At 43.0% G+C, this 72,089-nt stretch overlaps 1 protein-coding gene and 1 long non-coding RNA gene across 2 annotated transcripts in view; both read right to left on the bottom strand.

The window, feature by feature from the left end:
- Window positions 1-408: 408 nt before the first annotated feature.
- Window positions 409-59,924, bottom strand: LOC306919199 (NACHT, LRR and PYD domains-containing protein 3-like; the record flags this gene model as incomplete). The annotated part of the gene is made up of 12 exons (XM_079532020.1): window positions 59,772-59,924; window positions 54,253-54,783; window positions 53,875-54,044; window positions 47,586-47,803; window positions 44,639-44,697; window positions 23,955-24,035; window positions 15,026-16,832; window positions 12,271-12,447; window positions 11,746-11,892; window positions 10,737-10,786; window positions 3,623-4,170; window positions 409-414 (listed from the first exon to the last, which is right to left on the bottom strand). Exons 2-12 carry the CDS (start codon window positions 54,773-54,775, stop codon window positions 409-411), a joined length of 3,786 nt encoding a protein of 1,261 aa, XP_079388146.1. The 5' UTR covers window positions 54,776-54,783; window positions 59,772-59,924.
- Window positions 59,925-71,528: 11,604 nt separating this feature from the next.
- LOC306919190 overlaps window positions 71,529-72,089 on the bottom strand; it is a 14,264-nt gene continuing 13,703 nt past the window's right edge. Inside the window, exons 3-4 of the long non-coding RNA XR_013789490.1 lie at window positions 71,846-71,994; window positions 71,529-71,691 (exon numbers count right to left, since the gene is read on the bottom strand). This is a non-coding gene — a long non-coding RNA (uncharacterized lncRNA). The remainder of the gene's footprint in view (window positions 71,692-71,845; window positions 71,995-72,089) is intronic.

The following is a 72,089-nucleotide window of genomic DNA, read 5'->3' on the forward strand; positions in this document are numbered from 1 at the left end:
CTGGGGTCGTCCACTGAGCGACCCTACCCTGAAGCTGGGGTCGTCCACTGAGCGACACTACCCTGAAGCTGGGGTCGTCCACTGAGCGACCCTAACCTGAAGCTGGGGTCGTCCACTGAGCGACCCCACCCTGAAGCTGGGGTCGGCCACTGAGCGACCCTACCCTGAAGCTGGGGTCGTCCACTGAGCGACCCTACCCTGAAGCTGGGGTCGTCCACTGAGCGACCCTAACCTGAAGCTGGGGTCGTCCACTGAGCGACCCTACCCTGAAGCTGGGGTCGTCCACTGAGCGACCCTACCCTGAAGCTGGGGTCGTCCACTGAGCGACCCTACCCTGAAGCTGGGGTCGTCCACTGAGTGACCCTACCCTGAAGCTGGGATTGTCAGGTGGGAATCGGTGTGAATGCGTCACAGCTGTGGTCGTTCGTAAATAAGGCACACATGTGGCTCACAGACACACATGTGGCTCACAGACACACATGTGGCTCACAGACACATGTGTGGTTGACATTTTACTAAATATCATAAGATTTTTGTCGACTAAACAAGACCAAATAAACAACTACACTTTAGAAACAAGACCAAATAAACAACTACACTTTAGAAACAAGACCAAATAAACAACTACACTTTAGAAACAAGACCAAATAAACAACTACACTTTAGAAACAAGACCAAATAAACAACTACACTTTAGAAACAAGACCAAATAAACAACTACACTTTAGAAACAAGACCAAATAATCAACTACACTTTAGAAACAAGACCAAATAAACAACTACACTTTAGAAACAAGACCAAAAAACAACTACACTTTAGAAACACGACCAAATAAACAACTACACTTTAGAAACAAGACCAAATAAACAACTACACTTTAGAAACAAGACCAAATAATCAACTACACTTTAGAAACAAGACCAAATAAACAACTACACTTTAGAAACAAGACCAAATAAACAACTACACTTTAGAAGCAAGATCAAATAAACAACTACACTTTAGAAACAAGACCAAATAAACAACTACACTTTAGAAACAAGACCAAATAAACTACTACACTTTAGAAACAAGACCAAATAAACAACTACACTTTAGAAACAAGACCAAATAAACAACTACACTTTAGAAACAAGACCAAATAAACAACTACACTTTAGAAGCAAGACCAAATAAACAACTACACTTTAAAAACAAGACCAAATAAATACACTTTAGAAACAAGAGCAAAGTCGCTTATAATAAGCAGACATGGCAACCCTGTTCTCTTCTCTTCTGCTAGGAGATTACACAGCGCTGCAGCAGCGCCCTCCAGCGGCGGTGCTCTGACATTACATGTTCTTTTAAGGGTAAACATGTGCCATTTTAAAGCCTTATTTGTGTCTGTCTCTCTCTGTGTGTGTGTGTGTGTGTGTGTGTGTGTGTGTGTGTGTGTGTGTATGTGTGTGTGTGTGTGTGTGGGGTGTCGACCGAATACTTTATTCATTTGAAAGTGTAAAAGCCCTGAGGACCCAAATGGTGACGAGGTGATGTATGATGATAAGAGCCCCTCACTTCACACAGGTGTGATTTATTGACGAGGTGATGTATGATGATAAGAGCCCCTCACTTCACACAGGTGTGATTTATTGTGTATACACATCTTTACATCATTAAATGTTCTGATGAATTGAACATGGAGGACCTGATGAATTGAACATGGAGGATCCTGATGTATTGAACATGGAGGACCTGATGAATTGAACATGGAGGACCTGATGTAAACAAGTCTTAGTGTTCTCCTTCAATGTGTTATGAAATTGGCCGCCGACCCCCATCTGCACATTTTCACGATTTTTCAAAAATAGCAGACCTACAAGTTCACAGCGCTGTGAGCTTGTAGATCTGCTATTTTACAATAGCTAAAGTATAACATAATGCCTAAAACCTCATGTTTCTATGTCAGTGGTTCTCAATATTTCATGTCAAGGACCCCAAAAATGTTATGAAATTGGCCGCCGACCGCCATCTGCACATTTTCACGATTTTTCAAAAATAGCAGACCTACAAGTTGTAAAATTTCTATGAGGAAAATGAACGGAGAATCATTTCCTGGGTCCTGGTAGGGGGCGGGACTGCGACGCTCTATAGCAGGTGAAATAAAGTCAACAAAGGTTCAAGGTTGTGATTTATTGTTTCATCTTTTGTACATCAGAATAAAAAGTATTTGTTTGGCTTCCTTCAGTTGATGTAGCAGCAAAGGTCATAATAAAGTATATACATGTAGCGTTTTAGTGTATATACATATAAAGGTTTATATAGAAGAATGACAGTGATAATTACATGAGTAAATACAGCAGGTCAAAAATACAGTGTTCCTTCCGTCTACAAATATCACATTATCCAAATTAAATTAAATATGTAAAGTGTTGATGATGAATCTACACAAGACACTAGTATAATCCTGTGATATGTACATGTATGTACACAACACACATATGTACATGTATGTACACAACACACATATGTGCATGTATGTACACAACACACATAAGTACATGTATGTACACAACACACATAAGTATATGTATGTACACAACACACATATGTGCATGTATGTACACAACACACATAAGTACATGTATGTACACAACACACATATGTACATGTATGTACACAACACACATGTGTACATGTATGTACACAACACACATATGTGCATGTATGTACACAACACACTGATATGTACATGTATGTACACAACACACTGATATGTACATGTATGTACACAACACACATAAGTACATGATCGAATATCAATCAGAGGATATTTATGATACATTTATTCACACATCCAACAAGCTGTGAGCTGAACAGATTGGACTTTCCCTTCCAGACAGAAAGGCCAAAACATCTTGACAACTGACACTCTGATTTTTGATTGCGTTTATCGGCCATTTTTCTTTAATAAGACGGGCTAGGGGGGGGGTCTCTCTAGGCAGTCCTGTACATAGATATATATAAACTCTAGATAGCTCATCCGCGCTGTTGGCCAATGGAGAGCGACGTCGTTACGTGGCGGCCCTCTTACCTCGGGACACATAACATTGTATCTATGGGGCATGTACTCTTAAATAAACATAACTTGCTCAATTTTCAACCGATTTTCAAACGGTTTGGTTTGTTATAAACGTCAGAGACGTCCGCATACTTATATGCTTTTATACGACGTTCATATAAAAAACATAAATTAAGCAGATAAGCTTTTAGCCACGTTGACAACGTTTGTAATGAACCAACCCGTTTGTAAATCCGTCAAGATTTGAGCGAGTTATGACTGTTTCTGTTTGAGCTGCCATTGAACATACTGTACTGTAGCCCCGAAGTAAGATGGCTGCCGGGTGAACGACGTCAGAAACTCCGCCTTGAGCCATCTAGTGTTTATCTATATCTATGGTCCTGTAGTCCTGTGGCCCCATCGCTATGGAAACCAACCCCCCCCCCCTGTTCCTGATTATTACATTATGATACAACACAGTCTGCCTGTCTGTCTGTCCTCACAGCCTGTCTGTCTGTCCTCACAGCCTGTCTGTCTGTCCTCACAGCCAGTCTGTCTGCCTGTCTGTCCTCACAAAGACATACTGAGGAGGAGGAGTAATAAAGCCTAAACCCAGGGTAGAGAGCTTCAGTGATGCTCTGGAAGGTGTAAATGTGTCTCAGTGAGTCAGAGGACACTTCATAGAAGGACAGAGTCCCTGCAGGGCAGTCTAGATACACTGCTACTCTGTAGACAGGCCTACCCGTCTCATCCACTGCTCTGCTGGAGTCAGAGGGAACAACAGGGAGGCCAGTCCACCTACTATTGTGATAGACATCGTACCTGCTTCCACCACAGACCAGACTCCAGGAATGATCATTGAATCCAAGCCCACTACCCGCTCCTCTCCTGCGGATTGCTCTGTAAGCCCCTCCTATCCCAACCACTCCACTCCCCTCTACCTCCCACAGGTAACGGCCTCCAGACAGACCTTCTGAACACAGAACCTGATCAACACCATCACCAAATCTATCAGGGTGGTCAGCGTATGACTGAAGCTCCTCCCCCTTTGACCCTGTGACCTTCCTGTTGTCGTCAGACAGACAGAGTGTTCTGCTTGCTGTGTTTGGGTCCAGAGTGAGACGATGGGAATCTGATGAGAAAACAACACAGTAAAAAACATTAAATATTAAACATATTTACCTGTCTCACCTTCCTCCACCCCAGCGACCACCTGTCTCACCCTCCTCCACCCCAGCGACCACCTGTCTCACCCTCCACCCCAGCAACCAACTGTATCACCCTCCTCCACCCCAGATACCACCTGTCTCACCCTCATCCACCCCAGATACCACCTGTCTCACCCTCCTCCACCCCAGAGACCACCTGTCTCACCTTCCTCCACCCCAGCGACCAACTGTCTCACCCTCCTCCACCCCAGATACCACCTGTCTCACCTTCCTCCACCCCAGCTACCACCTGTCTCACCCTCCTCCACCCCAGCTACCACCTGTCTCACCCTCCTCCACCCCAGCTACCACCTGTCTCACCCTCCTCCACCCCAGCTACCACCTGTCTCACCCTCCTCCACCCCAGCTACCACCTGTCTCACCCTCCTCCACCCCCAGCTACCACCTGTCTCACCCTCCTCCACGCCCGCTACCACCTGTCTCACCCTCCACCACCGCAGCTACCACCTGTCTCACCATCCTCCACCCCAGCTACCACCTGTCTCACCCTCAATCCACCCCAGCTACCACCTGTCTCACCCTCAATCCACCCCAGCTACCACCTGTCTCACCCTCCACCACCGCAGCTACCACCTGTCTCACCCTCCACCACCCCAGCTACCACCTGTCTCACCCTCATCCACCCCAGCTACCCCCTGTCTCACCCTCCTCCACCCCAGCTACCACCTGTCTCACCCTCATCCACCCTAGCTACCACCTGTCTCACCCTCAATCCACCCCAGCTACCACCTTTCTCACCCTCTTCCACCCCAGCTACCACCTGTCTCACCCTCAATCCACCCCAGCTACCCCCTGTCTCACCCTCCTCCACCCCAGCTACCACCTGTCTCACCCTCATCCACCCTAGCTACCACCTGTCTCACCCTCAATCCACCCCAGCTACCACCTGTCTCACCCTCTTCCACCCCAGCTACCACCTGTCTCACCCTCAATCCACCCCAGCTACCACCTGTCTCACCCTCAATCCACCCCAGCTACCACCTGTCTCACCCTCAATCCACCCCAGCTACCACCTGTCTCACCCTCCTCGACCCCAGATACCACCTGTCTCACCCTCCTCCACCCCAGATACCACCTGTCTCACCCTCCTCCACCCCAGCTACCACCTGTATCACCCTCCTCTACCCCAGCTACCACCTGTCTCACCCTCTCCACCCCAGCTACCACCTGTCTCACCCTCCTCCACCCCCAGCTACCACCTGTCTCACCCTCCTCCACCCCAGCTACCACCTGTCTCACCCTCCTCCACCCCAGCGACCACCTGTCTCACCCTCCACCCCAGCAACCAACTGTATCACCCTCCTCCACCCCAGATACCACCTGTCTCACCCTCATCCACCCCAGATACCACCTGTCTCACCCTCCTCCACCCCAGAGACCACCTGTCTCACCTTCCTCCACCCCAGCGACCAACTGTCTCACCCTCCTCCACCCCAGATACCACCTGTCTCACCTTCCTCCACCCCAGCTACCACCTGTCTCACCCTCCTCCACCCCAGCTACCACCTGTCTCACCCTCCTCCACCCCAGCTACCACCTGTCTCACCCTCCTCCACCCCAGCTACCACCTGTCTCACCCTCCTCCACCCCCAGCTACCACCTGTCTCACCCTCCTCCACGCCCGCTACCACCTGTCTCACCCTCCACCACCGCAGCTACCACCTGTCTCACCATCCTCCACCCCAGCTACCACCTGTCTCACCCTCAATCCACCCCAGCTACCACCTGTCTCACCCTCAATCCACCCCAGCTACCACCTGTCTCACCCTCCACCACCGCAGCTACCACCTGTCTCACCCTCCACCACCCCAGCTACCACCTGTCTCACCCTCATCCACCCCAGCTACCCCCTGTCTCACCCTCCTCCACCCCAGCTACCACCTGTCTCACCCTCATCCACCCTAGCTACCACCTGTCTCACCCTCAATCCACCCCAGCTACCACCTTTCTCACCCTCTTCCACCCCAGCTACCACCTGTCTCACCCTCAATCCACCCCAGCTACCCCCTGTCTCACCCTCCTCCACCCCAGCTACCACCTGTCTCACCCTCATCCACCCTAGCTACCACCTGTCTCACCCTCAATCCACCCCAGCTACCACCTGTCTCACCCTCTTCCACCCCAGCTACCACCTGTCTCACCCTCAATCCACCCCAGCTACCACCTGTCTCACCCTCAATCCACCCCAGCTACCACCTGTCTCACCCTCAATCCACCCCAGCTACCACCTGTCTCACCCTCCTCGACCCCAGATACCACCTGTCTCACCCTCCTCCACCCCAGATACCACCTGTCTCACCCTCCTCCACCCCAGCTACCACCTGTATCACCCTCCTCTACCCCAGCTACCACCTGTCTCACCCTCTCCACCCCAGCTACCACCTGTCTCACCCTCCTCCACCCCCAGCTACCACCTGTCTCACCCTCCTCCACCCCAGCTACCACCTGTCTCACCCTCCTCCACCCCAGCTACCACCTGTCTCACCCTCCTCCACCCCCAGCTACCACCTGTCTCACCCTCCTCCACCCCAGCTACCACCTGTCTCACCCTTCTCCACCCCAGCTACCACCCGTTTCACCCTCCTCTACCCCAGCTACCACCTGTCTCACCCTCTCCACCCCAGCTACCACCTTTCTCACCCTCCTCCACCCCCAGCTACCACCTGTCTCACCCTCCTCCACGCCCGCTACCACCTGTCTCACCCTCCACCACCGCAGCTACCACCTGTCTCACCATCCTCCACCCCAGCTACCACCTGTCTCACCCTCAATCCACCCCAGCTACCACCTGTCTCACCCTCAATCCACCCCAGCTACCACCTGTCTCACCCTCCACCACTGCAGCTACCACCTGTCTCACCCTCCACCACCCCAGCTACCACCTGTCTCACCCTCATCCACCCCAGCTACCCCCTGTCTCACCCTCCTCCACCCCAGCTACCACCTGTCTCACCCTCATCCACCCTAGCTACCACCTGTCTCACCCTCAATCCACCCCAGCTACCACCTGTCTCACCCTCTTCCACCCCAGCTACCACCTGTCTCACCCTCAATCCACCCCAGCTACCCCCTGTCTCACCCTCCTCCACCCCAGCTACCACCTGTCTCACCCTCATCCACCCTAGCTACCACCTGTCTCACCCTCAATCCACCCCAGCTACCACCTGTCTCACCCTCTTCCACCCCAGCTACCACCTGTCTCACCCTCAATCCACCCCAGCTACCACCTGTCTCACCCTCTTCCACCCCAGCTACCACCTGTCTCACCCTCAATCCACCCCAGTTACCACCTGTCTCACCCTCCTCCACCCCATCCACCTGTCGTTTTGGATCTGCTGTTTAGGTACGGGGGTGGTTGGGACTGATGTGCTTGATCTGAGTATCTAAAAAGCAGATCCAATTCATTGCCAAACCATAATAAATATATTGCTCATTTTCAATTCAATAAATATATATTCCATCCATTCTTGAGTTGTCCTGACTGAACCACTGATACGTTTTTCAGAAAACAGAAAAATACATTTTGTAGAATCTTGTCTCAGGTCTTAATGGGTCAATGTAGTGGAGTCAAAAGTACAATATGTGTCTTTGGCTGCCATAATTATTATTTGTCATTATTTTTGTTTTCTACATTATTTGTTTACTTCGTTATAATGGCCAGGCTCCAAGTTGCTCCAAGTTCAATTATATGACGCCGTAATTTCCGGCACGTCAACCATACAGGGTCAACCATATAGGGCGTAGACTAGTCAACCATACAGGGCGTAGACTAGTCAACCATACAGGGCGTAGACTAGTCAACCATACAGGGCGTAGACTAGTCAACCATACAGGGCGTAGACTAGTCAACCATACAGGGCGTAGACTAGTCAACCATATAAGGGCGTAGACTAGTCGCCTCACAGCAGTCATGGTGCTTCCGTCTGTCAGTTGCACTTGAGTGTTGAGACGGTCGTTTGTCACAGAGCGTGTCGTTTGTCACAGAGCGTGTCGTTTGTCACAGAGCGTGTCGTTTGTCACAGAGCGTGTCACAATTCAAGGTTTGTTTTATTATTTCGGTGTCATTTATTTGTAAACATTTAAGTTCCTCATTATGAGGTTTATTGATCCTTTTGTTTATGTTTATGTCTATGGTTCCTTTCCTCATGCCCTTTGAGCTATGGTTCCTTTCCTCATGTCCTTTGAGCTATGGTTCCTTTCCTCATGCCCTTTGAGCTATGGTTCCTTTCCTCATGCCCTTTGAGCTATGGTTCCTTTCCTCATGTCCTTTGAGCTATGGTTCCTTTCCTCATGTCCTTTGAGCTATGGTTCCTTTCCTCATGCCCTTTGAGCTATGGTTCCTTTCCTCATGCCCTTTGAGCTATGGTTCCTTTCCTCATGCCCTTTGAGCTATGGTTCCTTTCCTCATGCCCTTTGAGCTATGGTTCCTTTCCTCATGCCCTTTGAGCTATGGTTCCTTTCCTCATGTCCTTTGAGCTATGGTTCCTTTCCTCATGCCCTTTGAGCTATGGTTCCTTTCCTCATGTCCTTTGAGCTATGGTTCCTTTCCTCATGCCCTTTGAGCTATGGTTCCTTTCCTCATGCCCTTTGAGCTATGGTTCCTTTCCTCATGTCCTTTGAGCTATGGTTCCTTTCCTCATGCCCTTTGAGCTATGGTTCCTTTCCTCATGCCCTTTGAGCTATGGTTCCTTTCCTCATGTCCTTTGAGCTATGGTTCCTTTCCTCATGTCCTTTGAGCTATGGTTCCTTTCCTCATGCCCTTTGAGCTATGGTTCCTTTCCTCATGTCCTTTGAGCTATGGTTCCTTTCCTCATGCCCTTTGAGCTATGGTTCCTTTCCTCATGTCCTTTGAGCTATGGTTCCTTTCCTCATGTCCTTTGAGCTATGGTTCCTTTCCTCATGTCCTTTGAGCTATGGTTCCTTTCCTCATGTCCTTTGAGCTATGGTTCCTTTCCTCATGTCCTTTGAGCTATGGGCAGCCAGTGAGGTTAATCATTTGTTTGTTTGAGTATTTGTTTTATTACGCTATGATTTATTTCGTTATGTGCTTGTTTTATGTTACTCATACTGGTCATGATTTATTCTTTGCGTTTGTCAGTTTTGTCAATTCATAGGCATAAATAAAGCCTCCAGTATCAACGAAACAAACTGCCTCGTTCAGTCGTTCTTCAAGATCAAAGGGTGTGACCTCTCTCTCTCTCTCTCTCTCTCTATTTTCAGCATGTAACCAAGTGTAAAATCAGCCATTACTATATGACGACATTGAGGCCGCCAAAATACATTTTAGTCGACTAAGTCAATTGTAGATTTTAAAACTAGACTAACAAAAACATTTCAGATGACTAAAATATAACAAACTCAATTAAGTTTTATTAAAAAGACTATGACTAAACTAAAATCTAAACGTTGCTGTTAAAATCAACACCGATACGTTTTGCAGAAAACCAATTAACCCATTAAGACCTGAGACCAGATTCTACAAAATGTATTTTTCCGTTTTCTGAAAAATGTGTCAGTGGTTCAGTCAGGACAATTCAAGAATGGATGGAATATATATTTATTGAATTGAAAATGAGCAATATATTTATTATGGTTTGGCGATGAATTGGATCTGCTTTTTAGCTACTCAGATCAAGCACATCAGTCCCAACCACAGGGACTCTGAATTTTAACAGCAACATTTAGATTTTATTTTAGTCATAGTCTTTTGAATAAAACTTGAGTTTTAGTTATATTCTACTCATCTGAAATGTTTTTGTGTTAGTCTAGTTTTAATCAATCTACAATTGATTTAGTCGATTAAAATGTATGTTGGCGTGCCTTGATGTCGTCATATATTAATGGCTGACTATACACTTGGTCACATGCTGAAAATAGCAGATCTACAAGCTCACAACGCGTCACAAGATATATATATATATATATATATATATATATATATATATATATATATATATACACAATCTGCGACACATTTTCACGATTTTTCTAAGTTAGCACATCTACAAGCTTGTAGTACAGAGTGCCGTGCTATGAGCTTTTGGGGAAAATCTTACAATTTGTACAGCAATGCATTGATAGAAAAACAGAACATCTACAATGCCCTATGACATCACACATCAATCAAAATATGCTCAACAAAGTGTTTTGTATTAATTATTTCAATCTGAAAAGTAACTAGCAACTAACACGTTTGTAACGGAGTGAAAAGTACAACGTTTGCCTCGAAATTAGAAGTACAAAGTATTGAGAAATGGAAGTAAAGTAAAAGTACCTCATTATTGTATTTAGATACATTACTTGAATAAATGTACTTAGTTACTTTCCACCACTGCAGACAGACAGACAGACAGACAGACAGACAGACAGACAGACAGACAGACAGACAGACAGACAGACAGACAGACAGACAGACAGACAGACAGACAGACAGACAGACAGACAGACAGACAGACAGACAGACACTCACATTGTGTAAGGAGTTGAGGATTAGTCCAGAGTTCTCCTCCATGTTTCACTCTGTAGGAAGTAGAACAACAATGCATCAATGTCTGACTGTCTAACACAACGTCTCTGACACTACAGTGTTTCTGCTACCATTATCTTCACCAGGGCAGGTAGCCTGATCGGACAAACTCACTGCCACCTGGCTTGGACTTAGAAATACTTTTTACATTTCTACAGAGTAATGTGATTTCTTCCTATGGTACTGGCCAGCAGGCTGTGGTCATACAATGATACACTGAGGACACTCAAATGGAACTGCAACAGTTTGTGCTGCTGAGAAACTGTTATGAAATGACTGAGAGGGAACCTTCTGTGTCCTCTCCTGTTAGACCTGCTATTTCAGCTTGTAGATCTGCTTTATGAGTTCTCAGAATGCTCAGGCATACTAGAGTTCATCTGGTTAATCACGTTTATTTTTATGCCAAATTACAGTTTACATGTGAAGTATGCTACAATATAATCTATTCATATAATTGTACGTTTCCATTAAAAGTATATTCCTTACATCCAGCATTATTAATTTGTGTGTAAATATTAAGTAAATATATCAATTTAAAGTTGACTTGAGGGAGTAATGTTCAGATGTGCAGAGTGGGAAGTCGGTCACAATGGTTGTGAAAAAATCACACCCATGTGAAGTGAGGGGCGCTCTTATCATCGTACATCACCATGGATCATCTCATACTGGCCAATCAGAATGCTCGTTTCCTGTTGCCACAAATTGACGTCATACTTGGCGGACATTTGACCTAATGTCTCCAAAAAAGCGCCCCTCAAAAATACATGTCATCATAATTATTATGACACTCCAAACTCTAGTCTATGAGGTCATAGACTACCCTGGATTCCATATTTGGGCATGCCTCACACGGAACTCCATGTATGGGCATAAAAGGGACACATAGGCAGGCAGGCAGGCAGGCAGGCAGGCAGGCAGGCAGGCAGACAGACAGACAGACAGACAGACTCACTTGAGCGTTTCCAGTCCAGAGAAGTTCTCCAGTCCAGACACCGGCAAGACGTTGAAGGTCAAGTCTAATTCTCTCAGATGAGGATTAGATCTGAGAGCTGAGGCCAGAAGTTCACAGCTTCTCTCCGACAACCAGCAGTTCATCAGTCTAAATGAGAAATAAAACACCACATGTTTGATTGTCTGCTATAAAAGACATTATTCTGGATAGAAGACAGTGAAGCTGATAACTGGTTATGTCACAGACACAAGAAGGACATCTGCTGGAGCAAATACAATTATTTGTATTATCGGCTATGTTTTTAAACATGTTGATAAATCATGAAAAATGCTAAAATGTTCTCTTACGGGGTCCCTAGAAGACCCCCCCCCCCCCCGATGCAAATTTTCCCAGTCAATCACTTAATCCACACGCGCCTGACTGTACCTTATCATTATTCTCGTCAAAGTGTGATACTATGATATCAACCTTATTCACACTTATTCAATATTAATACTATAATCACATAAATCAATAATATCTGACCGTAGAGTCTCCAGTCTACAATGTGGACTCCTCAGTGCGTCACAGAGCAGGTCCATATTTGGATCCAGGTGGTTGTAACTGATGTCCAGGTGTCTCAGATGGGACGGATTAGAACTGAGAGCTGAAGCCACAACTTCAATGTGTTCCTTCTCGAGGTCACGGCCAAAACCAACAAGTCTGTAATGACAGATTAAATGTAAAATCAGGTCAAAACAGGTCAGACCAAGTTCACTGTTAAGGAAGTAAACTGAGAGATCTTCTATTGCAGTAAATTGACAATAATAAATTAACACAATTATGGCGTGGGGGTCCCTGGCACACAATGTATTCAGATAGAGGTCTGTTACATAATACATATTTATTTATACAAAGTCCTTGGTTTGAGAACTGTGACGGCCCGAAATGGACACCTGTCACTCACCCCTGAGAACCGCCTATTGTAAAATGTCCCGTTGACGCCGGTGCGCGAGAGTGGAGACAGACAAGCTGTTGCCACACTTACCAGAGACCAGCGGATGTTTTCTCTGTCGGCCAGCTTCTTATCCGTTTTTTAGGCAGCTGGTGGATGGAAAATAAGCTCCACCCACGCGGCAGGTTGACGCTGGGGCAAAGCTGCTTTTCCGGGAATCTGGCCGACGCGGCAACCTGGCGCGTGGGTGGAGCTTCTTTTCCATCCACCAGCTGTCTAAAAACCTGGAAAAGAAGCTGGCCGACAGAGAAAACCTCCGCGGCTCTCTGGTAAGTGTGGCAACAGCAAGAGAGAGAGAGCCGTCAGCGTTGGACCTGTCACCTACTGTTCGGTTATTTGGCTTGTTGTGCCGAGGCTCCGACCAGCCCTTGCCGTAGGCAGAGTTTAAGTGACTAACACGCACAGATAAACTAAATGCTCCCAATGATAGCTTATATGTGATGAACTCAAACGTGCATTTTATAGGGTTTTTATTAATTCATATTAATTATAAACACTTACAATCATACATTCACTCGTTCTGTTCACACTTCCCCCCAACACAAGATGAATACAGTATCCCGGCCTGGATTACAGGTCCTATTGGTCTGTGGTTCTATCCTGACTCTGTCGGTAGGAACTCTAGCTATCATTTGAACACTCTAATCTCCCAGATTATAGTACAGTTTAGCTTGTCATGGTTGTTTCTCAGACTTAGTTAATCATGTGGTTTTAATTCTACCTTATCGTTAATCAGATGGTAATTGATCAACGATGGGGAGACAAGAACACAGATGACATTTGGTTACCATCTAAACATCATATTACATCAATTATTAATAATGTACAATTATATAATCGCATAATACATTATAGCATATAATTACCGCTGGTCTCTGCCTAGACATGTTCACGTTCGATGGTATGGTGAATCTAATTTACACTTTGTGCCATACAGAATAGTCAATGCAGCCCTCTGACTGATCCCACCTCCATACTGACACTTTCAGCCAATCAGATCCCACAGACCATCCAGCTTGCACCTCTGGCTACAGCAGCTCCTATTACAGTCCCTGTAATGTCTAACTACTTTAAACTGCTTAGATTATTACAGGTATTTATCATTTAGCCTTTTTACCAACCCAATATATAATAGGTTATTTAGAACACATTTACACAATTGAAAGGGATTAAAGATAGGTTGCTTCAATTATTGTATGTTCTATGCTGAGTTGACTCTCCCTGTGAAAGAGGAGTCAATAATGGCCTGTCCTACAACAGGAGAAGGGCCGTAAAAACCCCCAATGGAATGTGGAATGGAATGTGGGGACTGGCTCTCTCACCCTAGAGGAGCTTCTTAATCTCCAATCAATCTGACCCAATATATAATTTCTCATTATGAGTACAAATCTCGCACACCCATAATTATCCAAACACCTACAACCAGGAAGTTAGCCCCTCGATTCTCCGTGTTTGTTCCCTGCCGTTTTGGTCCGTAAAGTGGCGTAGTCTCGGGCGTTGATCAAACCCTACAGAGCTACAAGTAACCATCCAAACGGACGATCCCTGCATCCTGGTCTGGTCCTCAGCTGTCACACACGGAGCGGTGGGATTTCACCCTTATTATTTCCAAGCGCTTATTTTGTTTATTATTTTGAAGAGCTGATCTACTCGGTTAGACGGACTCACACATTGACATTTACGTTGCGTGCGTTATGCGTGGATCTGGAACAATCATTGTTACCGGGCACAAACAAGCCTGGGGTACACTGTCTTATTTATTAATGAACTGGGCCTGGTAAACGACAAACGGTTGATAAGAAATTAACTGACACAATTTCATGTCAAGGACCGCCAGAATTATATGTAATTGGCCGCCGGACCCCCATCTGAAAATATGTTGTTCCAGGGATTTTTCAAAAATAGCAGCTCTACAAGCTCGTATCGCTATGAGCTTGTAGATCTGCTATTATTCAATAGCTAAAGTATAACATAATGCTAAAACACCAAAAGGGGTTCCCGTCCTGAATGGGTTCATTTGTGATGATTCCACCTGTGTGTGTGTGTGTGTGTGTGTGTGTGTGTGTGTGTGTGTTTGCGCGCGCACGTCCATCCATGCGTGCGTGTGTACAGTACGCATGTGTGTGTGCGCGCGCGTGCATGTGTGTTTATTATTTGTATTAATTTGTAATGAATTAATGTAGTAGTTATAATAATATTAAATATAGTAATATTTGTAATTAATGAATGTAGTAGTAATATGAGTGAATGGTGCTCAGTCATGTTGTTATTCACAGGACTACTAACCTGGCTGTTGTGCAGTTCCTCACAGCTGGGATCAGTCTCAGTCGCCCAGCATCGCCTGTGTTGTATTTGTCCAGGTCCAACTCCTCCAGAACCTCCTCTGACATCAGCAGCATGGAGGCCAGAGCTGAACACTGGGTCACAGAGAGTTCCTTCCCTGATCTGCTCTCTGACTCCAGGTACTGTTGGATCCCCTGACTTACTGACGGGTCGTTCATCTCCATCAGACAGTGGAAGATGTTGATACATCTGGCAGGAGAGACTTCAGGATCATCCATCTCCTTCAGGTTGTTGATGGCTCTCTGGATCTCCTCTGGACTGTTCTCTATCTGACCCAGCAGGCCTCCTAACAGACTTTGGTTGGACTGTAGTGAGAGACCATGAAGGAAGCGGACAAAGAGGTCCAGGTGGCCGTTCTCACTCTTCAGGGATTTCTTCATTGCAGCCTTCAGGAAGTCAGACAGGGAACTGTCACTGTCATCATCATCTCCCCGGAATGTCTTCAGGACCTCTGTGTTCTTCTGAGTGAAACAGTGGAACAGGTAGACTGCAGCCAGAAACTCCTGGATGCTCAGATGAACGAAGCAGTAGACAGTCTTTTTGAAGAACGTGTCGTCTTCTTTGAAGAAGGTTGTGCAAAAGCCTGAGATCAGCAAGTCCTTGATCACATCAAGACCACACGCTTGCAGGTCTTTCTCATAGAAAATGATTCGTCCTTTGTCCAGTTGGTAAAACGCCAGCTTTCCCAGCTTCAGAAGAACGTCTCCTGCATCCTTTATGAGCTTCTCTTTGTCTTCATCGTTTAGTAAAGGAACCTTCATCTTCTCCCGCAGTGTCTCACCCATCAGGAAGTGGCAGAACAGCTCAACCAGGGTTTGGGGCAGCTCTGTCATCCCCTTGTTCTGCACAACTCTAGCAAGGAACCAACAGAATACTGGGATTTCACACATGGTGTGGAGGATCTTTGATTTCTTGATGTGTGAGAAGATTGAGCTGGCCTGGTTCTCATCACTGATGCTCTTCGTGAAGAACTCCTTCTTCTGGTCATCTTCGATGAAGCCTCGTACTTCTGTCATCCTGTTAACAAACGCCTTAGGAATCTGTTTGGCTGCTGCAGGTCGTGAGGTTAGCCAGATGTGAGCAGAGGGGAGCAGCTCTCCCTTGATGAGGTTTACAAGCAGATGTTCCACTGGGTACGAATCCAACAAGTTCATGGGTCCAAAATCTGCTTTGAAATCGAATTGGAAATAATTTTCATCATATCCATCCATAACAATCATGACTTTGAAGGGGCTCTCGTTGTAATCTACTGACTTCTGCAATTCGTTAAAGATGTCATTAAGAATGTCTTCCTCAATAAATCTGGTTTCCTTGATGCAGTGGTGAATTAGCTGTGCCAAACGAAACATTTTCCCCTTGAGCATATTTAACTGGCGGAACTTGAGCGGGAACACGAGGTGTGGATCTTGGGGGAAACATTTCTTGGCCCAGTCAAACAGAAATTTGTGCACGAGGAAAGTTTTGCCAATTCCTGCACAGCCAACGGTCAGCACTGTTCTTATGATTCGTCCAGAACGGTCTTTGAACATTTCAATGAGTTGGATTAGGGTTCCCTCTCCTGGCTTCTTCATCTCCATCTGTCTGACCTCATGGTGGCTGTGGATGTCTGTGTCTTCGATGTCTACATTGTAGAGCCAGATGAAGATATTTTGAAACACCTTAAGCATTGTGCCCAAACTTACACTCAGATATGTACTGCTCATGTTGCGTTGAAGCTGGTCTTCAAACCCTGCTGTTTTCTCCAACAGACCTGTAGTGAACAAACCATATTCCATGTTTAACAGCCTTGCACAGAGAGAACATACCATCATTCATTGTATTCGGTGCCATTTGTTTACCCAGGTTATAATACAGCATACTGTATCTTGTGTAAAATAAGCAAAAACACTCATTCCAAAAAGCTTATCTTATATTAAAGTTTTCAACCATAGAAAAAAATATATTTTAAATAAATATAAAATAATCCCTTTGATTTGAGTAGAGGTATGCTAAAATGCCATGTCCCATCATGTTTATTCAGCTTCAGTTACAAATATATCTAATCAAATTCAAACTAAATTTTGAAATCTTATTATCATATCATCATACTATAATTTACTCAATGTCTGTCTGAATGAATGTCTGAAAGTCTGTCAGAAGCACTGGCTGCACCAATCGCTCCCACTTTTCACACAGACATTGACCATAATAATATGGAGGTCTTAACGAAGGCCTTTTTCCCATTTAACAAAGTATACATTAATAACAAATGTATTAGTGAATTAAATATTCCCATCCACTTACAGTACATGGGAAAATGCAAAAACTCACATCCAAGTATTTGTCTCTGAGAAACCGTCTGAGCTACAGTTACATTTGGAGGGGAGTTTCATAATAATTATTACAATTAATGTAATGAATAATTACATCAGTCTGCCTCATGGTGGCGCTATAACAGACCACTTTACATGTCGCCTTATAACTCTTGAACCGTAGGTCATTAAATCAAAATGTCACTCCTTGACATCTTGATTCCTTGGGTCATGACGCATATAGGCCACGCCCATTTGCGTCAGGATAGATATTCCACCATTTTGAATTTTCTTTAAAACACACTTTTTGCTCTTAGCGGGGGGGGGGTGGAGCTTCGTGCCAGATCAGTCTCTATCCTTTTATATACTCTATGGTTTGACCTGAGGAGCAGTGTTTTATTTTCCTCTCTGACTGTGTGTTCATGACAGTAGAAGTAAGTTCTTATTGTTCATTGTAGAATATGGTGCTTTCCTTTATATATTACCGTCATGTTTATGTTTATATATTTGTGTATGTTCTGAATATGCGAATGTGATTTACTTCATGGAGAATTATATGTTTGATGCTTGTGCTATTTTAAAAAGCAGGTGGCTAGCGCACATCCAGTTCCTGGCTGGTGCTGGACTAAGGTAAGTCCAGGGAACTGAGGGAAGAGAAGAGAGTCTGCACACAGGTTTGCTCCAATGGTGTTTTCTTTTATTTAAAAGTTAAAACACCATGAGTTATAAGACACGACATGTCGACCGCAGGCGGCCTTCATCAGGTGATAGTTGTTAGTATGTGACATCCTCCCTTTTATCCAGGTCGTCACGTCACGTGACTGATGCTGACTGGGTAGGTACTTTACTAACACCAATGAGTCACATGACAATACATATGACTATAGGTATGAATAACCACCACAGCAGGAAAGTTTACAACAGTTTCAAAGCAAAAAACTGTTTCAAGACAACTTCCTGGTTTTTAGCTTGTTACAGACTGATTCATATTTGTTATATTTTATAAATATTTTAAATACATTTGAGATTTTGCAATTATTTTGTTAGATTTAAAAAAAAAAAAAGTAGTAGTTTACAGTTTGGGAAATCTGCTCCAAAATAGAGTTAGTCAGAACAATATCAAAGGGAACGTATAAGGGCTCTGATCAAAGATAAATGAAGGCTCACATTGAAGATTCAACATCACTCAATGACTCTCTGGACATTAAGTGGATGAACCCAAGTAACTGACAAGTACAGAGAAGTATTACGTGCATCTCAAAAGAGGCAAAATAAAACGGCAAAATAAAATAAAAGGTCAACATACAGTACACAGGGGAATCTGATTGCTAAGTCCTTGCTCACTGTTATAGGGTTTACAGGAAGGCAGATAACTCATAGTCCTCATTTAGTCCATGGGGTTGTAGTGTGCGGAGGGAGTAGGTCCAATAAGCCTCCCTTCTCAGGAGGAGGTTATGGATATCTCCACCTCTCCGGGGTAGCTGCACCCTCTCTATGCCCACATATCGGAGCGATGCCACGGCATGGCCCATTCTATTAAAGTGTTGGGCTACTGGGCTTTTGGGATTGGTGTTTCTGATGTTGGATCTATGTTCACTAATACGTGTTTTCAGGGCTCTGCTGGTTTGTCCCACATATGAGAGGCCACACGGGCAAGTTAACATGTATATGATGTTTGTGGTTGAGCGTGTAATTGTTCCTCTGATTTTAATGGCCTTGCCTGTGTGTGGATGATTAAAAGTGTCACATCTGGTGGTGAAGTTACACTGTGCACAGGATCCACATTTTAAATTTGATATTGTTCTGACTAACTCTATTTTGGAGCAGATTGCCCAAACTGTAAACTACTTTTGGTACCAAAAGCTTTTTTAAATCTTAACCCTTAGACAGATTTTTACTGGAAAACACGTGGAGTTATGCATTAGTTCTGTCTGACTTGTACGTGATTTTCCGTAGTTCTTTTTTTATTAATACCAATTGATTAATTTGGTCCGCACCTCTGTATAGAGTATTGAGCATAAATATCAACTACATTTCCCAGAAAACCCGTGTCACGTGACACACGTGTACGCTTTGCCATTGGAAGCTGATCCCACACCCCAGTAAACAGTGGGGGCGGAGGGAGTTTTCATAGTTTTCAGTGTTCAGCCCGTTTGACGTCTCGCCCGAGCGATTTTCTATCAGAAAAAGTTGAAAGCAGTAATATTTATTTGAGCGAGTTTTGTGGTAGTAGTATTGATCCATACGCGTCCCAGTCGCCTTCTCCAGTCCCCACCAGCCCGGTCGCTGGGACCGGTGGCTGGGCTTAGAACCGGAGCGGGGACCGGCCACTACCACTCATTGTCTCCTCATCGTCGTCCGATGAGCTATACCGGGAAACCATTGAAAGAAGACGATCAACCCGGAATGTTTTGAGGTAATCTTATTGTAGAAAATGCCCTTCTATAGTGATCAGAAATCATGGACAAAAGAAATCTACAAGCTCACAACGCGTCGCACATAACCACGCGTTGCTTCAGTAAACTATGCATGTTTGTTCTCCGTATTTGTAGACAGTAAATAAAAGGAGCGAACATTACTCTTCAGATCAGATCGCCTATATGGCACGCTACAATATAAAATAATTGTACTGCCATGCGTGCATGGCTGCATGCCTGCTACGATACATTTGTACTGCACCGACCGACACTAACCCCCCCTCCAGCCATTAGCCAGCACCTTTTACTGTCTACAAAGACGGAGAACAAACATGAGGATCTACAAGCTCAAACAGGTCACATGCGCGACGCGTTGTGAGCTTGTAGATTTCTTTTGTCCATGAGTTATATGAGCTTGTATGATAATCGCATTCATTGTATTGTATACAATCATGATTTTACATTGTTTAGTGTGTCACCGTGTGATGATGATGATGTCAGATAGCCTACGTCCCCCCCCCCCCCCGGCCAATATCCAGTACCATTTCTGCAGTGTTTGCTAGCAACTAGCCAACAGCCAGTGGAATGTGGCGACGCGATGGTGCTGGATATTATACCCGCGAGCACTCATTGGTGTCATTCTAACGTCGCCTATTATTTTATCGTGATACTAGCAGCCAGCTCTACAAGCTCAAACAGGTCACATGCGCGACGCGTTGTGAGCTTGTAGATTTCTTTTGTCCATGAGTTATATGAGCTTGCATGATAATCGCATTCATTGTATTGTATACAATCACACCCGTGTGAACTGAGTGGTGTAAGGTCTGTATGACGTAATGAAATCATGTCTGACGTAATGAAATCACACCCGGGTGAACAGGGTGAACATAGCAACCATGCTCATTTTTTCTGCACAAACAAAGCCAGTTGTAGGAATCACACCCGGGTGAACAGGGTGAACATAGCAACCATGCTCATTTTTTCTGCACAAAAAAGCCAGTTGTAGGAGTGGTTTACACCACTCAACAAAAAAGCCAGTTGTAGGAGTGGTTTACACCACTCAACAATCATGATTTTACATTGTTTAGTGTGTCACCGTGTGATGATGATGATGATGACGATGATGTCAGATAGCCTACGTCCCCCCACCGGCCAATAACCAGTACCATTTCTGCAGTGTTTGCTAGCAACTAGCCAACAGCCAGTGGAATGTGGCGACGCGATGGTGCTGGATATTATACCTGCGAGCACTCATTGGTGTCATTCTAACGTCGCCTATTATTTTATCGTGATACTAGCAGCCAGCTACAAACACCATGTAATAGTAGCGTGCACTGACAACAGCTAAATGTTTATTTTTTATATATTTAGAACTGACATCAGATGAGGAGGATGATGATGAAGACGAAGAGTCAAGACTGCGATGGAGTTCTCCGACACTGAACCGGATTCATTCATTTCAGGGGGGCAGTTTTTTTTTTGTATTATTATTATTTAGCCTACACACACACACACACCGTCAAGAACAACTGGAATGCAGTGGTTTGGGGACACTGGGGAGTTTGGGGACAACTGTTTTGTATGTAGGCCTATTTATTTTCTGTAATATTTATTATAATTTTATTATGTTAGTAGTCATAAAAAATAAAAGACGCTTTTACAATGAGTTAGACCTGTCATGGCTATTTTGTTCACTATTGTGAGGTTTATTGTATATGACTAAGCGAGTTTCAACTGTGATTTACTCTGTAACGGTAGATGGTAATAACTCAATTTCTTTTTTATAATACAGTATACATTCAAGTCTATATTTTGATACATTTCATACAATGTCCTTGGATGTGTTTTTTATCAAAACTGTGTTTCTTCATAATAGGTTTTTGAGATACATGCATGAATAGACAAGGTACTGGTAAGACTATGTAAACATGGTATATATCAAAATGTGCGTTAGAATGTCTAATTTTACCCCAAAAAAGAATTGAGTTTATATGATGTTCCAATTCAGAGATATGGGGACTTTTAGCTGGATAGGTCAGATTGATCATGACTGACCATGCTATTTATAGATGGCAAAATATCTACAGTGGTACATGTGAGAAACTTTTTATTTTATTTTAATTGAACTAGACAACTCACCCTTTAAAATTAGATATTGCATGGCTATGTACGCCCAGCAGAAAAAAAGTTATTTAGAAAATAAAACTTCAACCGGGCATAACTTTTTTTGTTGTCCTAGAAACACTACCCAGTGTAAATGCAGGCTCTTTTAAATGGCTTCCAACACAAAAACTAAACATTTTATCAACTCAGTTCATTTTTTTCCTGGAAGCAGACAAGTCAAGCTTTCTCTGAAGGTCTTTCGTTGTCACACATTCACAACAGAGAATTTTCAATAAATCATTCAAAAACGGGATTATGCCATAGAGAAGTCTACCTACTATATAGAAATCCTTGAAACGCTCAAAGAGTTAAAAACAAAAAAAATTGCAAAATCTCAAATGTATTTAAAATATTTATAAAATATAAAAAATATTAAATCAGTCTGTAACAAGCTAAAAACCAGCAAGTTGTCTTGAAACAGGTTTTTGCTTTGAAACTGTTGTACTGTTGTAAACTTTCCTGCTGTGGTGGTTATTTATACCTATAGTCATATGTATTGTCATGCCACTCATTGGTGTTTGTAAAGTACCTACCCAGTCAGCATCAGTCACGTGACGTGACGACCTGGATAAAAGGGAGGATGTCACATACTAACAACTATCACCTGATGAAGGGTGACATCAGGTGACAGGGTGACATTTCGGCCCGCGGCCGAAATGTCGTGTCTTAAATAAAATAAAACACCATTGGAGCAAACCTGTGTGCGGACTCTCTTCTCTTCCCTGATGCGTGTGCTAAACCTACTGTAGATGGGTTTAAACAGTATTTTGGTTTATGTATGAATAATTTGATGATTGTTTGATTATGTTGATTCTAAGAGAATGTTTATTTGTATTTTGTAGACCACACTTCTGCTCACGAGTAAAGACACTAAAATAAGCTCCTCTCCTCCTGTGATTCTGTTATCGGAGTCCATCCATAAGCCTCGTCTTTGGTACCAAGAGGTGCATAGTCGAAGAAACCTTGTACGAGTTAGGGTCTTCAAGGTGTTTGAGAGATCCTGTATAGGAATCTTGTTCTTTGGTTGACTTTTTTGATTACGTTGGTGGCCATTTTATCACTGGAAAGAACCTAGGTAGGTAATTTCATCTTTTCGTGTGATAACATTGTCACCCACTCTAACCAAGAAGCCATCTGCCTTGCTGAGATTACTATTTGATCCAAAGAGAACGGATTCAGTTTTTCCCAGGTGTAAAGATAGTTTGTTATCAGCGAGCCAGGTGCAGATTCTACAGAGTTCAGAGCTGAGGGTCTTTTCAACCTGCAGTTTGTTCCTGTCCGAGACCAGCAGTGCTGAGTCATCTGCGAACAGGAACAAGTTGCAGTAACAAGCTGAAGTCATGTCGTTTACATATATTAGGAACAGTAAAGACCCTAGTATGCTTCCTTGTGGAACGCCACAGCTCACTGGTAGGGGGGGGGACAGTGTTCCGTTCACCTCCACCATCTGTTCTCTCCCCTCCAGGTAGGATTGCACCCAGCTCACTGATGTGCTTTCAAAACCAATTGCTTTTAGCTTGTTAACCAGTATGGAGTGGTTCACGGTGTCAAAATCCTTTTGGAGGTCCAGCTTGACCATGCCGCAGTATTTGCCAGCATCCACCTCTTGTTTGATGTGGTCGCTCAAATAGAGGAGGCATGTGTCAGTGGAGTGGGATGTTATATGTTCAGATATACATACAGTATTTGTTTCATGTCGCAAGCGATGCTATAAAAGTCTGATAGTAAGGTACTCAATGGATATATAGGTCATACAGGTCCCAGGCTAACTTCGAAAGTATATCAATGGAAGACCTGGCCACGTTGACTAACACGACACACACATGTCTATCTCATGACTCTACACACAAAGCATGGCCTATATGTTCTCACACACACACACACACACACACACACACACACACACACACACACACACACACACACACACACACACACACACACACACACACACACACACACACACACACACACACACACACACACACACACACACATTACCTCTCAGTTTGGCAGCTCTCTCTAGTCTTGCCTTCTTCTCTTCTCTTGTCTTCATCCTCTCCTTCTCTTCTCCTGTCAAAGCTGAAATGTGAGACAGTGATTGGTCACTATCGCACACACCCTAAGGAGCTATGAAATCCATAGGGTTTCTCTCCAGTGTGAATTCGTTGGTGTATTTAGTTTGGACATTGTAGGGATTTACTGATCACAGCAATGGCCTTTTTGTTTAGCCATGCCTCTTTGTTCACCTTTGGGCTGGACTATTTCTTTGTCTTTTTTATTTTGTTTCCTTTTGCTATATTTTTGAATATATTTATATAAACATGACAAAAAACAAAAAAGGTAGTGTGTCTAAACACATCTTAAATCTGAGGCTTGACCTACTGTAGGTCAAGGGGGGAGGGATGTAACATCTCTCCCCATCCATTAAACATCCATTACAGAGAGGTGGGCTGTTGACCTTTGACCTACTGTAATGGAACATCCATTACAGAGAGGTGGGCTGTTGACCTTTGACCTACTGTAATGGAACATCCATTAAAGAGAGGTGGGCTGTTGACCTTTGACCTACTGTAATGGAACATCCATTACAGAGAGGTGGGCTGTTGACCTTTGACCTACTGTAATGGAACATCCATTACAGAGAGGTGGGCTGTTGACCTTTGACCTACTGTAATGGAACATCCATTAAAGAGAGGTGGGCTGTTGACCTTTGACCTACTGTAATGGAACATCCATTAAAGAGAGGTGGGCTGTTGACCTTTGACCTACTGTAATGGAACATCCATTAAAGAGAGGTGGGCTGTTGACCTTTGACCTACTGTAATGGAACATCCATTAAAGAGAGGTGGGCTGTTGACCTTTGACCTACTGTAATGGAACATCCATTACAGAGAGGTGGGCTGTTGACCTTTGACCTACTGTAATGGAACATCCATTACAGAGAGGTGGGCTGTTGACCTTTGACCTACTGTAATGGAACATCCATTACAGAGAGGTGGGCTGTTGACCTTTGACCTACTGTAATGGAACATCCATTACAGAGAGGTGGGCTGTTGACCTTTGACCTACTGTAATGGAACATCCATTACAGAGAGGTGGGCTGTTGACCTTTGACCTACTGTAATGGAACATCCATTAAAGAGAGGTGGGCTGTTGACCTTTGACCTACTGTAATGGAACATCCATTAAAGAGAGGTGGGCTGTTGACCTTTGACCTACTGTAATGGAACATCCATTAAAGAGAGGTGGGCTGTTGACCTTTGACCTACTGTAATGGAACATCCATTAAAGAGAGGTGGGCTGTTGACCTTTGACCTACTGTAATGGAACATCCATTAAAGAGAGGTGGGCTGTTGACCTTTGACCTACTGTAATGGAACATCCATTAAAGAGAGGTGGGCTGTTGACCTTTGACCTACTGTAATGGAACATCCATTAAAGAGAGGTGGGCTGTTGACCTTTGGGTCAAATCCACTGTAATGGAACATCCATTAAAGAGAGGTGGGCTGTTGACCTTTGGGTCAAATCCACTGTAATGGAACATCCATTAAAGAGAGGTGGGCTGTTGACCTTTGGGTCAAATCCACTGTAATGGAACATCCATTAAAGAGAGGTGGGCTGTTGACCTTTGGGTCAAATCCACTGTAATGGAACATCCATTAAAGAGAGGTGGGCTGTTGACCTTTGGGTCAAATCCACTGTAATGGAACATCCATTAAAGAGAGGTGGGCTGTTGACCTTTGGGTCAAATCCACTGTAATGGAACATCCATTAAAGAGAGGTGGGCTGTTGACCTTTGGGTCAAATCCACTGTAATGGAACATCCATTAAAGAGAGGTGGGCTGTTGACCTTTGGGTCAAATCCACTGTAATGGAACATCCATTAAAGAGAGGTGGGCTGTTGACCTTTGGGTCAAATCCACTGTAATGGAACATCCATTAAAGAGAGGTGGGCTGTTGACCTTTGGGTCAAATCCACTGTAATGGAACATCCATTAAAGAGAGGTGGGCTGTTGACCTTTGGGTCAAATCCACTGTAATGGAACATCCATTAAAGAGAGGTGGGCTGTTGACCTTTGGGTCAAATCCACTGTAATGGAACATCCATTAAAGAGAGGTGGGCTGTTGACCTTTGGGTCAAATCCACTGTAATGGAACATCCATTAAAGAGAGGTGGGCTGTTGACCTTTGGGTCAAATCCACTGTAATGGAACATCCATTAAAGAGAGGTGGGCTGTTGACCTTTGGGTCAAATCCACTGTAATGGAACATCCATTAAAGAGAGGTGGGCTGTTGACCTTTGGGTCAAATCCACTGTAATGGAACATCCATTAAAGAGAGGTGGGCTGTTGACCTTTGGGTCAAATCCACTGTAATGGAACATCCATTAAAGAGAGGTGGGCTGTTGACCTTTGGGTCAAATCCACTGTAATGGAACATCCATTAAAGAGAGGTGGGCTGTTGACCTTTGGGTCAAATCCACTGTAATGGAACATCCATTAAAGAGAGGTGGGCTGTTGACCTTTGGGTCAAATCCACTGTAATGGAACATCCATTAAAGAGAGGTGGGCTGTTGACCTTTGGGTCAAATCCACTGTAATGGAACATCCATTAAAGAGAGGTGGGCTGTTGACCTTTGGGTCAAATCCACTGTAATGGAACATCCATTAAAGAGAGGTGGGCTGTTGACCTTTGGTGCAAACCAAAATTAAGAACATGCTGTCTTATTAACCCCCTTATGGCCCTTGACGCTTGATTAGAGCTTAATTTGACTTAGTTATTAAAATAAACGATGATAGCTTAGCATCCCGGACATCTGACTGTGTAATAAGAGTGCAGAAAGCTAGCGGATGTTTACATCTGTTGAACCGGAAGTGATATCGCCAGATTCGCTCTATTTGGTCAAAATGGGCATAATGGTGAAGTTACCGCCACCATCAGGACTGGGTATAATACTATAGGATTGCCTTTCAAAATGAGATATAGGTCCTCATTCACAAAGGAGAAATACGCTGCAGTGTAACTGATGCGTAAACAGATGCGTAATGATATCGTATTAATCCGTCCTCTCAACCTACGCTTTGCTCCCGTGTTATTCATGGAAGCTGGTGTAATCACTTCATTTGTGCGGCTCGCCGAGTGTATCCTTTCCGCATTTTTCCCAAACGATTCGCCTGGTGTCGCCTGGTTAGATGGAACATCCACGCCCATTCCACACCATATAAGGCAACAGGAAATATCGAAATACGCCACCATAGCCTGCACAGAGGATTCCCAAGCTTTAAATTATATACAACAGCCGCGATGAGCTTGTAGAGCAGTTACTTTTGACAGGCGGGTCTCTGCACGGACAGATCTGCAAGCAAACAGCGCGAGTTATATGTATATAATTATAAACGAAACTTTCCAACTTGGCACGCATTGTTTCACTCCTTATTAAATGTCAGAACGTTAATAAGTTAACTGATGTTACTTTCACATAATGAGAAAGAAGTTCATTTGTACTGTTCACCACACGACCAAATGCTATATTACAACTCGGCAATGATTTGCACACTCGCCTGCAGAGGTAAAATAGATATCAGATACTTTTTTTTATCATGTGTTTTCCCATAGTTGGAAAGTGATTCAGCATAGATTTATGTGTTGGGAGGCTGGCCAAGACATTAAAGCACATTAATCAATGAAAGAAAAAGCGAGTTAAAATAGAAACATTCTAAAATTGTGTCGTCGACTTCTTGAAAATTAACACTTAAGTAATGCAGATGTTTCACAATAATAACACACACACACACACACACACACACACACACACACACACACACACACACACACACACACACACACACACACACACACACACACACACACACACACACACACACACACACACACACACACACACACACACACACACACACACACACACACACACACACACTTTGTTTTCAGTGGTTGAGCTGCTAACAAACGCACCTTTGTATCTTTTGCATCTGCCCGTGTAGGCACTAGGCAGCATAACATTCATGTTTAAAGAATTGGAGAATTAGTACTAATAACATCGTGTATTTGTGTGTGGTTTTATGTTCAAACGCATGTGGAGTGTCCAGTGAGGATATGTCACCTCCCTGAGACTCAGAGCCGAACTCTCCATCCCCAGACCACAGAAAAAAAGGCCAAAGACTCAGACAAAAGACACAGAGGCCTTCGTCTGGATGGAAGGGACAGCATGCACACCCATTGCAGATGACTACAGTGATCTGGATGGACAGCCTTTACATTGTGAAAGATCAGTTGGCTCGCTACCTACCCGCAAACATACTGTCACTAAACTCCTCCTAGTTCAGGTTTTCATGGCTAGGTGAAACAGTAATAATAGTAGCAATAATAATATCCGTTTCCTCCTGACATTAAATGTACCATAGCCAGTTCCACCACCAACATAAGAAAAGGTTCAAAGTCATGAGTTGTATCATGACCTTGCTTTGCCTAGCATATTTTCCAATGATCTGCCCGCATGCCTGCACTACTACTATGAACACCCTGAACGCCCGGGGTTATTTAATCCATTAAATAAATTATAGCAGCGGAGCACATTTAGCGACGGACCGGATGTTATCCCGGATGTGGCTGAAGCAGCTAAATGTAGCCAAAACACCCCTGAGGCGATCGACAACAACGGGAGGTATGATTAATTCTACCGCGACTAGCGACAGGACCGCGGTGGGCCGTCTGACACATGATCTGTTCTTACGCCAGGGCTCCACCGGACGCGTTGCGTCTCCGTCGCGTGCGTCAAAAAACGCACAGGTTAATCCTCTCGTTTTAACGCACCCCTCACCAACCTTAATCATCTCGTTTTAACGCACCCCTCACCAACCTTAATCCTCTCGTTTTAACGCACCCCTCACCAACCTTAATCCTCTCGTTTTAACGCACCCCTCACCAACCTTAATCTTCTCGTTTTAACGCACCCCTCACCAACCTTAATCCGCTCGTTTTAACGCACCCCTCACCAACCTTAATCCGCTCGTTTTAACACACCCCTCACCAACCTTAATCCTCTCGTTTTAACGCACCCCTCACCAACCTTAATCCGCTCGTTTTAACACACCCCTCACCAACCTTAATCCGCTCGTTTTAACACACCCCTCACCAACCTTAATCCGGTGGTTTTAACGCACCCCTAACCAACCTTAATCCTCTCGTTTTAACGCACCCCTCACCAACCTTAATCCTCTCGTTTTAACGCACCCCTCACCAACCTTAATCCGCTCGTTTTAACACACCCCTCACCAACCTTAATCCTATCGTTTTAACGCACCCCTCACCAACCTTAATCCGGTGGTTTTAACGCACCCCTAACCAACCTTAATCCTCTCGTTTTAACGTACCCCTCACCAACCTTAATCCTCTCGTTTTAACGCACCCCTCACCAACCTTAATCCTCTCGTTTTAACGCACCCCTCACCAACCTTAATCCTCTCGTTTTAACGCACCCCTCACCAACCTTAATCCTCTCGTTTTAACGCACCCCTCACCAACCTTAATCCTCTCGTTTTAACGCACCCCTCACCAACCTTAATCCTCTCGTTTTAACGCACCCCTCACCAACCTTAATCCTCTCGTTTTAACGCACCCCTCACCAACCTTAATCCTATCGTTTTAACGCACCCCTCACCAACCTTAATCCTATCGTTTTAACGCACCCCTCACCAACCTTAATCCTATCGTTTTAACGCACCCCTCACCAACCTTAATCCTATCGTTTTAACGCACCCCTCACCAACCTTAATCCTCTCGTTTTAACGCACCCCTCACCAACCTTAATCCTATCGTTTTAACGCACCCCTCACCAACCTTAATCCTCTCGTTTTAACGCACCCCTCACTAAAGGGGGTCCCCAGGTGAATGATAGGCTATTAGTAATAGTTAGGAACCAAATGGACCCGTATTGTTCTGTTACTCAGAGAGTGTATAAATGGAACGAAATGATATTTATTGTAGCATAATGCATGGCAAACTGTACGTGGGTCCTTGAAATGAGAATAGTTAAATCACTCACTGCTAGATCAGTAAAAAAGAAAAAACAACTCATGGGGTAACTGGCTTATCTTTTCAAATGGGGGTCCGTGGGTGGGTGTCAAGAGGTACTAGCTGCAGCCTCCTCCTTATCTGTAAATGTAATGCATGTACCACATGCATACTGTAAAGCAGCGGTTCTCACACCTTTTCATGTCAAGGAAACCCAACAACTATTAATTTCGTTTTATAGTAGGCCTATACTTTGTTGATTATCTTTACAATATACAATTTAGGCATTTAGCAGATGCTCTTAATCCAGAGAAATTTACAGTAAGCAATAATCAAACATGGTAATATATCAAATGAATGATAAAATAGTCATCAAGAATCATACATACGCTATGCTAAGAACCTCAGTGGAATATCTATATAATGAAACGTGTACAATAGGGTGCTATGTAAGGGATAATATCTGGCTAGGTGGTCATTGTCGGGAGATAATTCACCGACAGGGAGTTTAACCACCGAGGCGAAGCCGAGGTGGTTACACTCCCTGAAGGTGAATTATATCCCGACAATGACCACCTAGCCAGATATTATCCCGCTTATTACATGGCTAACTAACATAAATTAATCCATTGATCCAAAACACAACAAAAAAAGTATTCCATAACTTCGCGCTGGCTGCGTCTGCCCAGCTGCAGGGCTGAAGCACTGTCGGAAAACAAGGAAGTGAGTTGATCAAATAGAATCCATTTTCGGGTCCAGCTGCTTCGTCTATTTCTCGCTCAAATGTTTTCAAAAACATTTTTAAGAGCAATGTTTAGCTGTAAATTACATTGTGTGTCAGTAGTGTGTGTGTTTACATGGCTGTTATGTTGGAAACGGCAGTAAATCAAGCGGGCGCAGCCGCGCAGCTGGTGGTGCTCAGAGGGTTTGATTAGGCAGCGGTCATTATACAGCGGAGCGGTCATTATCATGAGATAACTCACCGCTGAATTAAGCGATTGACCAATCAGAATCAAGCATTCAACCAAGCCATGTAATAAATCTACATAAAATGCTATCTAAGTTACATAAGTTGAGCCTTTGCATACGCCTGTAAGGTCGAAGAAGGCTACGGGCATAATGCAGTAATGGTCTTTTTTTTCTTTTTGCAGGTATTACAAAGGTCTTGAAAGTCCTTAAATCATCACTTTACTGTCACCGTGACCTGGGGAGTGGGGACCCCTCCCAAACATGATGTGTGGACCCACAGTTTGAGAACCACTGACTTGGATCACCTGAGACCTCCTGGTTGGAGACAGTAGGCAAATCCGGCTGACGACGGCAACCTTTTTTTACATTAAAGAGCCATGTTTTAATTTCCTTGATAGTGTGCCAGATCAACATTATGTTTAATTTGTCACCACATCGAAATCAAATATGTCCAACTGAGGCTAGGGGCCAAAGTTCCATTTGTACACTCAGAGTTACAGACCCTATAAGGGTCCATTTGGTTCCAAGATAGCTGCGGACCCCCTGGAACTCCCTCAAGGACCCCACTTTGGGAACCACCGGTGTTGTTTTTGACAGCAAATTTAGATTTTAGTTTTAGTCATAGTCCCTTGAATAGTTTTCATTTAGTTTTAGTCACATTTTAGTCACCTACATCTACAGTTGATTTAGTCGAACAAAATGTGTTTAGGCTGTGCCTTGATGCCGTCGTAATGACTGTTTTTACACTAAAAAATAGCTGATCTACAAGCCCACAACGCGTCGCAGCGACGCGTTGTGGGCTAAGACGAACATTGTTCGAACATTGTTCGTCTTAGTTTTAGTCGACGGAATCAACACTGGGAACCACTGATGTATAAATGTGAGGGCGGGGACTTCATGTAACTTTTTTGAATGCTTAATTTTAAATGAAAAAACCTCTCCCAGCAGGAGCTGATGCAGGAGAGATGGGAGATGGACCACAATTGGGCCATCGCATGTGACTGCTACGCATCAGGAAGAAAGCCAGCTAACACCATGCACCAAATGCCTTATTCTTTATAATTACATACAGTATTAATCCATTTAGACCTGAGGACGATTCTACAAATGTTTTCTAAATCCTGACAGTTTTCAGAAATGTTTCTATGTCAGCGGTTCTCAACGTTTTTCATGTCAAGGACCCCAACAACTATATGTAATTGGCCGCCGACCCCATCTGAAAATATGTTGTTCCAGGGACCCCACAGGTGATTTGAGTTAAAAGCGTTCGCTCTGAAAGCTTATTAAAAGATTTGAGACACGATCTTTAAAAAATAGCAGATCTACAAGCTTGTAGATGTGCTATTTTTCAATAGCTAAAGTATAACGTAATGCTTAAAACACCAAATGGGGTTCCCGTCCAGAATGGGTTAAAACATTTAAATATTGAAGGCACTGGAGCAGCTCAGACGATTTAGGCCCTTAGTTTATTACAACAGGGTGCAAGTAAAAAGTGACAACGTTTCGATGTGTAAGTTACATCTTCGTCAGGTCTGACGAATGACCTGACAAAGATGTAACTTACACATCGAAACCAGGCTTTCCACCTCGGCTCGGACATTTGATTCCCCCCTCCCCTCCTGTTTCTCCAGGAGGAGGATCTTGCGAGGGGGGTACACATATATATATATATATATATATATATATATATATATATATATATATATATATATAAAATGATCTCAAGTAATAGCCTACAGTACAAATTGACACTCATTGGCCTGTGGACCCCCATTAGAAATTATATGCATTGGGCCCATTGTGGCATTTCTCTCTGGGACCCCAATGTATAGGCCTATTGTAAATTCAGTTAACTTAACTTACAATACAAATTGGATTTGTACACTCTTGAGTTACAGACCCAAAAGGTAAATTTGGTTCCTAATTATTATATAGCTGGGGACCCCCTGGAACACTCAAGGACCCCTTGGGGGTCCCCAGACCCCACTGTGGGAACCACTGGGCTAATGTGCATTATCACTGTCACATGACTGACAGTTGGAATCATAGCTGCTGGCTGTCATTGAGAGGTTCCAAAATGTACTGTATATGTGCAGTGTTATATGTGCTCTTCATCTTTTAGTACTTTTGACAGATGGGCCTATATGTACACCTCCAAAACCTCAATGAATGAATCGCTCAAACAATCAGCATTTGTATTTTATTGCATGGAGTCTGGTGGAGATGCCTGATCGCTTTGATATGATAAAGTCAAGTTCTGTTGTATTCAAAGTACCTACTCTATTGACCGGGATCCAGAAGAGTGGGCACTAATGAGTGCCACCCATTGGCATTGCCACTGGGCACCTCAATTTTAATGTTTTGTAATATATTTGGAAAATGATCTGAAGTAATGTAGCCTACAGTACACCTTGACACTCAGCCTGTGGACCCCCATAAAGTTTGACCTGAATTAGGCTACGGTCGGCCATTTAATGGCATTTCTATCTCTGGGACCCCAAAGTTAACTTAACTCGGTGTACAAATGGGTCCATTTGGTTCCATTTGTACACTGAATACATTTGGTTCCTAATTATTATTTAGCTGGGGACCCCCTGTAACACTCAAGGGCCCCTTGGGGGTCCCCGAACCCCACTGTGGGAACCACTAAGCTAATGTGCATATTACCACTGACAGTTTGAATCATAGCTGCTGGCTTTCATTAGTGAGAGGTTCCAAAATGTACTGTATGTGCTCTTGATCTTTTAGGCATTTTGACAGATGGGCCTATATGTACACATATCAAAACGTCAATGAATGAATCACTGCAACAGGGTTTGTATTTTGAGAGAACTGATCTCTGCTTCATATTGTGACATTATATGCAGAAACATGGCAGATTGTATTTGTCAAGCTTGGGAAAGAAGACCGTACTCTGTATAAATCTGAGTTGTAATGTAATGAATTATGTAAACATGCTGTAAATGCAATTGTGAAAAAGTGTCTTATAAATCCATGAGGGTTGGGCAGAATGTGTGCAGGACACGGAAATAAATAAACAATCAAAAAAAAGTCTTCTAGTAGTACAGTAGGCCTATAGGCTACATGACTTGGGCATAGAGCCAACATGGTACAATTACATCATTATCAGACCTGGCTACATTTCTCTCAAAGTATTGTTTATATGCCCAAAATGATTAGCTCTAGAGTCTAGGTTTTGGAGCAGTGGCAATTTATTTAGAAATATAATAGTCATGCATAGCCGACTTTACATTTAAATTACTAGGCTATGATCATAATCTCCAGTCATCTCCATGAACATGGCATTCATATTAACTTTGTTATACAACTACCAAAGCATATGGGGTGGTTTAAAGTATGCTTACTTCATTTATAGCCTAATGTCGCATCCTCTGTGTAAAGCACTGATGTCCTTTTATATTTGGTCTGTGGTCAGGCGGATTATTGATTATGGGTCGGGTGGATTAACAAATTGATGCGAGGGGGAACGAGAGATCCCAAACTTCACGGAGTCGACGACTCGACGTAACACCTGAAGTATTTGATGGCTTGCATGCAATCTCTTTTGATATCTTACTGTACTGTTTCTAGGTTAGGAGTAGCTCTGGTCCATAGCCTAAAATGCTTCTATGATTATGCCAATGCAGAATCATAGAAGCATTAGGCTATGGACCAGAGCTAGGTTAGGAGTGAATGACAAAATGCATGCACGTTGAATTATAACGTTTGTTTTAATGTTCTGTTCGGCCACGACGGGCAGGGATTCTATTTTCCTGTTGAATTGCTTACTGTACCAGACCAAACTACTTTAAAATCCTTTTCGTTCCGAAAGTGCCTCTTTCCTCTTCTGTGAGTCCGTGACTGTGCACTGTGCAGTCAAAAAACATACAAGTGTGAAAAGACCGCCCAGTGTAGCGTAACAAACGGACCTTCTCTCCTATAGGTTGGCGGGTAAACCCAACCCTTTTTGTCTTGTCTGAAGTCCCACCAGGTCTTTCAATGTTTGGCCTACAGCTCGCTTCATGCCTTGTGTTCGGACTCCTGCCTGCGGTGTTTTCATGTGTAAGTAAAGTTCGCTGTGTATGCTATGCTATACGTAGCCTGGCTTGGCCAGCTGCCTCATATTGTGGATTCACTCCCGAGAAGGATTCTTCAGGGAGGAAGCTTCAGTAAATCCACAATATGAGGCTGAACAAGCCAGGCTAGGCTATACTGTCATACGGTGCTACATTTATGACTGTGTTGCTGCTGCTTCGGATGCTACATTAGCATAGCTGTAGCTTGGCTAGCTAAACCAAAACCATTATACATGGTGCCTGGTGGAGCAGCACGCGTCCTGCATGATGAGTGCATCAGTTTGATAATATAACCTAATAACAGAATCAAATGGGAATATCTGTGATAGTTATGTCACGCGAGCATGCATGTATGGATTATATATTTATTCATTCAACAAACTTGACCTACATGGAAGCTAAATAGCCTACAAGTTGCTCGTTTTATGAATGAAATACATTTTTAGTTGAATATTCCAGACCACGTCTACGGTTCTAATCAAGTCTTTTGTCAAATAGGGACATCTTTTGTCTACCGGCCTGATCCAGAAGATTTCCATCTGCAACGGGACAGTACCGTGGACACTGGACATGAAGCTTTATGACAGCAGCTGGTTTCCATGTTTGTTTGTAAATAAAAATGATTCTTTGCATTATTAATTTGTATACATGTACATTTCTCTACTTGAACAGGTTTGCCTATATACATATAAATGCATATTATAGGAATATATTATATGATGATGGGAATCACGGCACAACAACCTGACATTTCAAATTATTACAAACTATGTTATGCGTAATTATAGTCTAGACCGTATATAGCGAGCTGTAGTGAATAAGTAGAGAACAGAGTTGCACCGCTCACTTCGCAGGGGTGTGATTTTTATTATTACAGTAGAATTTAGTTCCTTATGATAGCAGAGTCTTCTGTTTCAAAAGGTCAATATCTCCAGAATGGAAGATGGTAAAATCAAAATGTATTTTTTAAATTGAAGTGGACAAGTTCAGCTTTCTTTTGATGTATGCGTGTGATTCTCGCTATAAGAGTGCCCCCCCGAACAGTGTCCTTCCTTCAATGTTAAGCCTATAGCACCAGAAGAACAGGCCTGGCTAGATTCTGTAGCAATCAATGTGTTAAGCAGTCAATCTGATCACAAACCAATGACTTTTGCCACACTTATTATGGGTTTATGTTGCCTTGTTTGATTCGGTCTGCATTAAAGGACTAATTTTAGCACTATATACCAAATCAAAGAACCAAAATATATAGGCTGCACAACCTCATCATGACAGTTTGTGAGCTTGTAGATCACCTGCTTTTGGTGAATGTTCCCCCAGAATAGGTTTGCTGTGGTGCAAGTGGTAAAGAAAAAATCACACCCGTATGAACTGAGTGGTGTAAGGTCTTATATAGACTGATCAGCTGTGGTCTGACGTAATGTCTGACGTAATGAAATCACACCTGTGTGAACTGGGTGACCATAGCAACCATGCTCACGGTACGGACAGACACAGGTACGGACAGACACGTAAACTAACAAAGCCAGTTGTAGGAGTGGTTTACACCACTCAAAAATATTTTTTTTTTGGTAGGTGAAAACATTACTATTACCATTACTCATTGTTTTACAACATATTACCATTGTAACATTTCACCCACTATTGAACCCATGACCCACGGTTCACCAGTCTGGCCCCTGTCTGGGCAACAACCCCCTTCCCCAGAGGAGGGAGTTATGGCCAAATATCACGATGCTACAATATCATTATGCTTACAATATTAAGAATTCTATTACATTTATTATGATGATTTCATTATGAAGTTTTAAGTTAAGAGTAGTGGTAAAATGTAGACTATATTTTTGGGGTAGTTAATCATTCAGTCTATCCACTATTGAGAGTGTTTTCTCTCTTTAATTACAGCAGCAGTATTTATTTTAGAAGCTTAAGTCCTTGTGTAGAAAATTCCCCATAGCTTAATTTATTTGCCTTATTTTGTACAGGCCTTTTTTGGGCAACCTCTAGTCATTCTATAGGACCCAGTTTTCAACTCTAGCTCAGGCATCTGTTGGGGCACTCCCTAATGCAACAGGACCCCAGTTTTGTGACTGTGCAGTTCTAAACTGCAGCTGCACAGACTAACCTGACCAACAGAATGTGTTCTTGAGGAAGTAAGGCAATTATTTGTGTATAAAGTACAATATAAATTCATGTTGTAACAGTTCATTGTGAAAGATGTCATTATTTATTATTTATTTATGTATTTATTTGACAGGGACAATGCTCATTAATCAACATTTCAGTTTTCACTTTCATGTAAATGTGCCAGAGTTAGCCATAAGCTAATTTTCATCTGTAGTCCCTGAGCAGGCTCTTAAAATGGTAGTAAAACTAAACATACAATGACACATATAGTACAATACAGATAAAAGAAGGACAGAATGTATAGTGTGCCAGCACACACACCATGCGTTGATGCCATGTGTGCATGTGCCAGCACCCACCACTATGTCCATACAAAAACACAAAACAATACAGGAACAGATCAACATGGTACAGGGGACAGAACAACTGTGAAGTGGAAAAATGACACCGGTGATGAAAACTAAATAGTGCTGATAGTTACTCATGATTACAGACTTGATTTGTTTTTAGCCACCTCTTCAGGTTAAATTTGAAGGTCAAATAGTTGGAGGTCTCTCTTATTTCTGTAGGGAGACTGTTCCAGTGATGGGAGGCTCTAACAGAGAAGACTCTTTTACCAAACACACTACGTTTGATTGGCACTTCACAGTCTCCTCTGGTAGTTGCCCTTGTTGTTCTATCACCACTGTCCCTTCGATATATGTACTGTTTCAGTGGTGGAGGTGCAAGTCCATTTAAGATTTTAAAAATGAGACAAGCATCTGAAAAATGTTTGAAGCTGTCAAAAGTAAATAAATTGTACTTTTGAACTATATGGCAATGGTGGTAACGGTTGGGCTTTTGGTCCAGGGTTTTTAATGTCTGTTTATAAAGTGATTCTATGGGTTTTAACGTTGTCTGATTTGTCTGTGACCAGGTTGTGAAACAGTATGTTATGTGTGAAAAAATCGTAGCATGCATGAAGAGTTTAGCGGCGTCTGTTGTGAGATATGGTCTTATGTGTCTGAAGTTAGATAGATTGAATTTGATTTTATTGGCTACATTTTTAATCTGTTTTTTTAATGTCAAGTTTGAGTCTAGTGTGATTCCAAGATATTTAAATTCTGATACTACCTGAATGCTGTTACCCTCGATAAGAATATCAATGTCAGGGTCAGTGGAGTTACGTGAGAAGAACATACCAACAGTTTTTTTTGTGTTCAGATGCAAACATGAGTTCCTCAGCCAGTCAGATACATGGACCATGGCTGCAGTTAATTTGTCTGCTGCTAGTTGTTTATTTTTAGCATGTATATAAATAACTGTGTCATCAGCGTACATCTGTATGGAGACAGTTGGACAAACAGAAGGCAGATCATTTATATATAAACTAAACAAGATCGGTCCCAGTATTGATCCCTGAGGAACTCCAATGTTGCAGTTGAGATAAGATGACTGAGTGTTACCAATACGGACACTTTGGTTCCTGTCTGTTAAATAGGAACTCATCCATTTGACTGCTTCAGTAGAAAAGTTAAATAAAGAGAGCTTTGACAAAAGTACCTGATGGTTCACCGTATCAAAGGCCTTTTTAAGGTCCAGAAATACGGAGCCCACTATGCCACCTGCATCTAACTTTGACTTTACATTTTCCAAAAAGTAACAGTTAGCTGTTTCTGTTGAGTGATTGGAGCGGAAACCGAACTGCAGTGGGTTCAGAGGATTGTGGTCCGAGTTCAAATGAGCGGTTAGTTGTTGGGCCACCCATTTCTCAGCCACTTTGGACACAACAGGTAGGATGCTGATTGGTCTATAGTTAGCCACATTTGTTTGGTCCCCAGCCTTAAAAATGGGTGTTACAATGGCTTTTTTCCAGGCACTTGGAAAAATGCATTGATTAATTGATAGATGTATCAAGTGGACAATGGGGCAGACTAGTGCGTCCTTGTGTGTTTTTAAAAATGTTGTCCATATTATAAGCATCCTTTGGATGTCATCTACATGTTGTCTAAAAAGTTCGTTTTTGGGCATTAATTCATATGCTAATTTCTGTGGCTAAGCTAACAGGAATTACCTTGTGGTTATTAGCATCTTAAACTAGCCTTCTGCTTTCAGTAAATGGCTCACAGTGAGCAAATGGGTTAACATGCTTATTTCCATTAGTTCATGAGGCTTTGAGCTAAGCTTTAAAAGCAAAAGCATTATTTACCATAAGCATGTACTTTGTGCAGTGTTCACTTGATAACTTGACAGTCATTTAATGTATTTTGTATGTGGTGCATAGTGTGTGCTAAATTAACTAGACATGTTCCTATTCATTTACACAATTTAGCAAAGAACCAGCTGTACTCATTTGTCATTAATTTCCCTAATATTCCCATGTATTTCTGTTACTGTATTGCAGATACCATTCATTCATTGAGTCATTCATTCATTTCACCATCCATGTCTGTCAATCAACTAAACTCAACTTCATATAAACCATTTATGCCAAAACTGTGTCAACCTTCTTCATGCTCTCTGACTGGAGCCCCGTGACAGCGGGGTGATTTCCTGACTTTAACTTCGACTGACGCGGGGTAGGTAACGTGAGGAAAATGACGTGGTGTGATTGGCTGACAGGGTTTGTGAATGGATGAGAGGGACGGATGAATGAAGTGACGTGAATGAAGGTGACGTGAATAAATTAAGTAGGGGCGGACCGCCACAATAGCATCAACCCCCCTAAGTTTATACACGCCTCCACTAGGCTAGTATTATTTTACACCTTGTATCAGTAAGTCTGGAATAGATTAGTAAAGATACTGAGATATACAGAAGGGGGCAGTAATGCAACTATTAAGGATGCCAACGGCCATAATACCCCACGAAGAAGAAGGATCTGTAAATCTGTGTTCCACCAAATGGGTCTAGAGAGGAAAACGCAAGTTATGTATATAACTATGGTTCTATGAATACCGGATGACCGCCAGAGGGCGGTGATTTCATCACCTGGATATACATCGCGCGCACGCGCAGAGGTCGAATATTAATACCAACACTGTCACTCGTGACCCCCTGTGGGCGTGAGCCACCGATATAGGTGCCCAGTTCACAGGGTTCATCCTCATGAAATCTTTTCGTCGGGATTCCGAGTGACAATGAACTCTGGCGGTCATCCGGTATTCATAGAACCATAGTTATATACATAACTTGCGTTCTATTTCATACCTACTGACCGCCAGAGGGCGGTGATTTCATCACCTGGATGACTCATACCAACATGGTCACGAGGAATCTGCGCTTACCGAGGTCGGTTTGCAGATCTAATGGACAGCCAAACAGCCGTCACCACAAGGTGAGGGAGAGTCAGGTTGGCTGACTCTTGGCAAAAGCCCAAAACAGATGGAGCCCATTTGGCTGCACTGCAGCACAGATGTCCACCCCCTGGTCTGGCATGTCAAAATGCCTCTGGGGAGGCCTTGAGGCCTACTGAAGAAATCTACCTCAACGCAACAATCAAAGTACCTCTAAGTGTTGCGTTAGTCTCTCTTGAATCAAGGCACAGCCCTTCCTGTGCCCTTTATCAGACACAAACAACCAACCAGCCATCACAGCTATGCCGTGCCATAGAGCCCGGACAGGGCACAATAGGCTAGGCAGGTACTAGAATGCTCCATGCCTGGCTGTGGAGCAAACTAAAAATAATAGGCTAGCCAACGTGAAAGGCAGAAAGTCCTTGAAGACATAAGAGGGATTGGTGAATGGTAAACCCAGACCCATCGGCATCCCAGTCTCAGGCACCGGGCAGGGCCTGAAGACAACCTACTCACTTCCGTAGGGTCACAGTGAGGGCAAATGGTACTAGCAGATAGCCATTTGAGTGAGAACGGCCCGATCCAAGGGCTGGGGACAAAGTCCATCCAAACCTGGTAGGGTGGTACCTCGTACCAGATGGTAGGGGGCGATTGCTCGCCCCGTCAGCGTGGCTGATGGCATACCCACAATAAAGTGTGACAGGCGCTGTCCAGAGAGAGCGCAACCTTTATTAGAGCCATCATAGCCAATGAAGAGCCGTTCTGACCACCAAGTGCATGTGGTAGGTCTAACATAATAGGCTCTCAGGGCCCGTACTGGGCACAACAGTTCTCAATCACAATTACTCTCCTGGTGGAGAGGTTAAGGCTGCCAATATCACAGGCAGGTATTGAAAACACAGAGCAACATGGTGGTGCTTTGTCTCAACTAAACCACAGTTTACTTGCGTTGGCGTGCAACGCCCTGGTGCAGGATGCACAAGAATCAAGTAGGGTTCGGACAATAGGCATGATTGTCAGTGGTCAGTTTACGCAGCCGAAGGTGACCCGGGTGAGAATGCACCCTCTCCCTAAACTGTGACAGGGGATTCTGTCTGTGGAAACACACCCCCCAGTGTCAGTGATAATGCAGCAAAAGAGCGAGAATCACTCAAGCTACAGTGTCAAGTAGTGCCATAGTATAGTGGCAAGGCCAAACACTTGGACTGTCATATACAACCATTTTAATACCAAGCATATTGGTAATATCTGGCAGCAGCAGAGCGACGTACACTCAAGCTATGATAGCAAGTAATCACAGTATACTGCACATGTCAAAGCAGTAGTGAGTACCAGGTACACAATGTCGTGGTTATACGAAGATCTAACCCTCAGCAGTTCGCTATGGGACGCGTCCCAACTTGGGCGTGGACAACAGAAGTACTTATAGTACACTCACATTCTATTAAGTATATAAGGGAATGGGCCTCTTTTGCGTCATGACGTAGCACGTGCCCTCTCGACGAGGGCATAAAAGCACGTACTCGCGCATTCCTCGCTTATATCTCTTATAACCATGGTTACTGCGTAACCTTCAGAGAATGGCAGCAGAGCGAAACACACTCTCAATGCCAGTGATAACGCGGCCAAAGCAGCGAGAACCAGTCAGCCACAGCGTTATGCTTATTGGTCATCTGTACCTACAGATAATGGCAGCAGAGCGAAGCACACTCTCAATGCCAGTGATAACGCGGCCAAAGCTGATCATCTGTACGCACAGTATGTCATTAATACAATGCAGACATGGCGAAGAGCGGAGACCACTCATGCCTATGTCAAGTACACAATATGATAGTGGCGGGGCGGAACATGCCCTCGGTGCTAGTGAAAATGACCATCAGTACACACAGTATGTTAACAATACTATGTAGACATGGCGAAGAGCGAAGACAACTCAAGCACACAGTATGACAGCAATGGAGCGAAACACACCCCCAGTGTCAGTGATAATGCAGCAAAAGAGCATGATCACTCAAGCTACAGTACTTCAGGGCAGTTGCTGCAAAGGCAGCTAATGAGGACTAGTCCAAAATAGGAATAAGCACAGCATTATATGCCTATTGATATTGATTATCAGTACATGTTATGTACATGTATAACGCTGAGGAAGGCCATTTACAGGCCGAAACGCGTTAGTTTGTTCACTCTCGTCAGAGGTAAATAAAAATCATGCAAAAGGACATACGATTGCTGGCATTTTCTTCACCTCAACGTATCAGTACATGTTACCAATACTATGCAGACATAGGGGAGAGCACTCGATCCCATGCCAAGTAGATAGTTTGATAACCACGCAATGGTAAAGCGATAGACGCTTGAACCATTATATTAGTAATTATACTGCCAAGCACAAACAAGTATTACCCGAACAGCAGCTGAGCGGATCACACTCAAGCTATGAGATAAAAGCACTATGCCTATCTCAGATAGCAGTATACACTTAAGTTAAGCTGTGACGTTAAGCACACTGCACACAGTGACAACATTGTCATATTCCTGCTTGATATAACGAGCAAAACAAACTAGCAAGTCAGCACTGAGCTGCGTTTACAACTTGACATGCATTTTGGTTTGTTCCTTAACCAGAAATCGTCTGGGGAGGAGTGCTCATTAACGTCACGACCACACAAACCTCCTCTTGGTAGACATCGTTGCAACCAAGCTCCACATATATGTGGTTGATTGCACGTCTGCGACAGAGCGAAACACACTCTTCTGCAGAAAACACGTGGGGAGGAGTGGTCATTCAACATGACTAGCGTCGCGGCAGTCGCTCTATCGAGGCGAAGCACACCTTCTACGAGCCCATAGTTACCGACGCCATAAAATATTGCTGTTGCTGCTCATTTTAGCACCGTGCGGCCATTCAACGTGAGTATTGATTAATAGTCAAATAAGCGCCGCTGCGGTCGCTGTCGAGGCGAAGCACACCTCTGCGAGACACACAAACAGCACACCGCGAAACATTAAATACAGATTTAGCTCTTAGTTAGTGTTTATCACACAACCGCTAACCCTTAATGCATTAGTCGGGAAGATGGACGGACACTGCCACCACCGACAATTCAACAAATCATACAAGTTGGATTTCAGCGAACAAACACTGTCACCAACCCAATGTAACGCCTCACAGCAAAGCGAAGATACCGCAAGGCTGTAGCAGGCACGCCCGCCGGGCAAGTAAAGTAACACACAACTTACCTGTAGAAAATAAAGTCCAACATAATAGTTGGACCAGGAGCCCGGCGGAAAATTATCGCCACCAACCATGCCGCCTCTGGAGGACGCAAGGTAGCCCCAACCGAACGGTTACGAGGCTTATAGGCATGACCGGCGTCGAGAGCCCCCCCATACAGCCTCGAAGGGCTAGTAGCCGGAGCTCAATAGAATAAATCGACCTGCGCTCAAAGGCGAAAAGATGAAAGAGGATGAACCCTGTGAACTGGGCACCTATATCGGTGGCTCACGCCCACAGGGGGTCACGAGTGACAGTGTTGGTATTAATATTCGACCTCTGCGCGTGCGCGCGATGTATATCCAGGTGATGAAATCACCGCCCTCTGGCGGTCAGTAGGTATGAAATAGAAGCCAGGCTCTGCATTCAGCCAGGCTTTATGATCCTGGCTCCATAAATCCACCCATTCTAAGCCTCGCTTGGCTTAAGTGGAATGGAATAAACCAGGCTGTACAGACCAGGATTTAACAAGCCTGGTTTTGGCTTAAATCCTGGATTAGTTAATCCAAGTTTTGTGGAAAAGGCCCCTGGTCTCTCTCCCTTAATTCTGCCGAGGGTATAATTAGTAATTGCTCCTACTGACGACACCTGCGAGACAACACTTGGCTGCTGCATTAACATATGTTTATTTTTTATTTTATTTTATTTTTCGGATCGGAAATGAAAAAAATCAGTATCGTTGCATCCCTAGATAAGAGCGCCCCTCACTTCACACAGGTGTGATTTTTGTTTAATACATTTGCAAAATAAAATCATTATGGGATATAGTGTGGATAGTTGTGTGTATACATTTGTATTTCATTTTTTTTAAATTTTTTATTAGGACAAGTTAACTGAATGTGAACGTGAATAAATCTTAGTGAAGGTGAATAAAGTTATTAGGATGGTCTGTTGAATGCAAAAAGTACAAATTGTGTTCTGTCTTACTTTGTCCACTGCTGCCTTGCCGGGGTGTCCATTCAGACTGGCCACTCTTCACGTAACGTCTGGAATCAAAATACAAGTGAATTCAATTACCGAAGCGTTGCCTTGTGACGATGACGCTAAAATTCATTGTTAAACATTATAAACGAAGGACTCGCCCAATGTCGTCCTAGGCGCTTTACGAGCGTCTGATGTCAGAATAGTCTCAAAAGTCTCACAGTAAATATTACAGATTTGTAACTCACAAATTCAGATTTGCAACTCACGTGAGTGAACTCACAGGTTCACATTTGTGTTTTGTATCCACAAGTTCAGATTTGTGTTTTGTATCTTTATTTCGCATCCGTGTTTTGTATCCGTGTTTTGCATCTGTGTTTTGTATTTGTGTTTTTTATCTGTAATTTGCATCTGTGTTTTGTATCCGTGTTTCGCATCTGTGTTTGAAACACAAATACAAAACACAGATGCAAATTACAGATACAAAACACAAATACAAAACACAGACGCGAAACACGGATACAAAACACAAATCTGAACTTGTGGATACAAAAGACAAATGTGAACCTGTGAGTTCACTCACGTGAGTTGCAAATCTGAGCTTGTGAGTTACAAATCTGTGAGACCTTTGAGACTCTTCTGACGTTGGGCGTTAACGAACGTCATCATTGGCTGAGGGAATCTGTCAATCATTCTGATTGACAGATTCCTCGGCCAATCAGATCGGTCCGCCTTCAGCCAATCCTATGGCTCTAACGCCCTGGGGGCACGCTGGTCCATAGGGCATTAGAGCTATGGACCAGCGTGCCCCCCGCCATAGGGCATTAGAGCTATGGACCAGCGTGCCCCCCGCCATAGGGCATTAGAGCTATGGACCAGCGTGCCCCCCGCCATAGGGCATTAGAGCTATGGACCAGCGTGCCCCCCGCCATAGGGCATTAGAGCTATGGACCAGCGTGCCTCCCGCCATAGGGCATTAGAGCTATGGACCAGCGTGCACCCCGCCATAGGGCATTAGAGCTATGGACCAGCGTGCCCCCCGCCATAGGGCATTAGAGCTATGGACAGCGTGCCCCCAGGGCATTAGAGCTATGGATCAGCGTGCCCCCAGGGCGTTAGAGCCATAGGATTGGCTGAAGGCGGACTGATCTGATTGGCCGAGGAATCTGTCAATCAGAATGATTGACAGATTCCCTCAGCCAATGATGACGTTCGTTAACTCCCAACGTCAAAAGAGTCTCAAAGGTCTCACAGATTTGTAACTCACAAGCTCAGATTTGCAACTCACGTGAGTGAACTCACAGGTTCACATTTGTCTTTTGTATCCACAAGTTCAGATTTGTGTTTTGTATCCGTGTTTCACGTCTGTGTTTTGTATTTGTGTTTTGTATCTGTAATTTGCACCTGTGTTTTGTATCCGTGTTTCACATCTGTGTTTTGTATTTGTGTTTCAAACACAGATGCGAAACACGGATACAAAACACAGATGCAAAACACAAATACATAACGCAAATACAAAACACAGATGCGAAACACGGATACAAAACACAGATGCGAAATACAGATACAAAACACAAATCTGAACTTGTGGATACAAAACACAAATGTGAACCTGTGAGTTCACTCACGTGAGTTGCAAATCTGAACTTGTGAGTTACAAATCTGTAATATTTACTGTGAGACTTTTGAGACTATTCTCACTCCATACAGCCACTGCTGCCTTGCCGGGGTGTCCATTCAGACTGGCCACTCTTCACGTAACGTCTGGAATCAGAATACAAGTGAATTCAATTACCGAAGCGTTGCCTTGTGACGATGACGCTAAGAGCCGGTAAAATTCATTGTTAAACATTATAAACGAAGGACTCGCCCAATGTCGTCCTAGGAGCTTTACGAGCGTCTGATGTCGTCCTTAGCTGGGAAACTGTTAACGTTCACCATGGAGTGAAGGAATCACGTGACAAAATAAGCTGATCTACAAGTTGTTATGCGGTGCTTCCCGACCTGGTACTGACCATTTAGTTTAGATATAACTCTATGCTACCTTATCTCTGTGGTAAATTTGGTTGAGTTTCAACTTCAAACTAAGAACAGCAATAAAATAACAATATAAATAGTTTGTAGCTACAAATATGTTCTTATCTAGCAAATAACGTCCCATAGCTGGTGGGTACGAACATATTGTAATTTGCAAAAAAAAAATTGTTAATGACGGAAAAGCACGACCCTCAAATGTAATTTTGTGATTATACAACAGGTACCCTTAAAATATTACATATCAACTCAATTTCATTATAAGTCAGATATTTGATTAAAAAAAATCCTATTTCTTTAATGACAGATTTAGCCACTACGACAGAGACACATTGTATATCTATATTAATGAAGTATTTCCTACAGTTTTAAGTCCAAACGTGAACTAATCCTTTAGCATATGTTTCTATCGTACCTCTCATTTGACCAAAAGGGATGACCCAAGCATCTAATCCTTTAGCATATGTTTCTATCGTACCTCTCATTTGACCAAAAGGGATGACCCAAGCATCTAATCCTTTAGCATATGTTTCTATCGTACCTCTCATTTGACCAAAAGGGATGACCCAAGCATCTAATCCTTTAGCATATGTTTCTATCGTACCTCTCATTTGACCAAAAGGGATGACCCAAGCATCTAATCCTTTAGCATATGTTTCTATCGTACCTCTCATTTGACCAAAAGGGATGACCCAAGCATCTAATCCTTTAGCATATGTTTCTATCGTACCTCTCATTTGACCAAAAGGGATGACCCAAGCATCTAATCCTTTAGCATATGTTTCTATCGTACCTCTCATTTGACCAAAAGGGATGACCCAAGCATCTAATCCTTTAGCATATGTTTCTATCGTACCTCTCATTTGACCAAAAGGGATGACCCAAGCATCTAATCCTTTAGCATATGTTTCTATCGTACCTCTCATTTGACCAAAAGGGATGACCCAAGCATCGCTCCACGGTAGGCCTTTGCTTTGGATCTTCGTTGATCATCCACTCGACGAGATCCTCGGCTTCCGCATCCTGAACATGGTGCAGATCGTACTCTCCATCGTCAATGTTGGCTTCGCATTTATAGTTATCACCAAATGGATGATGCCCTCCAGAAAGGATGTAATATATCAACATCCCAGCCACCTTAACAATGAACATAAACAAATCATAGATTTGCCATTAATTAAATTGTTCTCACACAGAATACAAAAACTGGATACAATTTACAATGTAGACATTTATCAGACTCTCAACACAATTCCCGCCGGGATTAATTAAAGAATGATTACTATATGCCACGATATCACCCCGTTCAACCCTTATTTTGAAGATCCAAAACACCGCGACCGGATGTTGTGTCAGCTTAATGGTGTGTGTTGACTCTGGACCGGATGTTGTTCTCTGCCTTGATTATGATCAGTACAGGCCGGTGTCATTACTACGACTGCCAGGCTCCGTGCAATAAGCGTTGTTTTGACCAGAAATGCCGTGCGGGAGGGGCATTTGGAGTCTAAAGCGACTGAAAGCGCACAAACATGCACGCGCAACCAAGATGGCGCAGTCCCATGTCTAAGCTAACAACAGTTAGCCATCCGAAACTAATGTGAGTAGCCTTTCCACTAGATCGAATCAAACACGTTTTCCCGACAAATAACGCAGGCTACGTTTTTTGGCGGGGAAACGGTTAATACAGAGTGACTTACAGTAAGCAAGAACAACACATGGTAATAAATCACATACATAGAAATAGTCATCCAGGATCATACGGGTATAATATGTACAGTGTTGGAGCCAAAATGCTTTTTGTTTATTTTGTTTTGTTTATTTAAACTAATTAATGACCAAATGATGTGTCCTTCTTTTATCATGACGTCATGGCGATCAGTCAGTCAGAATGGTGGGTGGTTGTCATGGAAACGCTCATTACCTGTCACTGTGATGGCCCTCAGGTGCGACAGGGGAAGACGACACAGTTTGACCGTGCGTGGTCGATGGTTCAGTTTATTGTTTGTTTGTAAGTTTACACAGTTTATTTACGTTTGAATACTACTGCTGCGACTATGGATGTTTTCAATAAATGGATTGACATATCCCAAAGAGATTCAACGACTGAATATTTAATTAATCACTGCACGCTAGGGCTGGGCGATATGACAAAATATCATCACGATATAGAATTTTTTTTATCACGATAACGATATACTCACGATATAGCATATTTTTTACGATACCGATTTTTGTATTTAAAAAATTGATTTTTGTTCAGGAGTACTGTGCTGTGCTGTACTGTACTAGCTCTCCTCCCTGGCCTCTGTCTGTGTGTTAGGCTGCACAACAGTGACACTTGGTGGTGACAATAATTATGCCATTTCCGTGCTCGGAAATGGCTCGGACACACACATAACCGTCTATAGTGGTTGCACCACTCAAAACAGGAAAAGAACACTTATGCCAATATCAAACTTATGCCAATTACAATTATGTAAAATCACAATATCCAGTCTAATTATATGAATATAATACTGATGCCCTGCCCATGCACAGACAGGCCTAAAGCAAGTACAAAAATAATACAAAATAAAATATATATAATAATAATAATAATTACTATTATGACAATTAAAAAGCAAAAATAAAGAAATAAGACTTTCCCATTCAGACACAGAAGTACAGGCCTGTGTCTGCATTAAATTGTCTTATGGAAAAAAGAAATACCTCATGTCACTCACTGCCACACAGTTGTTTCAGTTCATTTTAAGCTCTGTATAGGGAATCAAAATGTTCTGTTGTAGTTGTAGTCACTGTAGTGTAGTTTGTTAAAGACGTTGGGAAGCTTAACGATGTTTAATTGACTACAGGCGATAGAGTGAGAGACAAAGCGACCGCGTCGTCAACTCTCCAATGCCCAGCTGTGCGTATGGGAGTGGATGTTTTTCTTTTCCTTTCCTTTTTTGATGATCACAACTTAAGTTAGCGTCTTGTGTTGTTGTTGTTGTTGGAAGCTGTTGCTGAATTAAGGACTTTTCAAATGGAATAATTTATTTGGAACAATAAAACAAGAAAGGTAAGAGGAAAGAAGTAGAAGAAGTTTGCACCCGACGGACAAGCTCAATTGCGTCTGATGCGTGGCTCACGCAGTTTATCAATTTGACCCAACATGAAACCTGCATTTATAACAGTGAATGACCGGTTACTTTAGTGTTACTCCGCTCTGAATCTCGTCAGCCATCATCTCCCTTCATGTTTGTTATGAAATAACAGCACAGCGTGGCTGGGCGCTGTGACGTAAAATACTGCCGTACCGCTTGTTTTGCGACACAACGATATAAATGATAGAGAACATTTTTCACGATAGACATTTTCTATCGTCTATACGATATATATCGTCATATCGCCCAGCCCTACTGCACGCGTCAACTTAAAGTTCAACCCAGTTGCCCTGCTGTTTAGCCTAGAAGTACAGGCTTCACATTGTCGAAAACTACAGTCTTCGTTTGGAAACGGACTATATTAGTTTAATGAACGTTGAGTTTATATTGGAAGAAGAGGATCTTCGTGCTCAACGCGCAACGCAACGGCTGATCGTTTGGACGGGACCGTAATCGTTGCTGAAAAGACATTCGTTTCGCTGTGTTCTATTGTTGAGAAACTTGGACGGACCAGGACCACGCCGGTGAGACACGGCGTGAGCGAGGACCCTCGCCTCGGCTCGGAGGCACCGCAAGGACACGGCGTATGGACCAGCAGCCAGCCGGCCCACCCGCCTCGCAGCGCTCGGACCAGCAGCCAGCCAGCCCGGCGGCACCGTGACGGTTTGGACCAGCACTGCAGCGCAGCCACTGCCCGCCAGAACATCCCGGTGAGCGGACAGCCGCGCTGCCCGCCCTCCTCGCAGCGCTTGGAGCAGCACAACTCCCCGGTGCTTGATCGTGGCATTGGGACGCCTAGCCCAGTTTGAATTGGGCCGGTCCTCTGTACACAGAAAGGTAACGTAGCGCACTACCAGCTGGTTAACCTATATGGCCATATAAAAAAAAAACGTGTGCACACAAAAGGTACTTTGAGAAAGAAAGAAGAAACAAAAAGGTTTCACATACAAAAGCGCTCTGGTAAAATCCAATGCATTGGTGGTTTTATGGTTTTCAACTCCTATACGTTTTAAGGTCTTAAGGTTTTAACTGTGATGAATAACTGTGGGTTTTTACTGTGAAATAACAAGGTACAGTTTTTATATTTTACACTGTTAGTTTAATTGCAATAATGGATTCAGATAATGGTGTTCTGGGTCCAACTGAGCCAAACGTGGCTAGAGAGCCCCGTGGCTGAAGTGCACGTTACGTTACGTGCTCAAATGGTGATGCAATGGTTGAACCATCAGAGGGTAAAAAAACAGTCCACAGAGGCTGAAACACAGTCCAATGTGACCACCACAGGTCAAAGTGCTCACAGTGAAGTTGAATCACAGGTTGCCACAAAACGCAAGGTGAAATTAACACCAAAGGCCTTAGCTGAGAAAATTTACTCGCTACAAAAGGAGAGAAAATCTAAATTAAACAAGGCATCCAAAACTTGAAATCTGAAGATCTGAAATCCCTTCAAGCGTATTCACTCTTCCTTCGCCAGTGTTGTAATGCCATGGAGACGGTACAGTATATGAGGGAACTTGACATGCCGGCCAACATGAAAACTGTGATTTCAAAGCTTCCTTACAAGCTAAGAGAGATGTGGAGAGTCTCTGCGTGTGGTATAATAGAAAGACACTACCGCAGACCCCAATTCACAGATATTGTGACTTTCATTGAGCGCCAGGTCAAGATTGTGTCTGATCCAGTCTTTGGGGACATTCAGAATCCCACCCAGGAAAGCAGATGAACAGAATGAAATCACATACAGGGTTAGGGTTAGCCCTAACCCTAACCCCTAACCCCTAAGCCCTAAGCCCTAACCCCTAACCCCTAACAGAGCCAACCCAGGTTCACTACTATTGAAACCCCTGAAGTAGAAGACCAAGGATCTTCACACAGTCCTAAGCAAAGTAATGCATCTTCTCATAACACCACCACTTCACACAGTCCTAAGCAAAGTAATGCATCTTCTCATAACACCACCACTTGTGTATGTTGTTCTAAAAATCACACTCTCGATCAATGTCCACAGATGGAGAAGAAGTCACACAGGGACAAGGTTACCTTTATAAAGCAAGAAGGAATCCGTTTTGGCTGCCTTCATGTTGGACATTTAAGCAAATTTTGTGTTGACCGTTTGACTTGCAAGGTGTGCAACAAAAAACATCCCAGTCTTCTTCATATTTAATTTGATCAAAGGGAGAGAGCAAGCAACACATACACAAAACAGCCAAAGGAACCATCAGTGAGCAATGCACAGGTCTCTTTGCAAACTTGTGGACAAACAGGGGCCGGTGACAGCAATGGCGTTCTGTCAATCTTACCTGTACAGGTGAAGTCCAGCAAGGGACACAAAATAATTTAAACTTATGCATTCTTGGATCCAGGCAGTACCGACACCTTTTCTTCAGAGGCCCTGATGAAAAGGTATGATGTTGCGAGACCCGAAACCCCGATGACCTTGGGATACATCACTGAGGATACGTCCCAGGTGCATCCATGTATGTATGTATTTTGTTTAGTTATTCTATTTATAGTGACTCATAGGAATAGACTACGTGACAACCAGGAATAGTCTGGTGACCACCGGAGAGACGGGTGGCAGCCGGAAATTAGACGGCACCCGGGAGCCGTATGGGTTGGCGCCCCAGCCTGTGTCTTCCGTGAGGAAGAAGCCCAACAAACCCACGGTGAGGCCTTTAGGAGGGCCATTCAAGCCTCAAGCGGAGCCTGCGGCACCACCAAGGGCAAGGTGGAGCCTGCGGAACTGTTGCGGCTCGAGAATCCACCATTCCTGAATAAAGTGCCTGGTGCTGGGAGTCTGGTGCAACGCACAGGGCCTGACCTGGTGAGAGCAGGAGTGGACCTGGTGAGACGTAGGAGGGGCCCGGACAGGAGTCAACCCACAGAGCCTAGTCCTTCCACGCACCAGAATGGTACCTCCCAGTCCCGGCAGAGTAGTTCAGGAGGAACGGATTGTATGGCCCTGGTTTTTCCCTAATGGGACTGATCGAGGGTAGCTACTGGGACGTAAGTCTTGATCACCCCGGCTGGGTCACCTGAGTGAGGGGTATGATGTTGCGAGACCCGAAACCCCGATGACCTTGGGATACATCACTGAGGATACGTCCCAGGTGCATCCATGTATGTATGTATTTTGTTTAGGTCTGAATGGAAGGTAAACCAAAATCGGCCTACTGACCATGGGCCCAAAGGCAATTGTCTCCAGCTATACGCTGACGGGCCTGGAAATCTCAAGCCTCACTGGAGAACAGTTTTATGACCTGCCCAAGGTCTACACTCAGAAGAAAATGCCTGTAACCACCAGTAACATTATTAAAGAAGAGGAGCTGGCTTAAGTGGCCATATTTGAATGGGGTTGTTCTTCCACGCATTCAAGCCAATGTTGAGTTATTGCTTGAACCGTGGGAAGTTGTGGCAATGGGCCATATGCCATTAAGACCCTATTGGGGTGGCTCATTAATGGTCCCCTTTCTGGCTACAGTGAGCAGAGTGAGAGTGTTACTGTCAACAGGACCTCCATAACACATCTGGAGGAGTTGCTGCACAATCAGTACAACCATGATTTTTATGAGAAGTCATAAGAAGAAATGTCAAGAGATGATATGAAGTTCATGGAAATTATGGCTGATTCCTGCAAGCTTCAAGATGGACATTACACCTTGGAGCTCCCCTTTAAGAAGAAATAAATCTCTCTACCCAACAATCAGTGTGTTGCTAGGCAACGCATCCTTGGATTGAAGGGGAGGTTTGGGAGAGATGAAAAGTTCCACAGAGAGTAGCTCCGTACCAAGGACGCCCACATTAAATATTTAAAAAAATAGCAGAGGTACAAGCTTGTACAGAGTTTTCTGGATAAGCTAGGTTGCTATGTATGGCTGAACTGTAAAATGACACAGATGCAGTCACGTTTTACCGGGTTAAGAATTAACATTTACGTTGTTCTCATTGATTAAATACCAACCTGGATGTCAGCGCTTATTTTATAATGGACAGGATCCTCAGCACGTACCAACCTGGATGTCAGCGCTTATTTTATAATGGACAGGATCCTCAGCACGTACCAACCTGGATGTCAGCGCTTATTTTATAATGGACAGGATCCTCAGCACGTTTCACCAACGTCTCCTTGGCCATCCAGCACGACGTTCCTGCAGCACTCGTGTATCGAGACGTTTTTCCAAACGCCAAAACGCGGCTGATTCCAAAATCTGCCAGTCTTGCCCTGCCTTCAGAATCTGCAAGGACAATTGTGTAGGATGATAAGAGTTATAGATTGAGCAAAAACATTCTGCTTATATTGCATACATTTCTGACAATACTCTAAAGTTGTTTCACTCAAAACATTTTAATCTGGAATACCAAAGAAACAAGCAAACCTACAAATAATGATTGCATTATCTAAATTCTAATATTTGTATTTATTTTAAATGTTTTGTAGCTTACCAATTAAGACATTCTGGGGCTTGATATCCCTGTGGAGAATCTGAGGATTCTGACAATGAAGAACACTTAAGCTCTGGAGAACCTGCTCTGCCAGCCGCTTCCTGTCCGCTCCAGAAGGCTTGTGTTCACACATGTATTGTTCCAGGGTGTATTCACATAACTGAAGAGCCAGGTAACCAAAGTTATCATCCTCTGCAAAGCCAACATATTGTACAATCGAGGAATGATCAAGCTTCGGAAGACGTAATAATTTTTGCTCGTTTTTCAGTGCCTCAAAGTTTCTTTTTGTCATTTTCTTCACTGCGAGTTCAGTGCCATCGTTTGTTAACCCCAAGTAGACCTCAGTTCCGTTATTCCCCTCTCCGATGAGGAACTCATCATTTTTCCCAATCACAAAACGGTCAAATTTGACAACTTCACGGTCATCAACGTTTACAAGTTTCTCCAACTGCGCTCTCCATCTGGTACTGGCCCTCTTCCACGGTCGTGGTGAGGTTGATGTAGTGGAAGTGGTGGAAGCCATCTGATCCTCTGTAACGATAGAAACATAACATGATTAACATCATAACATATTACATAACATGATGTAAGCCATCTGATCATCTGTAACGATAGAAACATAACAAGGTGAAATCCATCTAACATAACATTCTGATATATTCTGTGCATCATCGATACGTGTGGAAATCAGTAAGAAAGTGAAAGGATTGAGACTTCCTTTTTTAAGTTTTTTATTTCTATTTCGTTTAATTGTTAATCTGTTTCTCTGTCTTAAAACAGGAGTGGAAACAGATTTATTACATATATACATATTACACATTTGATGCTTTAGACGAGTATACTCGTCCTATCAAATACATATACACGAGGTGCGGAGGAGGAGTAAGCTCGTCTTAAGGCTATTTAGCATTTTTGGAATTGCTGCGGTTGTTATTTAGTGTTTTATTAAGCTGCCAGGGGCAGGTGGGCAACCCTTAGTGTTTTATTTAGCTGCCAGGGGCAGGTGGGCAACCCTTAGTGTTTTATTTCGCTGCCAGGGGCAGGTGGGCAACCCTTAGTGTTTTATTTAGCTGCCAGGGGCAGTTGGGCAACCCTTAGTGTTTTATTTAGCTGCCAGGGGCAGGTAACCTGACTCCGCCAGATGGGGCAGCAGATAGTACACTGGGTTCCCCCCTCCTGCTCCCATCTGGGAACTCTCAGGCAGACTTGATGCCCGGCCACAAAAAACCCAGTGTACTCTCTGCTGCCCCATCTGGCGGAGTCAGGTTAAGGGGCAGGTGGGCGACCCTTACTTTTTTATTTAGCTGCCAGGGGCAGGTGGGCAACCCTTAAATGGCTTACTGTAAATATGCCGGATTAAGAGAAAGCTACCTTACAGCAATCACAATATAACAATAATACACTTTGATGTCAACAATAGACAGTCACAACATTACATTTGGTTTGCAGCCAGGCGTTCTTTATGGGCCTTCATTAGTCTGATATACAATATGACAGTCATATGACAGACTAGCCACAATTTGCAACTCTAGATTATTTTATAATGGGATGAATCTAGAGTTGCAATACCCTCCATTGACTCCCCATTCATCCAAATTGCGTTTGTGATCTGCTTGTATTAAACAAAGTTAAACTCACCAACATTGCAGCTGTAGGGCAGGCTTGAATTATCCTCTTTCAATCTGCCAAGCTTTTGTTTCATAAAAATCCACCGTAGACATGTTGTTATGAGATACTTTCTGTCAAGAAATTCTATGCATGTGATTCTTTTTCTAAACTTGTGTTGCAGTTTGGAAGCACTCGTTTTTATTAACGGGTCGCGCTGCTGACTCCTGCATTATGTGCAAATTCGAAACAGGTGGTACACAGGGCCGTTCAGTGACATACGACGAGTGCTTCCAAACTCCAGCTGAGCACTTAGAAAAATAATCACCTGCACAGAATTTCTTGACAGAAAGTATCTCATAACATGTCTACGATGGATTTGTATGAAACAAAAGCTCGGCAGATTGAAAGAGGATAATTCAAGCTTGGCCTAGAGCTGCAATGTTGGTGAGTTTAACGTTGTTTAATACAAGCAGATCGCAAACGGAATTTGGATCAGTGGGGAGTCAATGGAGGGTATTGCAACTCTAGATTCATCCCATTATAGAAAAATCACACCCGTGTGAAGTGAGTGGTGCAACTCCGTGTGGGGGTGGTGGAGGGGCGGAAGTTCCAGACCCACAGGAACGCACCCAGGGTGTCTGCCCGATTCCGGCACCCTGGGTTCCGGCGGAGTTACAGAGTTACCGTGTGGGGGTCCCTCTACTGTACTGTCACTGTACTGTACTGGCACAACCGGAATCACCATATATACAGTGTGTGTGTGGTGAAAAACATCCATGCTGCTTTCGTGCTCAGACGCACCCACCCACCCAGCCAGCCACACACCCACACACAGCTCAGACAGACTGTATGGCTATAGAGACACACAGGGACTACAAATGTCACGCCCCCAAATGAGACAGCGGCCCGGCCCCACTTCTGGTCCGTTTCAACGGTGTACTGCAGCTGCCAATGCAATCCCTATGAGAGGCATCATAAAATACCCTAATTTCACTGGTTCATTACTGAGGCTGTAGCGATTTTTTTTGTGTTCTAATAAAGTGTCTCATATGTTTGATTTGTCCTTTTCAATGTCACATACCTGCCATCTCAATATACTGTACTATATTATACTCCATCAGTTTGTGAAAAGTGCTAGCATTGTAAATCTCAAGTCAAAGTGGTCGCACGGTATATACGTCACGGTTGCATCCCTTGAGGTTTTCAATACCCAGAAATATTTGTTGTATTTCGTTTTATATGCTTGTATTTGTTGAAAATGATCTAAACAGTTTCTTGCGAGACTATTATTAATACTCATCTGGAGAATTCACTAGGTAGTTGAAAATGTCAGGATGTAACTCCTCCATTTAGCTGGGTTATTTTCCCATGCAACTATTCAGCAAAGTTAATTATACAACAAGTTGACAGCGGTAAAACACACCGTCGGAGCTCCATGGTAGGTAGAACATATATAGTAAGCCTGTGACATGTTCAAAATATAGACATGAATAACAAAGTCAGTCGGGATCGGGATGTACAGTATATTGAGAATTCCACTCCTCAAAGTCGGCGCTCGTAGCCTCGTAAAGGCAGTGACAGGTTCTCTGCCGTCTCCTCTCTGCTCCGTTAACATTATGGGTAACTCATTCAAGTGGTAAATTAAATGTGAACTACATCCTCTATTGAGAAAACAACAATATATGTTGACAAAGACACTTCATTCATACATTTGGAAACATATTTTTATTCAAATCAATATAGTCTTCAGTTAATTTCATATTATTTTAAAAGTAGGCTAACTACAGTTGAATTTCAATGGACTTCTATGGGCTGGCCTGCAGTACACCGTGCCAACGGACCAGAAGTGGGGACGCTGTCTCATTTGGGGGCGTGAAATGTGTAGTCCCTGTGTGTCTCTATAGGGCTTCACCCTTCATATACTCTAAGTCGTTTGCACCAAGAAAGATTAAGCCTTAATCTGGTTTAAATCAAGGTTCATCTATTAATCCAGTTGCACCAAATTTTAAACCTAGTTTTCACTAATCCGGTTTAGTTTTAAACCATCCTTTTAATCTTGGTTTTAATTTTCACAGTAAACCTGGATTAATGTCAATCCTGTTGCACCACTACTTTAAACTTTGATTTAAGTATCAATAAGGGATTAATTCTAAACCAGCAGGAGAGGAGGAGGTTTAAATGAAAACATGCTTATACGTCTGTTGGTTTTTTTTTAGCGAGCGAGACGGTTTTTATTATTATATATATTTTTGCTGCAGGGACTATAATTTAATTTAAACATTTTCAAATATGAATGAAATAGTAACACTAATGATGCTCACGACTGCTGCTGTTTATTTACAGCGCAAAACCAAGATGGCGGACACACAACAAAGTTTAATCCATGAATTAATCAGTTTAAAGTTTTAATCACAGTTTAGGCTAATGGATTTTAATCACAGGTTAAGGATTTAATCACAGATCCCCACAGATGCTTAAAATTAAGTGGTGCAACACAACTCGAAATAAAATTAATCCTTGATCAACAAATCCTTGATTAACACTAAACTAAGCTTTATTTAATCTTTCTTGGTGCAAACGACCCTAAGGCTTCACCAGAGCAACTTGACTAACTGTCAACTAAACTACTAACACGTCACAGAGCTTAAAACTCTGAACCAATGTGCACATCATGTAACCAAATGGACTTAACCGTTATAAATGATTATGTTATAAATGAAAACAACCAAGCCTTCAAGAAGCCATCTACATTATTCTAGATAAAAACAGCTCGCTGCTTGTGTTCAACATGGATGCGTTTACAATGCTAGTTCGGTGAACATTCAACTCAGCAGAAAACATTAACTGGAAATGTTAACAGTTTGTAGAATGCGTACAGTTCAAATGTTATTAACAGTTTGTAGAATGCGTACAGTTCAAACGAAAGAGGCAGCGGTGGCCGAACGAATTGCGAAGCGGTCTTGATACCGGAAGGTCGCCAGTTCGAATCAGCGGTCCGACACGTTAAAATTACCACCGCTGAAGTGCCCTTGAACAAGGCATTGAACCACTACGATGAAATGTTCTATGAGCAGGGCCTGGCTGGAAACACGTTCTTGAGCTTAGCCCAGATACCCTGGGTAAATATAGTAATCATTTAATTTCATTTCATAAGTCAATACAAAAACTACCACGAGGATAAAACCAGTAAAAGCACTATTACGACGTCTTGTTTACATCATGGTCAATTCAGCAGAACATGTTAAAGACGTACAAATATACACTTCAAATCACAAAATGTAGAAACAATTAATTTGCAAGACATGGACTAGCCTACATAACTTTTACCCTCCGTGTAGCTAGTCTGCCTAGCCGTGGATCACATCATGCGAGTCATGGAGGAACTTCAACCTTCCTCCATTTACAACCATAAGATCTACATTGAAGATCATGTTTCAGATCTAAAGCTCTCTCCTCAGAGCCACGGACGGTAGGATTCTCCTCGGGTTGGTAGAAGTAACATTATCTTCACTATTGTTACATTAAAACACATTTTAATCACATCCCTGGACGTTTCCACTGTTCTACCTCCATATGCTTTCAACTACCGCTACCCTATCGGTTAGAAGGTGTATTGCACTCTGATTACATTATAGCTTTATGAGGAAAAACGTCCACGGATGTGATTAAAATGTATTTAATGTAACAATAGTGAAGATAATGTTACTTCTACCAACCCGAGGTGAATCCTACCGTCCGTGGCTCTGAGGAGAGAGCTTTAGATCTGAAACATGAACGTTTATGTAGATGTGAGGATGAAAATGGAGGAAGTGCAAAATAAACGGGTAGAAGTTCCGCCATGTTGTTTCAGGGCTAGCCAGCCAGTAAATAGTTAGTGTAAGTTGTTGTGAGGTTGTTAATGTTAACCTTACCTCCTGCTGTCTGTCACAGATGAGTCTCCAGGAACGGCATGACATTAATCCATATTATCGACGCATTCCGAGTTGGAAAGACAAAACATGACAACAATTATACACAACTATTATGAATATTATGCTGCTTCCTTGTTGTGGTGTGTCCGTTGGGAGCGCTGCAGCCTACTCCTTAGGCTACTCCTTAGTCCTTATCAGAGATCAGGGTTGCCAACTCACTGTCGAGAGAGAAATAAGCCAACCCACCTCCAAAAACAAGCCAACTGCTGTGAGAGAAATAAAGCCAATATTAATCTCCCCTCGAAAAATAAGCCAAAACAAGCCCGATGATATGGCCATATAATCGATGCATTTATCAATCTAAATACAATGTAGGCTATGTCTATAACAATGAATGTGTTTGGTAATTATTTTATACACAAATCACACATACTAATAGCCAGGGCTCAATAAGTAGAGACACCAAAGCCAACTGCCCCAAACCTATCTATGGGTATTTATATCAAAGAAATGTTGGCCTGTTGCTTAGGTTTTCACAGCAAACCACTGCATTTTTAAAACAACATGAAAAAACAGCAACTTACAGCACTTAACCAGTGACGTAGGATATAATGTAGGAGGGCGAGTTCTTTTTTTTTTTCTTTTTTTTTTGGCTTTCGACAGCTGCTAGTTGGGGTACCATTAACAACCTTTAAACTGTGTGACAGCTGCTAGTTGGGGTAACATAGAGCACCGAAGTCTGACGTCACTTTCAGTAGAGGGCGTCAATACACAGGTTCATGTATTTTTTTAGTTGCATTGAAATCCCCATAGGGCGATTTTAGGTCGCTTCATATAAGAACTGTGTTTGAAAAATAAACCGACCACCCCGGCCTTTCTGTCAGGGGAGTGGCTGTGCGTCGTTAATGATGTCCATTCATATTTGATACAGCCAGTTTCTGGCGAAAATGGAATTAATGTGACCGCAAAAGCCTTGAAACTACATAATAAGGCAATGTCGCTGCTAATATACGTCACGCCCAGCTGTCAACACATTGCGTTCCTGAGATTGTTCAGTGCTGGCCCCCACCTTCATTTAATGCGGCCCGCAGGTTAATATCAGAATACCGATATATTATTGGGTACAGCTGTTACAATTCCAAACATGCAAACATGATTACTTCAGTCTATATTAGTAGCTTAAAGGTATATTCAGTGATTTGACTTAATTCAAATATCACTTATTTTTTCTTTTTTTCTGGATAATCCTCCCTACTATAGAGTGTGCTGACCATATAAGGAGTTCCTCCCTGTCCCCAGTGAGCCCCTGGGGTCAAAAAACCCTAGTTTCAGTTTTGGTGGCGGGTGGCAAAACCGTCATCCAATCAGGATGAGTGGGGCCTTCCTCCAATCATGATCGAGTGAGGGCGGGCCTTGGTGCACATGCTGTTGGCCTGTTGCACTTCCCCCCACTGTAGAGCGTGCATGTGCACATTTTGTTACCGGGGCGGACTGGGTGGTTTTCCAAATCACCCAAATCACTGAATGCTCCTTTAATGACTAGGCCTACTTACAAGTCTTTTTATGTCCAATGTATTTGCATTTAAGTTAATAAAGTTAACATAAGAACATATTCCAATTCAGAAATAGCTAAAAATAATTCCGGATTCCAATTTCATTTAATTTCATTTCATTTTATTTCGCACATAGTGTAACACAATACAGTACAAATCATAATAGATAACAATTAATATCTTGCATAATTAATTTGTCTTTCATACAGTATCTGATACACCTATGACGAAAAGGAGCAGGAAGAAGAATACATTCTTATAAATACCTGCCCCCTTTTCACTTAAAAGTTTAGTTTACTTTATTGATTGGCGCATACACATCTAAACAAAACAAAACAAAAAAAACAAAAACAAAACAAAAGAGTAAAACAAAACAAGCAAGAAGTTGAGCAATGACACGTGCAATAAATGATAGCTCTAGCTCTAGTTAACCTATTCATCGGCTTCATATTGTCTAAATATTTGATTTTTGTAATTTCTTTTAAATTGGCAAATATTTGTACAACCCTTTAAATTGTCATCCAGAGAATTCCATATTCGGATTCCTGTTATCGAAGGACACATCAGTCTTTGAGTGGTCCGTGCAAACTTATGTTTGAAGTCAAATTTCCTCCTACTATACCTACTTTCTGAACTAGGATGGAATAGCTGTTGTAGATGAACTGGTAATGTTTTGCTTTTTGCCCTAAACATAATTAATAAGGTTTGTAGCTTCACGATATGTTCAAATTTCAATACTCTCGATTGTATAAATAGACTATTTGTGTGATCTCTATAATGCACTTTGTGCATGATTCGTACTGCTCTCTTCTTCAATTAAAAAAATAGTAAAAATAGCAGATCTACGCTTAAAACGTGTCGCAGTTTGAGCTTGTAGATCAGCTATTTTTGACTATATGCATTGTGGCCCTCTTAGAGCCGATTCATACTCCTATTTTACCGCTGTTTCGGCGCTGTAGTGCCGAAATGATTTCGGCTCGTCCGAAATTTTCAGTAGCACCGAAGAGCCGACTTTAGGACGGTACCCGCCCCCCCGAACCTCAAATGACGTCACATTGTAGGCTCTACAGAGCGCATGGATCGGGCCAACGGTGCCGGAGATTAGCTGGTAACAGACGGACGGAAGGAAGGACGCACACACGCACACACACACACACGGACGGAGTGCAAAACATACTCTCTCCCCATGCCTTCGGCCTGGTGGAGACAATGACGTCACATTGTAGGCTCTACAGAGCCCAATGACATCACATTGTAGGCTCTACAGAGCCCAATGACGTCACATTGTAGGCTCTACAGAGCCCAATGACGTCACATTGTAGGCTCTACAGAGCCCAATGACGTCACATTGTAGGCTCTACAGAGCCCAATGACGTCACATAGTAGGCTCTACAGAGCCCAATGACGTCACATTGTAGGCTCTACAGAGCCCAATGACGTCACATTGTAGGCTCTACAGAGCCCAATGACGTCACATTGTAGGCTCTACAGAGCCCAATGACGTCACATTGTAGGCTCTACAGAGCCAAATGACGTCACATTGTAGGCTCTACAGAGCCCAATGACGTCACATTGTAGGCTCTACAGAGCCGAACCCACTTTTATTCGGCTCTAAAATAGGGGTATGAATCGGCCCTTAGGGGATATTAATAAAATCTGGGAATACATTTCTTACCAAGAATTTTCTCCACCAATGTGTTTGTAAAGGTGTCTACTAACATATGCCACATTGGTTTATATTCAACCACCCTATAAGGGGAATCTTTGACAGCTGCTGAAAGTTGGCGTACCATACAACCATTATAAGGCAGAATGTTCTGCATTTCATTATGCTTTAAGTAGCATGTGACGTATCAAACTAGTCCCCTAGTTTGGCCATAGCCACTTGTGTGTGGCCAAATGTGCTGATCTCATCACATTTGTGATGACGGCTATGGCCATTTTTAGCCCAAGGAGTGTTTTTCGTGCAAAACGAATGCTTGGAATGGATTCAGAATGATGAAAACACCCTAGTTTGACACGTCACATGCTACGTAAAGCATAATGAAATTTAGAACATTTGCCTTATAATGGTTGTATGGTACGCCAACTTTCAGCAGCTGTCAAAGATTCCCCTTATAGGGTGGTTGAATATAAACCAATGTGGCATATGTTAGTAGACACCTTTACAAACACATTGGTGGAGAAAATTCTTGGTAAGAAATGTATTCCCAGATTTTATTAATATCCCCTAAGGGCCGATTCATACCCCTATTTTAGAGCCGAATAAAAGTGGGTTCGGCTCTGTAGAGCCTACAATGTGACGTCATTGGGCTCTGTAGAGCCTACAATGTGACGTCATTGGGCTCTGTAGAGCCTACAATGTGACGTCATTGGGCTCTGTAGAGCCTACAATGTGACGTCATTGGGCTCTGTAGAGCCTACAATGTGACGTCATTGGGCTCTGTAGAGACTACAATGTGACGTCATTGGGCTCTGTAGAGCCTACAATGTGACGTCATTGGGCTCTGTAGAGCCTACAATGTGACGTCATTGGGCTCTGTAGAGCCTACAATGTGACGTCATTGGGCTCTGTAGAGACTACAATGTGACGTCATTGGGCTCTGTAGAGACTACAATGTGACGTCATTGGGCTCTGTAGAGCCTACAATGTGACGTCATTGGGCTCTGTAGAGCCTACAATGTGACGTCATTGGGCTCTGTAGAGCCTACAATGTGACGTCATTGGGCTCTGTAGAGCCTACAAACTAGCCGACGAGAACTTTTCCCTAGATGGCATTACCTTGGCCTCCAAGGCCACTGTAAAGAATCTGGGAGTTATCTTTGATCAAGATATGTCCTTCAAATCTCACATCAAACAAATCTCAAAGACTGCCTTTTTTCACCTGCGTAATATTGCAAAGGTTAGGCACATCCTGTCCAAAAATGACGCAGAAAAACTTGTCCACGCATTTGTTACCTCAAGGCTGGACTACTGCAACTCGCTATTGTCAGGCTGCCCAAGTAAGTCTCTGAAAAGCCTACAGCTAGTTCAAAATGCTGCGGCGCGTGTGCTGACAGGTACCAGAAGAAGAGACCATATCACTCCTTCACTGGCCTCTCTACACTGGCTCCCGGTTAAATACAGAATAGAGTTAAAAATTCTTCTCCTCACCTACAAAGCTCTCAATGGTCAGGCACCACAATATCTCAAAGAACTCATCGATCCCTACAAACCAAATAGAACAACAGTGCGTTTACAGTATGCAAATATGCTTACTGTCCCAAAAATATCAAAAGTTACAATAGGAGGCAGGGCGTTTAGGTCCCAGGCACCTCAGCTGTGGAACCTTCTCCCGGCTTCGGTCCGTGGGGCTGACACGCTCTGCACATTCAAGACTAGGTTGAAAACCTTTCTCTATGACAAAGCCTATAGCTAGACTTGTCTCCAGTACTCGCTCACCCGATAAAGTCATAAGGGTGAGAACTGAGTAAGGGGAACCTCCCACCAAACCCCGCACCTGTGCTGTGTGTCTGCTAAATACCATGATTGTACATTGTTTGTGTGGGTTTGTCTCCCAGCAGTGCTTGTAATATACACCGTATAGGCTCCAGTAAGGCCTGCCACTAATCCAACTCCTTCCCCGGAGTCTCTTTTTGTCTTCCACTTCGCAGTTCCGTGGACCTCTAATATTAACCCCCAACTGACTGCCGAGTGTGACCGTGGACCAGGCCGTGGACCAGGCCACTTCATGGAGCCCAGCAGTCTCCCAGCAGTTCTTGTAATATACACTGTATAGGCTCCAGTAAGGCCTGCCACTAACCCAACATCCGGGGAATCCTTCCCCGGAGTCTCTTTTTGTCCTCCACTTCGCAGTTCCGTGGACCTCTAATATTAACCCCTAACTGACTGCCGAGTGTGACCGTGGACCAGGCCACTTCATGGAGCCCACCAGAAGTGTGACCGTGGACCCGGCCTCACAGTGCACGACCTGGACCAGATGTGGACCAGGCCCCTCCATGGAGCCCACCCTGTCTATCTCTCTTCTATTCTTTCTTCCTATTCCCCTCTACCCTCCCCCCCTCTCCCCCGACACGGTCGAGGCAGATGGCCGCCCACCCTAGAGTCGGGTTCTGCCTGACGTTTCTTCCTAAAGGGGAGTTTTTCGTTACCATTGTCGTAATATTGCTTGCTCTGGGTGGATCTTTGTTGGTTGTAAAGTGTCTTGAGACAACTTGTTGTGATTTGACACTTTAATAAAATTGAATTGAATTGAATTGAATTAACATTGACCTGAGAATGAAGCAATGTGAGTGTCTGGAAACAAATATACAGCATATCGTTGCTGAAACCTCATAACTCCATTTTTGAGGTGTTTGATTTTGTTTTGCATAAATCAGTGCTATTGAACACCCTTTATGTCTGTGTGTGTTTTTAAAAATATTGCTTTGTTTTGAAAATATAAGGTTTTCTTAACCCATTTTGGGCAGGAACCCCTTTTGGTGTTTTAACTAAGCATTATGTAATACTTTAGCTATTGAAAAATAGCAGATCTACAAGCTCATAGCGCGACACCAAGTGGTGCGCTACGAGCTTGTAGGTCTGCTATTTTTGAAAAATCGTGAAAATGTGGCACAAATCTTTGAATATAATTTGAATATATTCTTTCAGAAGACTTTATTTATTTCTTTATTTATTATACGTCAGACCTAAATGGGTTAATTTCCTGAAATATGAATAATTTGGAGTTAAGAGGGTTCTTCCCGACAGCAGAGAGATGCAGGTCTAGGTTTACGTTCTGTACAAAAAACAATCAGCAATACAAAAAGAGCATATTGATGAATTTATTGCATAGGGCCTGAATGGAAACAATACCGCAAGCACTTTCTTTGGTGCTATCCCTTTTAGACTGAGTGTTTGACTGTACTCAGCTGTGTAGTTACACCTTGCTATGATGGAACTCAAAGGTAATAAAACAATAAATGCATGCAGTGTACAGGGAAGAGGCTCAGGTTGTTGGCATACTGCAGTTCCACCATTAAAATAAGGCCCTAGTTCATTTCCTCAAAATAAAAGGAACTGTACAGTAAAATCTTATTACAATAGTCCGGCAGTCGAGGTGGAGAAGTGGGAAATGTGGTATATAGTCTTTTTTATTGGCCTAAAATATTGCCTATATACATACATTCATGAATCCACTTGCTGACATTCCTTGGGCTAAAAACAGCCATAGCCACTTGCCCAAAATGTGCTGACCTCATCACATTTGGCATGACGTCTATGGCCGTTTTTAGCCCAAGGAGTGTTTTTTGTGCAAAACGAATGCTTGTAATGGATTCAGAATCATGAAAACCCCCTAGTTTGACACGTCACATGCTACTTAATGCATAAGGAAAGTTTGACATTTTTGACAATTTTGCCTGCCATAAAGGATGTTAATGAAAAACAAATTGCCCAATACCAACAGCCGGTCAGCAAGTGGATTCATGAATGTATGTATGGATATAGACAATATTTTAGGCCAATAAAAAAGACTATATACCAGATTTCCCACTTTAAACAAAAGAAGCCTGTCGGCTGCCGGACTACAACAAATTAATCATTAAAGGGGAATTTCTTCTTAACCGTTTTTTGACAAAATCCGCTAATTTGGTATGGAACGCTCGGCATGTTTTTGTTTGTGACGAATGGATACACGTCTTCATATACGGTAAGAAAACAGCTTGTGCAAAACTCCCCTTTAAACGCAAAATTACATTTGAAATTAAAGAACACATGTATATGCACAGGCATAAAGTAATGTAAAATCAAAAATGTCAAAAACGATTGTAATATTATATAAAACCAAATATATCCTCAGTCAGAAATCACTCTACTTGTTGTATTGTTCACTCATAGTTCCACATATCACTTACTGTGTGGAGAAAACAACGGGAGCTATGATTACTTGCGACGGGACCACGATGGGCCGTCAAAACCATAACATTTGGTTAGAATTGGGATCATTGATTTAGATTAAGAGTTATTCATGTTTTAGGATTTTTGATCCCATCCATTAAAATGGAGGGGGACCACTTTGGATGACGTCCCAACCGGAAATTACATCAAATGTTGCTCAATTCAGACTCAATTCTGACTGCAATGGGAAGTTCATTCCATAGTTTAGATTGGGAGTGAGTCTGTAGTTCTGACTGCAATGGGAAGTTCATTCCATAGTTTAGATTGGGAGTGAGTCTGTAGTTCTGACTGCAATGGGAAGTTCATTCCATAGTTTAGATTGGGAGTGAGTCTGTAGTTCTGACTGTAATGGGAAGTTCATTCCATAGTTTAGATTGGGAGTGAGTCTGTAGTTCTGACTGCAATGGGAAGTTCATTCCATAGTTTAGATTGGGAGTGAGTCTGTAGTTCTGACTGCAATGGGAAGTTCATTCTATAGTTTAGATTGGGAGTGAGTCTGTAGTTCTGACTGCAATGGGAAGTTCATTCCATAGTTTAGATTGGGAGTGAGTCTGTAGCTCTGACTGCAATGGGAAGTTCATTCTATAGTTTAGATTGGGAGTGAGTCTGTAGTTCTGACTGCAATGGGAAGTTCATTCCATAGTTTAGATTGGGAGTGAGTCTGTAGTTCTGACTGCAATGGGAAGTTCATTCCATAGTTTAGATTGGGAGTGAGGCTGTAGTTCTGACTACAATGGGAAGTTCATTCCATAGTTTAGATTGGGAGTGAGGCTGTAGTTCTGACTGCAATGGGAAGTACATTCCATAGTTTAGATTGGGAGTGAGTCTGCAGTACACAGCCTGGAGCGAGGCTAGACTACAGATATGGAGGCTATCACTTCTGGGTCGGGCAGTGAGGCACTGGCCTCACGATCCCGCCTAGCCGTTTTCTTACCACAATCTGACGTTAAGAACGATCGGTAGACGTTGTGAAATATTACATAACATCCAGAGTGCAGCGCAGCTAAGACCGGCGCGCCCTGTTGGGACAAAACACATCTACTGTATGTAAACACATCTACTGTATGTAAACACATCTACTGTATGTAAACACATCTACTGTAAAACACATCTACTGTATGTAAACACATCTACTGTATGTAAACACATCTACTGTAAAACACATCTACTGTATGTAAACACATCTACTGTATGTAAACACATCTACTGTATGTAAACACATCTACTGTATGTAAACACATCTACTGTAAAACACATCTACTGTATGTAAACACATCTACTGTAAAACACATCTACTGTATGTAAACACATCTACTGTATGTAAACACATCTACTGTAAAACACATCTACTGTATGTAAACACATCTACTGTAAAACACATCTACTGTATGTAAACACATCTACTGTATGTAAACACATCTACTGTAAAACACATCTACTGTATGTAAACACATCTACTGTATGTAAACACATCTACTGTAAAACACATCTACTGTATGTAAACACATCTACTGTAAAACACATCTACTGTATGTAAACACATCTACTGTAAAACACATCTACTGTATGTAAACACATCTACTGTATGTAAACACATCTACTGTAAAACACATCTACTGTATGTAAACACATCTACTGTATGTAAACACATCTACTGTAAAACACATCTACTGTATGTAAACACATCTACTGTATGTAAACACATCTACTGTAAAACACATCTACTGTATGTAAACACATCTACTGTATGTAAACACATCTACTGTAAAACACATCTACTGTAAAACACATCTACTGTATGTAAACACATCTACTGTAAAACACATCTACTGTAAAACACATCTACTGTAAAACACATCTACTGTATGTAAACACATCTACTGTAAAACACATCTACTGTATGTAAACACATCTACTGTAAAACACATCTACTGTATGTAAACACATCTACTGTAAAACACATCTACTGTATGCGTCTTTGGAATAGAAATAACAATTTCCTAAGGCTAGGGGAGCATGATTATGAAATTCTGACTGATACATGTCCAATTATTTGCAGGGTCATATCTGCCGATACCGATTCAGACTGATTCTGATATTATACAGAGGACGACAATGGAAACAAGCCTACACCCTATAGGGGCTGATTGGGCCCAAAGCCTGGAAATGTCAGATAATGGTAAGAAAACGACTACGCCAGAATTCTCCTTTAAGTAATTTCACGATCTCACAGAGCTGGTGCTGAGAACGATTCCTGCAGTTCACAGAGCTGGTGCTGAGAACCATCCCTGGCGTTCAACTCCAGTTCCACTCCAGCAAGTTGGGCAAACTTGTAAACACATCCAACCAGACCAGGAAGCATCTCCATCTCCTCCGCACTGTGAACACAAAACAGTGGTGTCACTCACTCACTCACTCACTCACTCACTCACTCACTCACTCACTCACTCACTCACTCACTCACTCACTCACTCACTCACTCACTCACTCACTCACTCACTCACTCACTCACTCACTCACTCACTCACTCACTCACTCACTCACTCACTCACTCACTCACTCACTCACTCACTCACACACACACACACACACACACACACACACACACACACACACACACACACACACACACACACACACACACACACACACACACACACACACACACACACACACACACACACACACACACACACACACACACACACACACACACACACACACACACACACACACACACACACACACACACACACACACACACACACACACACACACACACACACACACACACACACACACACACACACACACACACACAGAGAAGGTGGGATCCTGAGAGGCTTGTCAGCCTTCGTTTTGTTGCGTAGCAAAGTCGGTTTGTTAATTTATGCCAAAGTCACAACCCCTCGTTAGCAACTAGGGTAACTAACCCTAACCCTAACCCTAACCCACTGGACCAGTGCTAGTCATTCTTGAGATAAGGGATAAAACTTTTTTCAAAACAGATTTTAGGTTTCTTTAAGACACATTAAAATGAAATGGATGCATTTGTAGACACAGGTCTAAACTACCAATCTTGAGAAGGAACAGGTTTTTCGCATAACATTTCTTTCTAAAAGGGGACATTTATGCACTTTATAACTGATTCATGTCAACTCCGTCAGACACAATAAAATCCCTTTTATTTTAATTTGATAATTTCAACAATAATATAAAGTCCTCAGTTATCTTATAATGGCTTTCAGTAGTCAAGTTAAGTAATACAATGTATTTAATATTGTGTTGTTCCAATATCACACTATAATGAAATATCCCATTTCTAAATTCCTTCATTTGCAACCTTTACTTTCAATATTATATAACATAAAAACCATGTAAAAAAGAAGAAGTCATCATTACATAGTATTTCAGTTGGTGTTTCAATACATAAGCACAAAATATTTGACATTGAATCATCTATTTCTTTGAAAAATAACAAAAACATCATGTGACCAACGTCTGACGGAGATGACGGACATCTGACGGAGTTGACAAGTTGAACTGATTTAAGTTCCAGACCACCTAGGATCTTGATTCTGGTAACTAATCCCACATTTTCAAGGATGAGGATCTGTGTGTGTGTGTGTGTGTGTGTGTGTGTGTGTGTGTGTGTGTGTGTGTGTGTGTGTGTGTGTGTGTGTGGGGTGTGAAAATATATACTTTTCTTAATGTTTTTAATATAATTCTACTTACTCATGGAGGTTTCGTATGAAGTGCAGCAGTCCTGCAGGGTACTGGTAGGGTAGAAAACAAAACACATGTATTTGCTAATGTATTTGTACAACACATTCATAATTCAAGGCATTAAAAGTCGTATCTAAAGATAAATAAAGTATAGAAAGTACAGCGTTGTGGTTTTACATTAGTAATGAACTCACCTTCTCTTCCCATGTGCTGAACAGTCCCTCCTCAGCACACCGTTGTATTTCTCTGAGGAGATCCTGGTCATCCAGATTTATTGATTGATTCAGTACCTGCTCTTCACTTCCAATCCATCTCAAGTACTTTACTCTCCTGGAAGATAGATAAAGACTGAAAACATTAGGCTAAGAATCAAACTTAAAATGAGCTGAAATGTTTACATAAACTTGAATGAATGAATAATAATGTGGAATTCATTAATACATGCAAGGCAAAATGTTTGACAGTTTCTATCCTACATCTCATTTGGGCTAAAGAAGGGATGACCCGAGCACTGTGTGACTGTAGGTCTTTTCTCCGGGTCTTTGGTGATCATCCACGCGATGAGATGTTTGGCATCCGCATCCGGAACATCGTCCAGATTGTACTTTCCGTCCCCAATGTTGACTTTACACCGATAGTCAGCTCCCAAACAAAAAGGATGCCCTCCTCCAGAAAGGATGTAATATATCAACATCCCAGCCACCTTAACAATGAGCATGAAAACAATTAACAATATATTTTAACATGTTGTCATCCATTAGATGGTTCTCACAGAATAAAATAAACGACCAGGATATCACTGCTTCTTCCATATGGTAACGTTTTTCTCAGATTAAACGGTATGAATAAAGCCCAACCTGGATATCAGAGCATATTGTATAGTCATCCTGTCCCACCACGATCTCGTTCGCCAGCCAACATCTCCTGGTCTTTGCATTGTCTGAAGTGGCATTATCTGGTCGTTGTTGTATTCCAAAATCTGCTAATCTTGCATTGCCAAGAGTGTCTGCGAGGAAAATTGTGTAAATAATACATGGTTTTAGAAAAACAAAATCCAGCAAACGTCGTTTTTATTTCTGATATTAAGTGCTTGCTTTATTT

Source organism: Electrona antarctica, assembly GCF_951216825.1.
Source record: "Electrona antarctica genome assembly, contig: scaffold_51, whole genome shotgun sequence".
NCBI classification, from domain to species: Eukaryota; Metazoa; Chordata; class Actinopteri; order Myctophiformes; family Myctophidae; genus Electrona; species Electrona antarctica.